This window comes from Diabrotica undecimpunctata, chromosome 4, assembly GCF_040954645.1.
Source record: "Diabrotica undecimpunctata isolate CICGRU chromosome 4, icDiaUnde3, whole genome shotgun sequence".
Taxonomy (NCBI): domain Eukaryota; kingdom Metazoa; phylum Arthropoda; class Insecta; order Coleoptera; family Chrysomelidae; genus Diabrotica; species Diabrotica undecimpunctata.
In genome coordinates, this window is record NC_092806.1 from 16560227 (window position 1) to 16629265 (window position 69039).

Here is a 69039-nt window from a genome sequence, read left to right on the forward strand (position 1 = left end):
CAACAATCTTCTCTTCAGGTCTGCATTAATTGTACATACTTCAAAGCCATAACAAAGAACTGATTCAACCATGGTTTGCCCTATTCTTTTTTTGTTCCTTTTGAAAATGTTGTGATCCCACCATAAGGAGTTCAGACATCCTACAATTTTACGTCCCTGATTAATTCGTGTTTAATTTCGGTTAAAACAAGCGTGTTTAATTTCGGTTTCTTCCAAACCGTTCTTAGCAATGAGTGGACCTAAATATTTAAATTTTTCCACTTGTTTGTTTTCCACGTCTTCGTCTATCAACACTTCAAACCTTGCATCTGAGTTGATAACTAAGTAAATATTCTGTTTTCTTCATATTGACTTGTAACCCCCATTTTAAATATTCTCTCTATAGACGCTTTATCATAAATTCTAGATCATAAAAATCTTGAGCTAGGATGACTTGGTCATCCGCAAAGTTCAGGGAGAACAGTACATCATTTCCTATGGGGATTCCCATTCCCTGGCAGTGGTTTTTCCAATTTTGGAAGGCTGCCTCAATATATAAATTAAACAGTAAGGGTGATATACTGCATCCTTGTTTTAGTCATTTAGTTACTATTATTGGCTCTGATAGTCTATATCCGATTTTTAGGTAAGTAGTGTTATCCCTGTATACTTCTGTGATTATTCCTAAAAGGTATGGACTAATGTCGAGTTGTTGTTAAGCTTGCCACAATTTAAGTCTTGGAACTGTATTATACGCCTTTTCTAGGCCGATGAAGGTTAGATGTACTTTGGTACCAACCGCTATTCTTTTTTCTATTAATTGTTGGAGTATAAACAAGTTATCAGTGCAAGATCAAAGATCAAAAATTCAAACGTCAATAAATTTATTTTAACCTTCAATTGCGATTTTATTCCCATTAAAATAGTAATTAGATCTTATCTCTCTCGTTAGCCCGGTTGGTGTTTCTATTCCTCTTCTTTCTTTTTAATGACTGCTCGGATGTAATTGTAAACACTATTATATCCCTCCGTATTTCCCGTCATCTTCACGATCATCTCTCTTACAGTCACAGGGTTCATACCTATTTCTTTATACATTCTGTTTCTCTTCACTGTACATCTATTACACTCCAGCATTTTGTGAGTAACAATGTCGGAATATTCGCAGTATAGGCATTTATCTGTATCTGTCTTTCTGAACTTATGAAGATACGCCCTAAAACAGACAATCTACCCAGTCTCTTAGGCTCGGGATCAGCATCTTTGTCCAGTGAGCAACATATTCCTTGTTGTTCCACTCTTCTTGCCGTCTTTCCATTGATCTTTCCCTTTCTTCTTTTTTTTTTATAACCGTTGTCAAATGCTTTCTTCTCCCATAGATATGTCTCTTTTCTACTGCTAACACATGCAGAGGAACACGACCTGTGATAGTCCACAAGGCCGCCGCAGATACAGTCCTGTAGGCGCATGCTACTCGCAACAGACTGGTTCTGTCTACTTTTTCATAAGCCTAATATTAGGTATCTATATCTAAATATAATGAAAAATATTATTAATTATTGTGTATGTATACAATAATTATTGTGTTCTACATATTTAAAGTGGCAATTTAATTATTCAATCAGCGTTTTGGATTTTTTGTATTGTGTGTGAAAGACAAGTTACATTTTCCTACTATTCTTTATATATTGTTTACTTTATATGCCCTGGGGGGGTTTTAACCCCCAAAACCCCCACCTGGGTGCGCCACAGCTGCCAATAACTGAAAAGAAGAAAAAAGATCTTACTAGCCTTTGTGAATACAAGAGTGTTGCACCAATTCACGCTGATTTCTAACATTTAAAGTATTGTTAATCATAACTTTTCCTATTTTATTTATTTTATAGTTGCTATTTTATAGTTGTTAATAAAAATATTTTCTCATTCAAGTAACTTGTAGTAGGTGAACGTTTATTTTAGTTGAGAGGAATAACAAAAAAAAATGGCAGAAGTTTTCTTTGCCTTAATTAGTCTTGAAAGACAAAATGTTGATGTGCAATAGTGGCACAACTCAAAATAAGGGTTGATTTTAAAAGTCTGTGTTATAATTTAAAAAATTTTTTTTTTCAAAAATCCCAATCTATTTAGTAAAACAAATAAGACAAAATTGTGTTGTGTCACTCTTGCATACAGTCGACGATATGTCCTGTCCATATTAGCCTTTCTATTTTTATGAGAGATATTACGGATTTTCCACCAGATTTATGGTGGTATATCTCATAGTTGTTCTCCTCCTCCTCCAAATATCCTCTTCACAGATGCCACCGAATATTCCTCTCAGGATTCTTTATTCAAATATGAGCAAGAGGTTTTTATTTGGCTTGAAGATAATCAATGTTACCGATCCATATGTCAGCACTGGCAGTATAAGGGTTTTGTATACCTATTATTATTTTTGTGTTTTCTTTATTTATTTCCATATTTTTGAGGCATTTAGAGTATTTCATTACTAGGAATAATATTGGGCTCACTCAGTTTGGCACCAAATGACTCACTTCCTAATAAGTAATACAAGTATCTGTCTTGGAATTTTTGAAATTAAGTTCTTTAAATTTTTTCAGTTTAAAAGCAGATACCATTTTTTTTAAATCTTACAATACTCTTCGGAACTCCGGCAACAATGTGTAATCACCTGTGGGGTAATTTATGGAACATATCCTGCTCTAAAATGTCTGACAGTTGACAGTCACCTGAAATTTTAAGAAGGTGCGTTAAAGTACTTTGTACCCAATTTTTATAAAATATATGGAAATTGTAGTAGTTATTAGTCATATAAATTATCATTTTAAGCGTTTGCATTTTCTTTTTCAGTAAACTGTGTCAGTGCTTTAGTTTTTATTTCCTGGTACCCATACAATGGAAGGCTGAAAAAATTATCGAATCGGGTTAAAGTGTTATAGATTAATCATTTACTTCGTGTTTCGTTTTAAGGTAAGTGTTTGAGCATTAGATATAATTAAATTGCTATTTCGAATATCTGACGATAATAAGTGGGTAACAAACAAAATATTTACCTCCCACTGTGCTCGATTCCTAAATAAGTATGTGCTTACTGATTTCACCTTAGAAATTTATCAGCTTTCTGAAAATTACGTAGATTCCTCTGTTTGTTTTTTGCATCGAGTGAACTTTTCTATTTATTTTCCACATGCTTAGAACAGTTGGACTTATTTACGAAAATCAATGACCCGACCTTGAAAAAATGAGGTAGAAATCTACCAAAATTCATGTAAAATTCTGGCTACATTGATGTGTCTGCCCACTCAATATTAAAATATAGTTTGAGACGTGGGATACCACACTTTGCAGTGCTAAGTGGGAGTTATCATTTAATAATGTACACCTAGATAATTATATCTATTTTTCTCAAAATATGGATCCATCAAACTGCATAGGTAAAATGCAATTCCTGTTATTATTTACATATTGGAAATTACTAACAAATGCATCCATTTTAGTCATTGATTATTTAATCTTTCATCTGAGTCAGTGTTTGATCAAACAAAACAATTCATTGGTCTTGTACACACATCAACAAAGTCTAGTGATATGAATAAAGTTTTTAATAAGGTTCATATTTTCTTTACAAAATGAGTAATTTTTAAATTTATCTTTACTCATGTTAATGATCACCATAAATATAACTAAATAAAACCTGTATTAATTAATCAGAAAAATACTGAATATATAAAAAAACATTTTCGAGCTAAGAATAACTTTTGTATAGTTAAGTAGTAAAAATCATGACTAAAAGATAATGAATTATTGTAGAAATAACATTAACAACTATTAGAATTATTTAATAATGGCCAGAGTGTTGCAAATGCATTCGAGATTCTTTTATTTGTTATCAAACTAGAAAAAACAGATGTTTTGTTGATAATATATTGGTCAACAGCAATTAGTTCATTATGTAACTGTGGGTAGGCATTTGTTTAAAGCTAATCTTCTTTAACGAACAAGCTTCTCTATTATTAGTTAAAAATTATTTAGAATAAAGCCGTCCTCTACTAACTTTTAAAGCCTACTATATATCTTCATTTGCAAATTTTACAAGAGATGCAAAAACTAATGTAGTAAGTTTATCACGTAATTAACACAGGGGAAATCCGTCTAGTGACAAAAATCCTTGTAAGATAAATTCTAATTCATATAAATATTTGAAATATCAATAACACTTTAAAAATACACATTATACTAACATATTAAAAAAACAGCATAGTTGAAATACACACACAGTTCGATATAAAATGATAGAATATATGTTTATGTATTTACAGATATAAAAAGGTCTAAGAGGTCATATAGTTTTAGTCTTCCTCTCCTAGGTCACTTAAATAGGTCTTGGGCAAGCATATTTGGATGGTTCAGTAGTCTATTTTTGTAAGTGCCACTGAGTGAGATAACAGTGTCTTTAATGTTTCGAATCTGAAAGTCTCAATGTATAACATACCATGGTGCATTGGTAATGTCTCCAAACTTCAGATTTGGAAACACTGAAGTTTTAGTAAATGAGAATTAGATGCTGTTCCCTACATCTGTATACTGTAAGTCCAGACTGGCTTTAGAATACATTTATACAGTAATAATTTATTATGTAGACTTAATTTGGATTTTTGGTTCACGAACCAATACATTTTCCTGTATATTACTTAATCCCAGTTGCAGTCGCTTTGTCTAGATGTGCTTTCTCCAATTTAGTCGGCTATCAAAATTTACTCCCACTTAACATCACTTCTTTTGAGTATTATGGTATTCTAGATCACAATCATTCTTTTAATAACCAATTTCAAATTCTTCGCATTTAAAATAAAGGTCTTAGGCTATCATTAGAATCTATGTAAATTAACAAATTAAAAAATACAGATATAATTCTGCATGTTCTGAATATAATTCTAATTGTGCTGTTTAATCTTGTGGGAATGTCTGCTGTATAGAGTAAGTATAAAGTTGATCCCAATATATTGCACTGAGGTACTACCGAGAGAATTGAAGATGTTTGATACTGCCTCATTGTATGTGACCTGGAAGTATCTATTGGTAAGATAGCATCTTAGAAGTGATTACAGAGAATGAGGAAAATGAGTTTTTTTTTGATAGCAGCCCCTCTTCCACTTGCTACACTTTATGACATGCTTGTGAGACATCCAAAAAGGCTACAGTGCGGTATTCTTTCTTTTCAATTGCATACTCGCAATTGCTATTTGGCAACTCTATGTACCTGCCCAATTGTTGCATGTTGTTGCCTGATTCCAAAGTGATAATCCGGTATCAACTTTTGTCTGTTGATTATAGAATTCATACTTTGAAGGAGTATGCTTTCAAATATCTTAGAGATAATGGGAAGCAAACTGATTGGATGATAGAATGATGGTTCGTGTGGATCTTTATTTGGTTTAGATATTAGAATAATTTGTGCCATTTTTCATTGAAATGGAAAATAGCTTAACTTTAGTATAGCATTTAACCTACTTACATACCTTGGAGCTTTTTTAATATTGAGATTTTTAACTAAATTTTTAATTTCATTCATTTTGATCTTGATCCTGATTTTGAGTTGGGTGCATCTAAGTTCTCGTGAATGAATTCTTCTTCCATTGAGATAGTTTTGGAGTAGGGTTAAAAATCTTGGCTGAGATGATAAGTGAATGCTTGTGTATTATTGACATCAACCTTTCTCCTAATAACCATCTTTCTTTTTAATGGGACCCTCATGCTTAATCTGATGTTTAAGTTCCTTAGAGAGTTTTCATATAGAGTAATTTATGTCATCCTTCGCAGTGAGACTTTCAAGAAATTCATTTTTGCCTTGATCTTTGTATTTGTGTAGTTCTCTTTTAAGCAAGCAAGTAGCTCTATTCAGTTGAGTTTTATCCTCAGGAGATCTGGTAGTTTGCCACTGTTTTTATAGTTTTCTCTTTTCATTGATTAAGATTATTATACGATGTGGATATGGTGCATAGTTATTACTCGGATTTAGATCTGGAGTTGCTTTCCAAGCTGCCTGTTGAATGATTGATGTAAGGTGATCGACTGCTTCCTCAATATTTCCATTTGTCTTAAGAGGAAGATTTAAATTAATTGCATTTTGAATATTAACTCTAAACACTCCAATTACATTCTGAGCAGTTATTAAGACATAATAAGTTTCATAATTCTTTATTAAAATATAAAAATTGAGCAAACCAAATTAACTTTTACAACTTTAAGTAATTATAACACAAAATGAAATGAAAATTATAGTTGAATATCAATAAATCAAATTTGATAGGCGCACTTGCTATTTTTCAAACCATAAATTAGCATAAAAGGGATGGTAATCTTAAGCAAAACTTTATTCATCTTGCAGATGGTTTGTATTTGCTTTTAGTAATTATAGTTTTCAATCTTGTTTTTTAATTCCAATTGCCAACACTTAACTTCTTTATAACCAGGTATGTCCACTTCATTTTGTTCCATCTATCCTTCCTTTTCTCTTCTTACCACAAAAAAGAGGAAGTCATGGCTGTGAAATATTCGAGACTGGACAAACATGACTGTAGACAAATTATTCCACGTTGCAAAAGACAGAGAAACTTTTAGAAATGTGGTCGCCAACCTCTGTTAATGGAGATGGCATAGGAAGAAAAAGAAGACCACAAATTTGCTTATTAACATCTATGTCTGCATTATGTTAACTGGCATGCTCATCACATGCCTCTGCCAATGTTTTCTGTAGGTTTTTACTACTTGTGCTCTTTTTATAAAATGCTTTTTTCACTTAATACTCTCCTGTTCATCTTATTTTACCATACTTCTGGAGCTTTGATACCTGTATATTTTAGAATCTGTATAGTGTATACTGTACTTATATTATAATAAGGTCAATGTCGGTCTAATTACGGATTTGTTTATTCATGCTGATGATGTTTATTCATCCACTGATATCAGCTTATTTTTTAGTATTATTTACTATCTTTAATGGAATTATCCACAATTTCAGTTAAAAATACATTTATTTTGATGTTTTAATTTTCATTTCGGAAATCATTGTTTAGTACTTTTTTAAGACAATTCAACACATATTTCCCACCCCTAATCTAGCTTGTATTTCTTTATTGCATCCTGTATTTATCTTAATACTGGCTACCAAATATTTAAAAGTTTCTACCCCTCCAAATGCATAATAACGTTCTATTAAAATTAATTCTTCAAAATGAGTTCATCATATTTTTTGTCAGACCCATTCATGTATTTTGTTTTTTGTATGCTTACTTTTAGATTTGTACTAATTTGTTAGTCTTCTGACCACTTCTTTCAGTTCTTTCTTAATGATAGGTACTGTAACAATATCATTCGCCCAAGCTAGGCAGTGGTGTTTGTGAAATAACAAGCCTGAATTATACTTTCTTGTGAGCTATATTGAGGCTGTGAAGTTTTCTCAGTTCAAGGGATCTTATTTTTTAAATGTGGGACATAGTTGTGCTCCTGGCTGGCATTTTTCGCGTAAACAAGAACCAGAGATACAGTTAATAGCTCCTTTCTCCTCCAACGCTCCCGCGAGTTTCAAAGCCGGTCGATTTTGAGGACTACCTCTTGAAGCTTTGTAGACGATTTCGTTGAAAGGCAAACTTTTACGAATTTGGCACATTAAAGCTTTTAAGTATACTCTTTCAAATAACGCTAATTAGATATAAATCTTGTGTCAACTTCGTCCCAAATTATCGTAGGACAACTTTTTCTTTTTAAATTTATAAAAAAAAATGCAAGCTATTAAATATGAAAAAATAATTTATCTGTAGGCAATCGTTGAGTTATTATAATTGTTTATAAGCAAAAAATCGACGTGTTTTTTGCAAAACAAAATGATTTTGCAATATTTAAAATTGTTTTTCTCCATTTTTTTTTAATAATATTTATAGAACGAACCTGCTTCTTTCATAGCTTTCATGTCCATAGAATTACTGTAACTTCATTATTTTCTCACTTATATTTACATACAATTCTATAACTTATATACAAAAAAAATTAATTTTGAATAAACAAATAAAGAATTTTTGGGGAAATTAAAATCGACTTCAGGAAAGGTTATTGTTATAGAAGACCATACTACTCAAAACAACTGCCGTTTTGCCTAGCCGGCTGTGTCATGAGAAAGGTCTTATTTCCCTGGACTATAATACACATATACTAATAGATATTTTATTAAAAAAACTTATGAAACAAATACGATATTAAAATGATATCTTTTCTATTTTTTGTCTTAAATTAGCGTGAATTATTTAAACTGTAGAACAATTTTCGAATAACTTTGTTGTTGATTTTATGAGAATATCCAGCATATAGTCATGTTTATTAATAATATAATAAGTTAACATTAACATAATGTTTCACACTTTGTCTATTACAACTTATACAAATTATGTTCCAGTAATGGAGCATTCTCCATAAATTTCATGTTACTGTTTTCCTATTATAAAACAATGAAAAAACTATGATGTCTCTGTTTTATATTTCTGTGAAAAGTTGCATGGGAATAAATATTAGATTACAATACAGTATTAAATAATTCAAGGCATTTGGTATACACTTCAATGAGTTCATTACATCAGATCGCCATATTAAGCACAAATTTTTTGTTGTTGTTGCCTTGTACAGATAATAAAAGTGATTATTATTATATATTAAACTATTGGTAATGACAATATAGAAAGAACGCAAAAAGATACGCACTACACAGTAAATAAGTGAAAAATTCAGTTTATATATATATATAATATATATATATATATATATAATATATATATATATATATATATATATATATATATATATATATAATATATATATATATATAATATATATATATATATATATATATATAATATATATATATATATAATATATATATATATAATATATATATATATATATATAATATATATATATATATATATAATATATATATATATATATATATATATATATATATATATATATATATATATATATATATATATAATATGTGTAATTTATGTACCGTAGTTTTAGTTTTTATTTACTGTTATGTATAACTGCTTCAATTATAAATAAAAAAAACTTAATTCATCGTATGTAAGAGATACCTAATAACCATCATTGTAGCTTTCCCTGATGATGCCTATGATAATAGGCAAAATATATGAAGGGCACTTGGGGAAAACCCCTTCAGTCAAAAAAAGTAATTTTAGAGAAAACAACCATTTTATTGTTTTTTCAACTCTGGAGGCTAAAAAATAAACAATAAACGTATAGAAAACGTTTTAATTAATTTATTGACAATTTTGTTAATATTTTTGCAGTAAAAAACCAGAGTAAAATCTAACAAACTATAAAAAAACTGTTTGAAGTCAATTCTCTCCATCATCAATTAGGGGGTCGTCAGCGTATTCGTCATCATTTTCTTCCTGTTGAACAGCGTCACCAGTTAAATTTTGATAAAAAAGCTTTGCCTCGGGGTTTTCCAAATACTGGGATAAATGAAGAAGGTCGCGATATTTTGCAGCTGGTATTGGAAGTTTTCCATTGTACAAATTTTGTAACGGGGTAATTACTGATTGATTGCGAATTGATTTTTCTTTCATTTTTTGCAAGGTTTTTTTTCTTTGATTTTTTTGCAAGGAGAAACCTCCCTACAGTCTTCTGGAACCTCTGTATAGGATTTTTGTTTAACAATGCTCATATTCCGATCGCATTCCATGTAAGAGTGCCCTCTTATCGGAAATATCATCTTAACTGTTTTAAAACGTTTATCTTTTGTTACCAGATGATGTAAAAACCGGATAAATGTATAATTTTTATTTTGTACATGAGTCGCAAAATATACAGAGTTCTTGCACTTCAAGGGGCAAAATTTTAAAAACAAAATGCCGAAACATGGAGCATACATCATCTGAGCCTTTTTTGCCACAGACTCATCATACGTATAAAACATTGCTTGCTGCGTTGAAAGTACATGATATTGTTCTGAAGCTATTTTCTTGTGGCATTTTAAATTAATTTATATTTAAATGGGAATAAGCCACAATTAAAGGTTAAAATACGTTTATTGACGTTTCAATTTCCACTTCGGAAATCGTTCTCAAAATACAAACATTAGTAAATTAAACAAATTTTGTTTTTTGTTACTTAGTGAAAAATTCTTCTAATAATTTAATTTTATCTGACTCATCTATATTGACAATTCAGACATACCTTATACATTTTAAAGTAGACGACTTTAAAATGATATTGCCAAAATTGTTGAGTTGCGTTCCTGGGACGACTTTACTTATAAGATAGTTCATTCGATTACATGAAATCAACTTTAACTTAAGAATATCCATCAGAAAAGATCATAACATGTAATTCGTCTTTAAAAAGACAAATACATGCCATGATGACAGTAAAATTCTCCTGTTAGTGATTCCATAGTAAATTATGAGGGAAAAACCAGGAAAAAAACCTCATAATACTATCCCGACATGGTAAGTATTTGATCGTGCATTTAGTTTACCTTCAATAAACACCAAATTCCGATTTTATATGTTTGTTATTTAAAAAACATAAATGATGTATTCTCTATATGTTATTGACTTACCAATACTGGTATTTTTCTTTTAATAACTTCCTCTTTCAATATGGGTAACCAGATCCTACTGCATTCTGCCGAGGAATTCGCGACACAATTGGTCTCATTTAGCATAATTAGAGCCGCTTCTTTGATTTTTCTCTTTTTACCATCCGTTTCTTTTAGGACTATATTTGAATCATTCCATTGAACCCTATGTTCATTATCCCATGCGTGTTTACAGATTTGAGATCTATCAAATTCTCTATTTTTAATATAGGATTGATGTTCACTTATTTGGGATTTCTATATATTTTGTTTTCCAAAGGCTTTGTTGGAATTTTAAAATTTTTAAATGCAACGGAGAATTTAATACTGTCAAAGGGTCTAAACTTTGCTGTTACTCAGCCATCAATTCCAAAATTAGACATGATAAGCTCAGTGGAAAAAATATCTCAATGTTTACCAACCCATGAAAAGGAAGAATACAGAGTATTATGTAAACTTGAATTGGAAAAAGTCTATTAAAATTGAACAAAACATAAGCAAAGAGGCACTAAAGTCTATAAGACTCTATAATCATCCTACCAGCAGACAAGGGGAATGCAACTGTGGTAATGGATAGAATTCAATATGAAAACAAAATTAAAGATCTAATAATAAACGGACCTTATACAAAATTAACAAAGGATCCAACAAAGCCTTTGGAAAACAAAATATATAGAACTTTATTCAAGTTTAAAGATTGTTTACCCAGTTATCAGAGAAGATTAATTACACCTCATTACAGTAAGACCCCTCATTTTTATGGAGTACCGAAAATTCATAAAACGAATATACCACTTAGACCCATTTATAGTACCATGAATTCTCCTTGTAGTGAACTATCAAAATTTTTATTAAATATTTTAAAACCAATTGCAAATAAAAATGACACATTTATAAAAAATACACAACATTTTTTAAATAAATTATCAAATATTGAATTTAATCCAAATAATACTTTAGTAAGTTTTGACATAAATAGTTTATTTACGAATGTGCCATTAGATAAGACTTTAAATATAGTCAAGACAAAATTAGAAAGTGATGATACATTGGCAACTAGAACAAGACTAAATATATCAGCTATAATGGAGTTAATAACATTATGTACTGATAATACATACTTTCAACTAAATAATGAATTCTATAAACAAAGTTTTGGACTAGCAATGGGCTCTAGTTTATCTCCATTATTAGCCTATATATTTATGGAAGATTTTGAAACAAATATTATTTCTAAACAAAATTTAAAGCCCTCAGTATGGTGGAGGTATGTAGATGATGTATTCTCAATATGGCCTCATGGATCAGAGTTGTTGGACACATTCCTAAATGATATAAACGATAAAGAAGAGACAATAACATTTACCATGGAAAAGGAATATAATAACACATTACCTTTTCTGGATGTTTTAATCTCTAAGAACGATACTGTATACGAAACTCAGGTGTATAGAAAACCAACACACACCAACAGATATTTAAATTTCAAATCAAATCCCAATATTAATATTAAAAAGGGAATTATTAAATCCTTATACGATAGAGCCAAAATTACTTGTTCTAACGAAAATTCGTTCTTGGAGGAAAAACATTTGTTAACAACTGTTTTATTAAAAAATGATTATCCTTTATCGTTTATAAATAAGGAATTTTCAACAATCGATCGAATAGAACAAAACAACTTAGAACGAGACCCTACAGCATATGCAAGGAATAATACGAGGAAAATAACAATACCATACATAAAAGGATTATCGGAAAAGCTTAAAAGGATAGGAAATAAATTCAACATTTCAACAACATTCAAAACAACAAACACGTTGAGATCTATTTTGTCCAAAACCAAACCTAACAATGAACAAGAAAGGACAAAAAATTGCATTTATAAAATACCTTGTGAATGCGATCAGTTTTATTTAGGTGAAACATCAAGACCATTAAATGTTAGAATAAGTGAACATCAATCCTATATTAAAAATAGAGAATTTGATAGATCTCAAATCTGTAAACACGCATGGGATAATGAACATAGGGTTCAATGGAATGATTCAAATATAGTCCTAAAAGAAACGGATGGTAAAAAGAGAAAAATCAAAGAAGCGGCTCTAATTATGCTAAATGAGACCAATTGTGTCGCGAATTCCTCGACAGAATGCAGTAGGATCTGGTTACCCATATTGAAAGAGGAAGTTATTAAAAGAAAAATACCAGTATTGGTAAGTCAGTAACATATAGAGAATACATCATTTATGTTTTTTAAATAACAAACATATAAAATCGGAATTTGGTGTTTATTGAAGGTAAACTAAATGCACGATCAAATACTTACCATGTCTGGATAGTATTATGAGGTTTTTTTCCTGGTTTTTCCCTCATAATTTACTATGGAATCACTAACAGGAGAATTTTACTGTCATCATGGCATGTATTTGTCTTTTTAAAGACGAATTACATGTTATGATCTTTTCTGATAGATATTCTCAAGTTAAAGTTGATTTCATGTAATCGAATGAACTATCTTATAAGTAAAGTCGTCCCAGGAACTCAACTCAACAATATTGGCAATATCATTTTAAAGTCGTCTACTTTAAAATGTATAAGGTATGTCTGAATTGTCAATATAGATGAGTCAGTAAAATTAAATTATTAGAAGAATTTTTCACTAAGTAACAAAAAACAAAATTTGTTTAATTTACTAATGTTTGTATTTTGAGAACGATTTCCGAAGTGGAAATTGAAACGTCAATAAACGTATTTTAACCTTTAATTGTGGCTTATTCCCATTTAAATATAAATTGAAAGTACATGAATATTGAAACTACTTGGCAGCCCTTGAAATACGGTGTGTAGCCACTCAAACGTGGCTTTATCACCACGAGATAGTAGCATCCAGAAGGGTCTGAACTCTAAGTTCCCCCTAGGCTGCGTGTTTTCCTCAGAACGACACTCTTCTATCCATTGCCTATCAGTTTAACCCCTTCTTTGTTTTTGGATGGGCTTAAGGACATGCTGCCGAGCCACATTTCGGTCAAAAAGCCTTGTTTCATTAGACACTTGAACATTTTAATGAAACCTGCTTTCTTCGTAGACTTTTTCGACCTTCTATCTTGACTTTAAGAATCAGTTACAGTCTTACCCTAAACAGTAGTATAGGGTCTTTAATTAAGCGCTTTCTGTCATTAAATAAAATAAAGTGCGTGTGAGATATCGATTTTTTTTATTTGTTTGAAAGGCCTCTCATGGCCATAATGTATGGAATATAACAGGGGTGGCCAACTTAATCGGACTCGACATCTACTGTCTGCCTTTCTAATTCTTTGCGATCTACCAACTAGGAATTTTGTAACTATACTGGCGAGCAATAAAACTTTTAATCCAGAATTTTAACGTTAAAAGTGAGCTGAATATCTCAGAGTCGCTCACTATATCTCAGAAAATCAATCACTGATTCTGAAAGACTATTTTATCAGCTTTCAAGATCAGAAAAGATTTTTTAATGTGAGTAAAGCCGATTCGGCTTCGAACGCTAAAATTCTGGATAGCTTCGCTAGGAGGCGGGCATGTGAAATTTCCAATTTTCCCTGATAGCGCATAAATCATTATTATTATATTATATTATAAGTATTTATCCTTCAAAATACACTGCTAAATTTTCTACAAAATACGTTTTAAGAATCGTATCAGTTTTTTTAGGAACCAGCTGTCCAATGTGGCATGAGCTGAATGGCATGTAGTGCCGTCTTGTTGACAGCACGTCTGATTGGTGTCCATATCATCCAATTCAGGCCGAAAGAATTTGGTAATCATCTACCTATAGCGCTTGTCTTTGACGGTGATGGACCGATAACGTCGCCAGCCCAAAATCGTCACCAAACAGTGTCTTTTTCGGAATAAATTGGACGCTCTTGGATCTCATCTGGATTGGTATCATCTCAAATTCGACAATTCTGTTTGTTGGTCTACCCATCGATCCAAAATGGGCCTTATTACTGAAGATGATTTTTCAATGAAAATTAGGATCAGTTTTAATTGTTCCATAGCCCATTCACTCGTCGTTGCCTATGGTCGTTTACCTTCAGCTCCTGGGTTAGTTGAATTTTGTACGGATGCTGACCCAAGTCACGACGCAAAATTCGACAAGTGGTGGTCTTTAAAAGACCGAGTTCTTGTGAGCAACGTGAAATTGACTCTCGGATTCTCCTGAACACTACGGGCAGCGGCGATGTTTTCGGCAGATCTTGCGTTTCGTTGTCGTCTGAGTGTTGGTTGATTGTTTACTTAGTCTGTGGACTTAAATTTATCGTACGGAGCGTGTGGAACGTTGCCCCATTTATCGTACCCAGCGCGTGGAATAGAACATCCATTTTCATAAAACAATTTTATCATTTACACGTGTTTTTTTTTAAGCTGTGTCTATCCACGTTGATTGGGCAAAATCGATTAAATAAATGACAAACTATCAAAGTTTGGAAGACTCTATACTATCTTTAGCAAAATAAAACGCCGCGACGAGCTTTAAATTTAATCTCGTATCGAATGGCAAAACGCATGAAAAAACTTGTATATAGTATAAAGTGCAATGAATCGAAATCTTTCGCCACATTGCAAATGAAAATTTTTATCATATTCAAAATAACCATGTTTTATTATTTATCTTATTGATATGGATGATTAGGTAGTTTTTATCTTTGTTGATAGCCCTGCATTCTGAACTTGCGTCAGGCAGATACAACCATGGTAATAAACATGAAACGGTTGTGTGTAGATGTATACCAAGTTTACTTTGTCAAAATTTGTTCCGAAATCGATAAATATTAAACTAAGGCAATGATTTTAGTAATAAACGTCTTTTTATGTCAGTTGTGAGTTGTGATTTTGCCGGCGGAACCCGTTTTGTATATTTTATAAAATTTTAGTGTATCAAAAAGTTTATTGTTCAGATTTGTTGAGTTGAAATGACTGCGTATCTTTTGTGAGTGCTTTGTTTATACTGTGATTTATTTTAAAAAATTGCAAACATACAGAGTTTCTTTTTATAGCTTTCAACATCAATGGTTTTTATTTAATTCTTTTGATTAATTTATAAGTACGTAATTAGTTATTGGAAACATCAGTAAATTTATTAAACATTTAAAAAACAACATGAAGCATGTACTACGTTGAAATTTTCGTTTTTGCTTTGTTTGTGACATTGACATTTTTGGTTTCAGGCGTGTTTTAAAAACTGGGGCATAAAGACACTTGTGGCACCAACATGGTGGACTACTACAGAGTCCTTGAGGTGCCAAAAACCGCTACTACATCGGAAATTAAAAAAGCGTAAGTATTAATGTATAATTCAATCATCATCATCATTCCCCTTATAAATTTAACCAGTGCTGGACGTAAGTCTCTGTTGCATGCTTATAGTTGTGTTTCCTGTGTAGCTATGTATCTTGGGAATAAAAATAAAACTAACTAAAACTGCTAATTTTAATTAAGAAGCCATAACTAAAGGATACTTTTTTGTGCCTATATTGTTTGCTAGAAAACCTGAAGTTAGTTATATTTAAGTTAAGAGAAATTTATTTTTCCACATTTTTATTTTCGTCAAGTATAAGATTTAAGTTCTTTTTATTTTCTTTAATAGGACTAGGACTTTTATTTATTCTGTTAAGTTTTGCTATCTTCACAGTCTTAATATATATTGCTCATATCTCCCTGACAGCTATCGACGTGGTCTACCCAATATTGTTTGGATGCTCTAACTCATCTTTCTACATCTTGTACCTCCCTTATTTCTTCTCTAGTTGTGACGTACTGATTTCTTATTTTATAGTGCTGTACGTGAGTAAACGCGTTCATCCAGCTCTTGGCATTATTTGAAAAGCACGGATAATCCGAACATTTATTTCTTTTTATGTACATAGTCCAGCAGAACATTGGCAGCTTCCAGAGCCTCCTTGTTAGTTACTCCGTTGGTTGATACCGTCCCAGGACCTGATAAACTGGCTCATCTTTGCCACATTGGGTCTACGTCTCAACCTTAGTTTCATCAATTTCTTTAAACTCATCGGCATTCCGCACTAACGTAGTTAGTTCAGCTATGATAGTTTCTCTATCATCGTACTCCATGATGCTTTCATCTTCCTTTAGCGTTACTATTTTGTAAAAAGCTTTTCTGAAAGTCTTCTCTTTCATTCCACTCCATGTATTTGCCACTATAAAACTTGCATCTTTGATGGTGAATGATTTCCAAAACTTAATAAAGAAGTTCATCATACATTCTCTTCGGTAGATGCGTTTCATTGTCTCAATAACAACCTGATCCATGGGTTGAGCAGTTGATGTAACATTAACTGAAAAAAAATTCCATTGTCTGATCTTAACACTACCTCATTGGGATGAGCACCAGCATTATCCAGAAGAAGAAGCATCTTTTGTGATAACTTTTTCTTCTTCAAATAAGACTATATCAATCTTGTAAGATATAACAAGGTATTCACGTAAGTAGCTGGTTATAATAGTGAACTGGGGATTTTGCGGTTTCAGTCTATGGCTGCCAGACGCATTGACACAACACAACAATGTTATCCGGTCTTTACTTTTATTATTCCCCGGTGCGATCATCTCATTACTTGCAGCTAAGGTTTTTATTAGATATTGCTTGCCAGTATAGCCCTGTTTCGTTAGCGTTATAAATTTGAGAAAGTTGTAGTTTATTTTCTATAATTATGGTCTCCAGTTCATAGCAAAATTTCAACATTGCATTAAAAAATTCTTTGATTTTCAAGTGTTCGTGAAAAATCTCCACTTGGTTAGTACATATTGACTTGGATCTTTTCTGCAGAAACCACTTGGAAAGTGCTTCATCGAGTTGTCGAAAAGTCGCAGATATGTTTTTATTGATATCGTGTATTGTTTGCTGTCTAACTTCAAAGATTGGTGATAAGGATGCGACACTTTCATCCTTTTCTTTTGTACTTAAAATCAATTTCGGAATTCAAGATCGTTTTCTAGTTTAAGTCAAACGACGATCTACTTCAATGCATTCCATATTTCCTGGTGTTGTTTTGTAAGGTCGACCAGAACGCGAGTCACTGTCAACAGACTTGAGGCCATTTTTAAACCGATTGAACTATTCTTTTATCTGTATTTTGGACGTACATACATCTCCTAAGAGCTTTTTGTTCACTTGAATAGTTTCCGTATAACTTTTTTCGAGTTTGAAACCAAAACTTAATGTAAATTCTTTGCTCTTATCTCTCCCAACGTGTTCATCAATAATAAGTTTGCGACGAATGAAACAAGAGAATGAATCCGAAAGAGGGTATTCCGAACTGGACACTTTCCGTTGGTAACTACGCTATACAGCAAATTCGTGGATTTTCACTGATTGGCTGACCTGGATTCGTCGCTGAGATTGGAGCGACCACGTTCACAATACCAGCGGGAAATAGTTGACTGGTGTGATGCTTTATTCCCACATAAAGTACAAGGTTTATGTGTTATATAAATTAACACATAAACCGTTTCAGCGAGACATTGCAGTTGGTATAATCGTTTCCGAAAATTGTAAAAAGTTATTAGTCGAAAATGTTCTCGGTTAAGATCCATTTTTCGGCCTACTTGCTAATTTCAAAAATTCACTGTATCTACACGATTTGTTGTATCGCAATGAAACTCTCGATTTATGTCAACAAAAGATTGAAATTTGCATTTGCGTCGGAAGGTTTTATTGGTGGCGCCTTCTAAGCGGCTATGCCAAAACTAAAAAGACAAACCTCGTAGTAGAAACGCTGACATTTAATTTTCCCGCCACATATTAATAATGTTGTTACTTTTCTAAAAGAAATACAGCTTTAACAAAGTCTTCATTATTCAAAATCATTTTGAGAATGAATAAAAATGTTATCAAAACTGACGTTATGGCAATAAGTCATCTGTCAAACAATAAATAAAGTGAAGTAATTTTTATTACGGCATTCTTGCTTGATAATTTATTGTTGCATATGACAAAATTAAAGAAAATGTAAAAATCGAGACATCAAAATGAGTGTAAAAACAGCCTATAGAAAGAACCAATTTTGCATACAGTATAGTTTTTACTGAAATTTAAACTCTCTATTTCACTAAAGTAGAAACACTCAATTTAGAAGAGTGATATCATAGTTTAAACGCCGAATATCCTCAAATTTAAATGTACACAGCGGCCCTCGAAAACTGCCTGTTTTCTCGATTGCAATTTGCGTTTCCTCATAAGAAATTACAGAATATATAAAGTAGTATATTTATTTGTGCTTCTCTATAGTAGACTTGACCAGAAGTTGTCGTACAGTGTAGCCAATTCTTGTTCACAAGTAGTAATTATGGTCATACAAAACCTGTATTCTTCCACGCAGCGATTATTACCGTCATAAAAATACAAAAAAACCTGATTTTTTCAATAGTAAAAATTAAGCACAAAATTGTAATGAAATAAATTTTATTTATATGTTCCGTTTCGTTACATATTTAAATTTATAAAATAAAAATCGATATTTTAAAACAATATTTTTCAATCGTTTGGCAACTTTGGAATTAGCGAGGGAACTCCGTTTCAATTCAGATCCACAGAAAGCCGTCAAACTAGTTTTTGTCGAGCGAGTGCCCATCAACAATAGGTTATTTACATTGGCGTTTCTGAGGGTAGGGTATTTTATGCGATAAGTTTGTGTTATTGATAAAACGTGTTATTGATAATACGAGTGTTATAGTTTGTCGTTTTATAGTAAATTTTTAGTTATATTCTGTGATTATTTGGTTTGAGTTTTATTAGAGTTGGATGAAAAACCGAGTTGTTCCAAGAGAAGACTGCAAAATTCTGATGTTGATTTCAAAAATGAAATGCCGCAAAAGAGACGGAAAATGTTAACGTCCGAAGAGAAGGTAATAATACGAAACGTTTATGAAGGAATTGTCGGCAGAAAAATGGAATTAAATGTTAGCCAAGCGGTCGACATTTGTAGCAGTTTAACAAAAGTATCCGTTAGCTGTATTTATCGTGTACTTAAAAATACATCGGAAAATAAAAAGCAAGAAAAAGGTAAAACTAGAGGTAGGAAAAGCATTGTTTTGGATGACGAGACAAGGAATATTATACGTCGAAAAATTCATTCATTTTATTTTCGGAGTGAAATTCCAACACTGAAAAATATTTCTCAAGAGCTCGAAAACGATGACTCCTTACCCAAGATATCTCGTAGAGTCTTAACCAGGACCATGCGTGAAATGAACTTTCGATATGTAAAACTCAACAGAAAAAGTATGCTATTAGAAAAAAATAAAATTATTGTGCGGAGAAGAAAATATTTAGAAGAAGTACGCAAAATTCGCAGCACTGGACGCAAAATATGTTATTTGGATGAAACCTGGATTAACCAAGGTTGGAAAAGGTCATACAGTTGGAAAAGTTTGGCAAGATTTAAATGTCAAAAGTAAACGCGAAGCATTTATAGAAGGCTGATATACAGGAATATATAGGAAGTGATACAGGGTTTCTTGATGATGGTTTTCTTCAATTTGAGTCGAAAAAAACAGGTGATTATTAAAGAAATTGAAAGGGAGGATTCAAGAATGGCTTACGGAAAAGGGGATTGCATACGAAGAATCAATGCTCAAAATTTAGCGACTTTGCACGGTTAAGGAAAATTGAATATCTTAAATATGCTGTAGATGAAACTGCAAAAGATTATGGTGTCAAAGTTCTGCGTCTACCACCTTATCATTGCGAACTTAATCCCATTGAACTTATCTAGGAGCAAGTGAAAGGAGAAGTAGCACGCAATAACAAAACGTTCATATTAAATGAAATTAAGAAACTTTTGATTCAATCAATCCTCCATGTAACTCCAGAGAAATGGGCTAAATGTATAGGCCACATAATTAAAGAAGAACATCGTATGTGGGAACTTGACACTCATATCAAAGTTTTACTAGAGCCAATTATAATTACACCAGGTGGTGAAGATAATGACAGCGATAGCAGCACTGCATCTTCAGGTTTAGACAGCGAATAATATTTTCTAATAGTTTAATAAGAACATCAGCATAAAAAAAAACAAAAAAAAAAAACGAGAAGAACATAGTAAGTGTGTATAGTGTTTGTGTTTAAACACATCAAACATTATTTTTATTTTGTTTTTATAGAATTTTATTTTGTTTTATAGGATTTTATTTTGTTTTGTTTTATACTGTTTAAATGTTTTGTTCATTTTATTTAATAAGACAATATGGCTCTTGGCGAACACCCATTTAAAAAAAGTATCGCGTCACAAGACATACCTCTGGGGTGGTGTGGAAACTGTCTTAAAATTTGTTTTAAAAAAATTTCATTGTGTAACTTTTTAAGGACGGGTCACGTCAAAAGACGTTTTAGCGTAACTTCCGCGACAGCCGGTTGGTATCAGTAAACTTTCTGCAAAATTACTTCTTTTTTATAGCTTTTTGTTTGTGGCATTCTGTATTTTTAGGGGAATGTAGGGAATGAGCCACAAAATATTTATTCATATGTTTATTTATTGACGTTTCGATCTCTATATCCAGAGACCGTTTTCAATTATACAAATGATAGTACTATTTATTTTCTATGGCTTTTCGCTTGTCGTTCTGTATTTTTAGAAATAATGTTGGGAATAAGCCACAATATATTTATTCAAATGTTTAATTTACGGACGTTTCTATCTTTATAAAGAGACCGTTTTCAAACATACAAATGACAGATACATTTATTTTTCTATAGCTGCTTGTTTGTGGTATTCTGTATTTTTAGGGAGAAGGTTGGACATAAGCCACAATATATCTATTTACATGTTTAATACATTGACGTTTCGATCTCTATTCCGTTTTTAAAGGTAGAAAAAAAAAAGAAAATAAACAATATAAGATTATAAAAATATATAATAATAAACAAATAAAATAAATATAACTATCATTTATATCTTTGAAAGCGGTCTTTGGATATAGAGATCGAAACGTCAGTAAAAACTTGTAAATAAATATATTGTGGCCTATTTCGAACATTAATATTTGAAAAATAAAATATAATTAACATTAAAATAAAATTAAGTGTACGTCACTGGATTTCCAAACAGCTTTCCGCATTTCTGGGCCTTTAAACGATGACTCACTCTCTCAAATATTGAAATTATACCATAGAGAGAACGTAGATGATAAACAAGATAATTTTGTTTTTCCTCGTATAATATTTATAAATTCAGCCTTAGTCGGAACTGATGTAAATTAATCTGAGATGATTTGCCTTCTGTTTGATCAAAAAGTTATCAATACCATCTTCACATTAATAAATACAAAAGTTTTTTAGGATCAAATTTTTTGATATTTTAAAAAGGCTGTTTTGTGTGTTTATGCATGTAAATTTTTTTCGAATTCGTATGAAAATCATTATAATACAAATACTCTACTATTATATTTTTGTATTACAGATACAGAAAATTGGCGTTAAAATGGCATCCCGACAAAAACCCGGACAACATGGACGAAGCAACAAAAAAATTCAAAGAAATATCAGAAGCATACGAAGTTTTATCAGACGGTAAGTAGAATCGATAAAACAAACTTTTTTAAAGAAAATAACCATAACAACAGCTGGTAATAAAACGATAGGCTTTACTAGTTTGACCATTATTAAATGTAAATAGGATTTTTGATCTTTATTATGTAGTAGATAACTGGTAAATTTTATTTTTACAAGGTTAATAGTGTTAGGTTCGGCTGCAAAATGGTTTTATTGTTAAAAATATCGTAAAAGGAAATGTGATCGATATCGATATGAGTCGACAAGTCAGTGGCAAATACTTTTTATTAAATCAAATAACGTTCTTTATCAACTAAATAACAAACGGAAGCAAAAAATATAAATTAAAATCCTAATTCTGATTAACAACTTATATGAACCTCAGTCTAGAAAACCAAATTTTTTTTTGAAAAAAAATTTTTTCGTGAAAAATCAGAAAATTCACAATTTCTATTTTCCAAAGCCTCGTCCATTGGAAGAATAACGGATAAACAAGAAAAGTGAATAAGGAAAGAAGCCCACAATAAAGATTTACACCAAACAAAAATCCTTGTGGATATATCCAGTACAGCGTTCCATGGGAAACAACGTCGCTATACGCAAAACTAATGATAGTGGACTTCGGGATTCAAGATCTGATAACAGAGGCAAGATTGCTACGTGGAACGTAACTAATATGTTTGAAGCTGCTAAATTATTAAGTATACTGCGAGGAATGGCTATATAGACTATAGTAACATCAGTGTGGATTTGACAATAGACGTCACCATTCTAGGCGTGTACGAAACGAAAGGATCAGGATCAAATATACATCCATCCATCCAATGGCGCTACAGCCCAAATCGGGCCTTGGCCTCCTTCAACAGGCTTCTCCAATCATCTCGATTTACCGCTGTTCTTTTCCATGAACGCGTTCCCAGGCAGTTCTTGGCATCCTCATCGACTTCGTCTTCCCATCTCTTTTTAGGTCTTCCAACAGGTCTTTTTCCCTGCATTCTTGCATTTAATAATTTTCTGGGGATTCTATTCTCATGCATGCGGACCACGTGCCCTGCCTGCCGTAATCTCTGCAGTTTAGTATGTTGGGCTAGAGTTGGTTCGCTATATTGCTCGTATATTTCTCTATTATACCTAATTCGCCAGTTGTTGTTTTCACTTATTGGGCCCAGGATCCTACGTAATATTATTCTTTCAAACACATCTAATGCATTGGCAGATTTCTGTGTCACCACCCATGTTTCACAAACATAACTTACTATGGGCCTGATTACTGTTTTATAGACCCGGAGTTTTGTTTTCCGGTGTAGGATCAAAATATACGTACAACAAATATACGTCGGCATATAAAGTTTAATGACACCAAACTTAGAATCCAGGAATATATGCTGGAAAATGATATATATTATGAAGATAATTATCCTAAAAAACAATTACTTGAAACTTTAAAATCATTTTCCATCAGAAAACAATATTATTGCAACAGTTTGGCGAAAGAAATGGCTCATACAGTATTAAGACTTCCTTCCTCCTTACTATTACATGTTCAATCCTATTGACCACATATGGCATGAGCTGAAAGCATCGGTAAGGAGAAGTAATGTTTCGCTTACCCTAAATTCACCTGTGGTTCGTCTAATTGAATTGTAAATGGAGAAAATAACCAATGACAGTTGGAAAAATACATATATGTTGCTCAAAGAAACAATTATTGTAGATCTAGATAACGACGGTGATAGTGAAACAGACTTGTCCATCTAATTTTTTTAATGTTATTACTTTTTGAATTGAATTTATAAATGGTAAACTTTCTATGTTTCTAAGAAGAATACATATATCTGGGTCAGAATATCAAGGCAAACAAAGAAAACCAAACTACCGAAATAAGCAGACGAGTAAGAATGGGATGGGCCGCATTTGGAAAACTCTCATACATACTGAAAGACAAAAAGATACCCCAAAACCTTCGAACCAAAGTGTTCGATTCTTGTATCCTTCCCGTTCTCACTTACGGAGCTCAAACCTGGACATTCACAAAAAAGAACATGGACAAGATTCGAAAAACTCAGCGAGCCATGGAACGACAGATGCTTGGTATCTCACTAATAGATCGGCAAACGAACGAAGCAATCCGAAACAAAACAAAAATAAAGGACGCCGCGAAACAAGCAGCTAAATTAAAATGGAAATGGGCTGGACACAACGAACGTCTCGAAGATGGTAGATGGAACAAAGAAGTCGGAAACTGGCGACCGTACGATGCGAAGAGACCAAGAGGAAGACCTCAAATGCGCTGGAGCGACGATATCAAAAGAGTCGCAGGACCAATGTGGAAACGCCTAGCGCACACAACAGGGATGAATGGCGAGAAATGGGAGAGGCCTTTATTCGACAATTCGGATAGAAAAAAGGGCTAAAAAAAAAAAAAAGAAAAAAGGGCTAAAAAAAAAACTATGTATACGTAATTTATGTAAATATTTTTAAATTCAGTTGATAACGGTATAAAACCAGCTTTTAGACTTGTGAATGTAGTGTATGTAAATATTTTTGCAACTACTATAACTTTAGTAGACAATGATAAAGACCGGCTTTTAACACACCTAACAATCGAATAAGTAATGCAAATCGAAAATAAAAGTACGATCATGTCGTAGTGTAGACACTTATCGATAATAAATATTAATGACTCTTAGATCTCTGGTAGGACTATACATTAGATACCACTTGGAAAAGATAAACGCACAGAAAAAACGGAATCACAATAATTGTTAAATTTAGGATTGGGACTTTTTCCAAATAAAAGTCTAGGTTAGAAGAAATGATTTTTTCATGAAATTATCGGTTTAATATTACGGGATCTTTGATTAAAACGTCAAAAATATAGTTTGCATTTATTTATTTTATATTATCAAATCCGGTTTTGCCATACGGAAGATTGGACTCTGCTGGGGGCATCTATGAAGAAGATTGAAGCTTTTGAGATATTATACTATACACGAATACTGCGAATCTCATATGTTGATCGACTGACGACTTCTGAAGTTCTTTGTAGACAAGAAAAACGTCTTTAAGTGCTTATTACAATTACAAAAACGGAAATTAGAGTACCTTGTATATATTACGAGAAATAATAATATATATGGTTTACTTCAATTGGTTATTGACGGAAAAGTGTTTGGTAGATGCCCGGGACGATATATTTCCTAGCCTCATAACCTAAGAACTTGGTTCAGTATAACGACCGTAGGTCTCTTTCGAGCAGCTGTAAAAAAATCAAAATTGCCTTGATGATCGCCAACATCTGGAACGGATAGGCACCACAGAAAAAAGGTATCAAAATTACTTCAAACTATTCAATTAAATCTCAAGATAAAGATAACAATTTCTAAAATATGTGCCCCTTTTCTGTTATGCCGAAATATGAACCGTTGGCAGGCATTTTTAATATGCACATCTTTTTCTTTTTATGTTGACATGACTCTGTCTGTTTTCAATGTGCCTCCAGTAAGTTGTCGTTCCATCTTTTCCGTGGTCTTCCTACTGATCGTCTTCCTATTGGGGAACCGGCTCTTGCCGTCTTTACTACTCTATTTGTTGTCATTCGGCTTATATAATCGTTCCTTCCTACTCTTCTATTTTTTAGCTATAGTTTTTGATGTTCTCCACCTTGCATCTTTGTCGTATATCTGTACTTCTAGCTCTGTCCCATAGTGTCTTGCCATCAATATTCATAAAGTGTTTTCATCTCTGCTGTTTCTAACATTATTTTTGTTCTATCTGTGTCAGGTCGTGTTTCTGCTGCGTGTGTCATTATTGATCTGATGAGTGTTTTGTAAATTCTGCCTTTCATTTCTTTCCCGATGATATTCTTATTTCTCCATATTGTTTCATTTAGGCAGCCTGCGGCCCTGTTTGCTCTATTCACTTGATCTTCCACTTCAGTTTCGAGCTTTTCGTAGCTAGATAATGTGATGCCTAGATATTTAAACTACATCACTTGTTCTATTATCTAACCTTCCAGCTCCAATTTACATCTTAGTAAATTTGCTGTTGTAACCATGCATTTTGACTTTTTTGGGGAAATTAACATGTTGATTTTTCTGGCGGTTATATTAAATTGGTGCAGCATACGTTGTAAATCGTCTTCACTTTGAGAGAGTAGTATTGCATCGTCTACACAGCAGATTATTTTAAGTTGTTTTTCTTCCATTTGGTATTCTTTTTTAGTTCTTACTTTTTTTATTATTTCATCCATAATCAGTCGTCATTCATCAATCATAATCAGGTTGAACAATAAAGTACTCAGGGAATCTCCCTATCCTATCACATTACCAGCTTCAATAGGGTCGGTTAGTTCTTCTACTTTTACTTTTATTGTGTTGTTTTTGTCGATATTATCGATCGTTTTGATTATTCCTAGAGGTATCTCGCTTGCGTACAATGAGTGGATAACGTCCTTTAATTTGACCTGGTCAAATGCCTTCTTAAGGTCAATATAATATGCACATGTTTGAAACATCTGCCCATACTTTCTTAATTGCATCGTGGGTATCATACCAACTTTAGTCTAAATAGTTCATTCGGCTACTTTCTTGCCTATATTTAGTAACTTGTTTTAGGTATATATTACGTCGATTGACTATTCTTTGGCTTTCCGTAACTGCTTGACGTTTATTTATTTTTTTATATTAAAGCCCATTTTTTTTTATCCAATTTTGAAGAGTTTTCTCACAGCAGCTCGTGTTCCGACCAGTTGTTTCCAATTCCTTATTATTTCTATTGTAGGTATTTCATTGCTTCTGTAGCAATCGTAAATTGTGGTTTTCAATAGTTACGTGAAGAATCTATAGGTTTTGATATTTTGTAGTCACACCACTTCTTGTTCATTTTTAACTATTTTGTTTACAGTTGAAAATGGAATTTCTGTTAAATCAGCTGTAATAAAATTGCTTGTACTAACAGTTTTTCATCGGAGCCGAATTTCTTATTTAGATTTTTGTACACATGGAAACATACTTGCTGTGTTCGAGCATTTAATTAAATGTATTCGAATCTTCTTGCACTGGCAATGACACTTCTACAAAATTAGTGTTGTTATCGTACTCAATTTACTCAACCACATTGTTTCACGAACGCCATATCACGATTCAAAATAATTAAATTACAACAAGCAACACTCTACACTCTACTAACGAACTGCTTCCCAACTAAAACGCTTCTGGTATGCTTCGGCACAGGCATCCGGTCGGATGTCAAAAAGAAGGGATCAAACGCATTTATAGTGTTCTATAATATATGTTACCGCGATTATACGTGAATCTTTCTATTATTTCTAATTGGTATGCTTTTCCTCCTACTTTACTTTTAACTTTTCTCCATTTCTGAACTTGTCATCTGTCCATCTTGACATATTTGATGTTAAAAATAATATATTTAAAGAAAAATAACGTTTAAAATGATTCAGACATGAAAATAGGAATACCTAGGTCACAATCACGAGAAGTAAATATCACCTGATATAAAGCACTGTAATGTATCTTTGAAGCTGTGATTCCCGGAAGTATAATAATAACCCAAGATTCCTTTCATTCCAATTAACATCCATTCAAGCTATTAACGAGTCAAAACGATACGATAGTAACGTTTCGGTGGAACTTAAGTCATATAATTTGTCTTTTTATGAAATTTATATAAACGTATTGTTAGAGTTACAGCAAACAGTCAGTATTTGTTCTCCAATGTCATCAAGGCTCGAAGTTTCTAAAAAATTTTAGGAATATTTTTAACATAACAAATGATTAAGTGACAATTTTGCAGCCGGTTCTCGCACTATATGATTTATATTTTATTTTAAAACTGAATCATACGTTTACTAGAGAAACCATCTTTCTACTAAAGTTATCTTCGATTTTACAAATGATGATTAGCGGAATTAGTGTTTTTACCTAATTATTAACTCTAATGGCATTATTAGTCATTTTTTTTTGTTTATATGTTATTATGTAGTTTACATCTGTTGACAATCGTAATGGTAGCATCTGACGTCTTTATTTGTTAGATGAATATAAATTTCCCGACTAATTAGTCAATAAAATAGATTACTTTGTAAATAACTTAAAAACCAATCTGTGTTTCTGTTGAACGTCATCATCAGATGACAACGATGTATAAATATTGAAGAGACCATAGCCTGATCAAATAAAATAAAATCAAAATGTAATTCGGTACAGGTTGAAACAAAGTTTAGGCGAAAAAAAAAGATATTTTCAAGAAAGTTATATAAGCGTATCATTGTTTGTTTAAATAATAAAAAATGGGTAATTTTTGCACAAAATTTACTTTTTTAACTGCTACGGTAATTCATGTTTTTATGAAGTTTTGTTTTCACCCTAACTTTGGTATAGGTAAAATGTGTTCCAGCCTTTAACTAATTACATTTTCATTTTATTTTATTTGATCAAGCAAATATGTGATGCATTAATAACTCATCACTAAATAGATAAACTTTGTAAAATTTATACAGTTTTGTTATAATAGACAGTCACATCAACTGTGTCTTACCCTTGTAGATATGTGTATAAATCTAGTACTTTTACTTATTATTTTATTTCATTACTTTGTTATTAATTATAATCATCAGGAAATTAGGAATTTCCTTTGAAAATCCAACATTTGAACTAAACCACACATAATATCCTTTACACTATTTCTTATACCTCTTATTATAAAAATGGTTTCTCCATACATGATGGGAAAATACGAGTAAACTTTGTATTGCATAATGACCTTGGACGAACTGAATAATTTAATTTTTAACTTATTAATTTACAGAAATATGGAACGTAGAATTAGGTAAATTAACATGACAATAAGAGAAAGCAAAAGTAGTAACAATTTACATAATTATTGTATTATAACACATCTAACCTTATTTTTGCTACACACCAGATTTCAGCCTAATCATCATTATTATTTTTTTTTAATTAAATATAGGCCTTAGATATCGTTGTTATTCATTTTTATAGATTCTAAAAGAAAGATTTATGACAGTCGAAGCAGCCGAACTACCTCGTCAAAAACAAGATCCTACAGAAGAGATTTCGATTTCAATCCTTTCTCACAGAGATATTTTGGTATATTTTAAGTTTTTTGTGTGGCTAATGACTTTTTGTTTGAATTCCTTTTTGTTATGAGCTCTAACAACTGCATAATGGGGCAAGGATATGCGTTCATTATTATTGAATTATAAAATATAGAAACTTATTAAAATAACAATAAATTATTGGGATATTTGTACGCATTCGTATGATAAATTCTATTCAGTGTTACAGAAAAGGCTGTAGTTGGCTGTATACCATGTACCACAAAAATTATTATTTTAAAAGTTTCCTTTATAAAAGGTATAAAAAAACCTATCAGGCTACATCACAGAAAGTTTTGGGAATAATTATTCCATCATCAGTGCTATCCTAAAATAAATATAACCACTTTAATTAAAGCAAACGTGAAAGTGATAATTTTGAACAAGGTTATAACAAAAGTGTGGGTAATGCTTACTGAATGTACAGTTGGTTCCTAAAAAAACTGATACGACTCTTAAAAGCGTATTTTGTGGAAAATTGAGCAGTGTATTTTGAAGGATAAGTAACAGAAGCAACCATCAATATAAGGTTTTTTATTTCCGTATTGTCAAATTTAAACATTTCAGCTTTTTCATTTTGTCACTAGTATTTTTTAAGCATAATTTAATATCTGTTACGAGAGTTTGATGATCTGAATGAATTTCAGTTTCCGGAAATGACTCTTCTAACAATTTACGAAATTTACTTGATTTCTTGAGGACGATTATATTTTGAATTTGATATGTGTCCGAGTTTTTCTACCACCTTCAGTAATAATTTAGTTTTACATCAATAACTATATCAGATATATTATACTTATTTTAGATCATTTGAAAAAAACCTACGAAAAATTTTTGAGTTTTTTATTTTTTTAAATATTCCATGCTCTTGTTCCATTATGTAATTGGGGAGAATTTGTCTATGTTTTTATTATGTTATTCATTATTGTTTGGAAGTATACTAACTTGAACAAATTGCATAAAACCTATCGAAAATTGGACACAATGAAATTTAGATTATATTAAATAAATGGAAGAACATGAATCTACCAAAAATTACACACACGTGAACAGATCCTGGTCTTGTCTTAAACGCCGTCCACACTCTCGATCGTAGTTCTTCGGACGAAGTGTCGAAGTGAAGTTACTCGAGGTGAGGTGACTCTTCATACTCGTTAAATTGTCGAAAAAACTCAGTCGGTGCGGTAGACAGGCTTTAATAATAGTTGACGTTCAAGTTGCAGCTGCCACTGCTTTGTGTGCTCTTAGTTATTTTAACTTCTATGTACATATACATTTATCTTTGTGGACCGCATGTTTAGCGTCCCAAACTACGGACTCTCCTTGAAATAATTCTAAAAACAGAACAATTTTCTCCTGTAACCACATACTCATCCTGAAAATTTCAAAAACGACGTGCACTAGCAATGATATTGAGTACAGTGAAGTCGAGTAATGTAGTGTGACACTTTGTATTCGAACTTCGGACCCTTTGGCTCGGACGGGAAAAACCGACACAGAACAGAAGTAGAACGAGGCGAAGCGGAGTCGCATGAAGTACCTGTTTACACTCTCGTACTCGCTGAACTTTGATCAACTTCGCGAGTAGTATAGTGGCCGCTTTACTGAGTCTAGATGTGACTCACCTATTCGCTTTATGGCTATTTTACGATTCTTTTGCTTATGAATACGCTGTCGGAAAGATGATCACACAGAATTCATGTATTTTGTGCGCTTTTACTCGGCTGTGGATGTATTATAGCTGATTTAGATTCTAGAGAAATTTTGATGATAAATTCTTACGTGAGTAAAAGATGAAAAGTATATGTACATAAAAAAACTTTTTAAATTTTCACTGTTTTTATTTCTACTAGATTGTTCAAGTTTTATCGTTTGATAAAAAACACGATTTTATGATTCGTAAAACATTTTATTATTCGATATAATCTTGAACTTCAATATACGTGTTAAAACAATCTTCCGATTTAGGGATTCCATTTCTGAAAGTGAAATTCTGGAAGACTGTCAAAATAAGCCAAACGCGATGACTATTAACTCTTTATTCAATTAAAATCATTTCCTACGCATACATTTTTCGAGATCTCGGAACGCTGGAAATCAAATGACTAATAGGGTGGGTGTTGCAATAAAGATCATTATCCTTGGCTCTATAACTCATTGTGACATCATATATAATATTTGCCATAATGTAAAGTCAATAAAATTTTGACTTTTTTAATTTATGAAGATTAGGCAAGACCTCGCCAAGCAACACGAATATTGCCAATTCCGGATACATTATTACCTCATATACAGGATGTTTTAATAATAATTGAACATATTTTAACTGTAGATTCCTGAGCTCATGGGTTTAGCCTAAGGTTTAGCCCAAATCACTTAAATAAAATGTGGCTCCTAAGTTACAGGGTGTTTTATTTAAAAATTTAAAAACTATTTGTACCCAGTACTTTAAAACTATTTGACCCATCCTTGTCATACTTGGAGAAAAATGAAGGTACTGTACACCCTACTAAATTATGTTAAATAAACTTTTTTGGCTACTACCAGAGGCGGGAAAGTGAATGACCCCTTCCAAATTCTACGCCACTGGCGGCATTATTATTTTAGCACAATTTTTCGATTCTCCAATATTTTCTATGTAAATATTATGCTCTTCGATCTTCAACTGAGACTAAGGTTTACTAAGTGCTACGTGTGGTCAGTGCTGCTATATGGCGTAGAGGGCTGGACACTCAAAACGAGGGATATAAACAGATTAGAAGCTTTCGAAATGTGGCTCTATCGCCGTATCCTAAAAATACCATAGACCGCGAAAATCACAAATGTAGATGTCCTTAGAAGAATAAACCAAGAACGCCAACTTTTCGAAACCATCAAGAAAAGGAAAACGGCGTATCTAGGTCACATCATGCGAAATGAAAAATACCAGTTCCTCCAACTTATAATCGAGGGTAAAATTGAAGGCAAGAGAGGAATGGGACGCAAGAAAATGTCCTGGCTCCGAAACATAAGGCAATGGACAGGGATTAACGACATACAATCTCTGATACATATTGCAAGAAATAGAGAATTAATGGAAAATGTGATCGCTAACATCCATTAGTGGATTTGCATCTGAAGAAGAAGAATATGCTCTTCATTTGTAACAATAAGGTCATTATTTTTCGAGATATTTGAAGTTAAAAATGAAGCGGCACAATTATTTTGATTAATGTATTAATTATGTCGGTATTTTTGGGTCATAGGATTGCATTTATTACACAAATAAAATTATAATTTGTATTAAAAAAACATTGTGGATAATAACTAAAAAAATCAAAATCGTAATTTTATTTAAAAATATTTTATTACTGACTAGGCTACATTTACACGTAGAGTATTTAACTGCTAGCTTTTGGGTCCTTGTGAATTACCACCAAATTTGAATGGTAACTCGTATTTACAATTTCTACAAACAACACTTTTCGACTATCTAGAAGTTTTGCCACTTAATCAAATAAGAAATATGTGGTTCATGCAGGATAGAGCTCCGCCTCATTGTCCTTTAATGGTAATAGTACGGAACTATCTAGATCAGCAATTTCCTCATCGTTGGATTGGCAGAGGTCGTGAATTTCCGTGGCCGCCTAGAACACCCGATGTAATCCGTTAGATTATTATTTCTGTGGGCATATGAAATCATTGGTATACTCACAAGAATTAAATAACCGTCAATCACTATGGCAGCAAATTTTATTACCAATCAGCCAAACATTTTTTAAAGTTAGAAGATCGTTTAACGAAAGAATTATTAAGTTTTTTGAGGTAAATAGGCTTCATATTGCACATTTGTTATAAAAGGTTTAGTTAAAATGTGTTTTTTGATATTTTTGTCAAAAACACCGACATAATTAATACATTAAACAAAATAAATAAAATTATACAAAAAGTTCTCGAAAAATAATGACGTTATCGTTCCAAATAAAGAGTATATTATTTACATAGACAGTATTGGAGAATCGAAAAATTTCGCCAGTGGAGTAGAATGTGGGAAGAGTAAACTTTTCACTTTGTATTACAAGGATTATGTCAAATAGTTTTTAGGTACTGGGTACAAGTAGCTTTTTTAAATTTTTAAATAAAACACCCTATAATTCAGTAAGGAGCCACATTTTAGTAAAGTTATTTGGGTTAAATCTTAATATTTTGAGCTCAGGAATCTACAGTTAAAATATTTCCAATGAATAAAACACCCTGTATATTTTGTTTGATTTTGCTCTAATTTTTAAACTATTAATTCCATTGAATCAGTTAATAACAAACGTCTATAAAAAGACATATATTGTTTGGAGTGTTTGTTTAAATTCGTTGTTAACCATTACCTAATATGTGTTGTATGATTTTCAATGTTAAAGTAACTTTAAACATTTTTGCGTGAACTACAGTGCACACACTACATTGGACATCAAGAAGAAAACACAAAACCAACATCCCATCTAATGGTATGACAAAAATGTCACCTACCTGCAATTGATTTAAAATCAAATGTAGAACGCAAACCTAAATTTAATCACTAATCAAAAGTTCCCTCTGACATATCATTTTTTCAACGGTGTGTCACTCAGTCCGCAAACCATATATGTTTAAGGTTTTTAGATATGAACTATCGGAAACATATTTACAGATAATTTTATTAAAAATTATAAAAACTGCATTTAGATTACTTTGTCACTAAAAACAGAAGAACCATTGAAACAGATTCGTTTATTTAAATAGATCTGTTTGATAAATGACTTTCACGGCCTTAAAAAATGAAGAAAACATAAAAAAACTCGTTTATTTATATTTAGATCGAAATAATGACCTGTTTGACAGATACCAAACTCTTTGGTGCTATTTGACGGCTGTCCAACTGTGAAGGCTGTCCAAGTTTGACATTTAACTGTCCTAGAATGTGGCTAACTTCACAGAATACGAAATAATAAAAGTTGAAGCTTCAGCTGCTCTTTAATTAAGAATGGATGAAATTCGTACCAAATAATCGGTCTTACTATAAATTGTATTTTAAGAATGTACAGATTACAGTAGATATTACAAAATATAATCAAATTTAGCAGTTATAGAAAGTATGTGGAATTCCCTGTGGGGTTAATTTGAAATTTTAGTTTTTTTAAAGGAGTAAATATATACGTAATTAATATATGATAATTACACCGGAAGCGGGTAAAAGTTTGTAGTTAAACTATTATGTGAATAGCCTTCGTGTACGGCGAGAAAATTTGACACGACTAGCTTTGGAAAGTTGGCAAGACAAGCGGGAACTTATCTTACTTTTGGCAACGATAGAAAAGAGGTTATGTTTACTGGTTATGGAGAAGGAAAACCTAGAAAGATGCCAGATGTAACCGAAGAAAAAATGTGTTTGATTTTGCATATTTTGTATTTTATATACGATAAAACAAAACCTAATATCGACCAAAGGCGCAAGAGACCCCCCAATGATTTGTTAAATTTATAGCTGTGTACCGTGTAACGAGCGATAACATGTTACTTATACTCCCATTCCCGTCGTCTTTGCTAATGTGGGAATTGCAGAAGAAACGTCCGAAAGAAACAGTTCCGGACCTGTAGTAACGACCTCAGTTTAGAACTAAGACAAAGAATGATCCAGTATTGCGTCTGTCTGGCTAATACTGTTGTATGGAGTAGAAACATGGACGCTAAAAATACCAACCATGAACCGAATTGAATATTAGAAATTTAGATACATAGACGAATGTCCTTGAACTGCAGACGTAATACCAAAGTTTTCAAAAAAAAAGAGTCAACTAGAACAGGGTGTTACTAAGGATTGTTAAATGTAGTAAAATATCTATTTGGGACATATATTAAGATGAGATAGATATAAAATACTGTATCTGATTCTCAGGAAAAAAAAAAGAAAATTTGACAAAAAAATTGGACCAAAATACGAAATGCAAGATAACTTTTTTATAAGGCAGAAGACCGTGAAGCCTTTGCCAATGTGATCGCTATCGTCGGATAATTCTGATAGGACCCAAAAAAACGAAAGTGACATATCTCCATGGGTTATAAATCAAAATATTACAAAATTGTACTTTGGCGATTATATCGTATTCATCGTACTATAGTGTGTATTGTAATTTGTGTCCAGAAGATTGTTTAATACAGCATGACCATGCCGGATGCCGTTTTTTTTTCAGATATATTTTACTGTATGCTAGCAGGATGCAACCTGCGAAAATCTTTCTATGCAAAAACAATTTTGCGAACTAAACTCTAATTTCACTATTTGGGAGAGTGAGTCATCGTTTGAAGTCGTAGAAGTGGGGAAAGTCGTATGAGAATCCAGTGGCGTACACTCACTTTTATTTTAACGTTAATTATATTATATTGTTTAAATATTATTGTTCAAAATAGGCCACAATATATTTATCTGCAGGTTTTTACTGAAGTTTCCATCTCTATATCCAAAGACCGTTTTCAAAGATATAAATTATAGTTATATTTATTTTATTTGTTTATTATTTTATATTTATATATTCTTATATTATTTTCTTTTTTTTCTTAACTTTAAAAACGGTCTCTGTACTAGAGATCGAAACGTCAGTAAAATAAACATGTAAATAGATGTATTGTGGCTTATTTCCAACATTCTCACTAAAAATACGGAATGCCACAAGCAAAAATCCACAGAAAAATAAATATTGCTATCATTTGTATATTTGAAAACGATCTCTTTATATAGAGATCGAAACGTCAGTAAATTAAACATTTCAATTAAATATATTGTTACTTATTCCCAACATTATTTCTAAATATACAGAACGGCAAGCAAAAAGCCATAGAAAAATAAATATTACTATCACTTGTATATTTGAAAACGATGTCTTTATATAGAGATCGAAAAATCAGTAAATTAAACCTATAAATAAATATTTTGTGGCTTATTCCATACAGTCTCCTAAAAATACAGAATGACACAAACAAAAAGCTATAAAAAACAAGTAATTTTGCAGAAAGCTTACTGATGCCACCAGGCTGTCGCGGAAGTTACGCTAAAACGTCTTTTGACGTGACCCGTCCTTAAAGAGTTACACAATGAAATTTTTTTAAAACAAATTTTAAGACAGTTTCCACACCACCCGAGAGGTATGTCTTGTGGCGCGTCACTTTTTTTTAAATGGGTGTTCGCCAAGAGCCATATTATCCCATTAAATAAAATAAACAAAACACTTAAACAGTATAAAACAAAACAAAATAAAATCCTATAAAATAAAATAAAATTCTATAAAAACAAAATAAAAATAATTTTGGATGTAACAAAACATTGTACTATTCTATTTAAACACAAACACTATACACACTTACTATGTTCTTCTCGTTTTTTTTTGTTTTTGGTTTTTTTATGCTGATGCTTACTAAACTATTAGAAAATATTATTCGCTGTCTAAATCTGAAGATGCAGTGCTGCTATCGCTGTCATTATTCACCTGGTGTAATTATAATTGGCTCTAGTAAAACTTTGACATGAGTGTCAAGTTCCCACATACGATATTCTTCTTTAATTATGTGGCCTATACATTTAGCCCATTTCTCTGGAGTTACATGGAGGACTGCTTGAATCAAAAGTTCCTTAACTTCGTTTAATTTGAGCGTTTTGTTATTGCGTGCTACTTTTCCTTTCACTTGCGCCCAGATAAGTTCAATGGGATTAAGTTCGCAATGATAAGGTGGTAGACGTAGAACTTTGACACCATAATCTTTTGCAGTTTCATCCACAACATATTTAAGATATTCACTTTTCCTTAACCGTACAATGTCAAGTAGTTGAATTTTGAGCATTGATTCTTCGTATGCAATCCCCTTTTCTGTAAGCCATTCTTGAATTCTCCCTTTCCGCCATGCCGTCGTTGGTAATTGTTCTAGTCTGCGGCTATGATATGGCGCATTGTCTATAACAACCACAGACCCAGATTCCAATTTTGGTAAGATTCTCTTAAACCAGCGCTCAAATACTTCGGAAGTCATTTGTTTATGATAATCACCTGTTTTTTTTTTACTTAAATTGAAGCAAACCATCATCAAAGAACCCTGTATCACTTCCTATATGGGTGATAATTAAACGCCGTCCCTTTCCTGATGGAGCTTTTAATCCTGTAGACCAGCCTTCTATAAATGCTTCGCGTTTACTTTTGACATTTAAATGTTACCAAACTTTTCCAACTGTATGACCTTCGTTAATCCAGGTTTCATTAAAATAATATATTATGCATTCAGTGCTGCGAATTTTTCGTATTTCTTCTAAATATTTTCTTCTCCACAGAATAATTTCATTTTTTTGTAATAGCATACTTTTTCTGTTGCGTTTTACATATCGAAAGTTCATTTCCGCATGGTTCTGATTAAGACCCTATGGGATATCTTGGGTAAAGAGTCATCGTTTTTGAGCTCTTGAGAAATTTTTTTCAGTGTTGGAATTTCACTTCGAAAATAAAATGAATGAATTTTTCGACGTATAATATTCCTTGTCTCGTCATCGAAAACAATGCTTTTCCTACCTCTAGTTTTACCTTTTTCTTGCTTTTTATTTTCCGATGTATTTTTAAGTACACGATAAATACAGCTAACGGATACTTTTGTTAAACTGCTACAAATGTCGATCGCTTGGCTAACATTTAATGCCATTTTTCTGCCGACAATTCCTTCATAAACGTTTCGTATCATTACCTTCCCTCGGACGTTAACATTTTCCGTCTCTTTTGCGGCTTTTCATTTTTGGAATCAACATTTTGCTGTCTTCTCTTGGAACAATTCGGTTTTTCGTCCATTGTATTTCAATAATCTGTGTATATACTATATATACAATAATTTCAACAATTCTGTATAAGAATATAACTAAAAATTTACTATAAAACGACAAACTATAACACTCTTATTATTATCAATAACACGTTTTATCAATACTACAATACATTATTGTTAAAACAGTATTGACAACAATAAGTTTACCAACTTATCACATAAAATATACTCACAAAATACATTACTCATAGAAACGCCCATGTAAAAGAACCATTCCTCCGGCGAAAAAATAATAAAAACTAGTTTTTTATGGCATGTCTGCGTCCGAATTGTAAAACGGAATTTCCTCGCTAATTCCAACATTGCCAAACGATTGAAAAATAATGTTTTAAAATATCGATTTTTATTTTATTATTTTAAATATGTAACGAAACGAAACATATAAATAAAATTTATTTAATTACAATTTTGTACTTAATTTTTACTATTGAAAAAATCATGTTTTTTTGTATTTTTATGACGGTAATAATCGCTGCGTGGAAGAATACAGGTTTTGTATGACCATAATTACTACTTGTGAACAAGATTTGGCTACACTGTACGACAACTCCTGGTCAGTTTTTCTATAGACAAGCACAAATAAATATACTACTTTATATATTCTGTAATTTCTTATGAGGAAACGCAAATTGCAATCGAGAAAACAGGCAGATTTCGAATGCCGCTGTGTACATTTAAATTTGAGGATATTCCGCGTTTAAACTATGATATCACTCTTCTGAATTGAGGGTTTCTACTATAGTAGAATAAAAGTTTACACAAACAAATTAATTTCCACATACTTTCTAGGAACCTATACAATCTACAATAATACGTTTTACCGTCGAACATCTTATACACGAAAAAAGTGCTTTCGGAAGTTCTTTCAAATGATAATGAATAACAATGAAACTATTTACATCTAATCAATTATTCTACGCTTGAATACTGCTTGGAGATTACTTGTACTGATTAAATTTCCGGTTAGGGTATTACTAATATATCTTCCACTAATACTACGCTATGAAGATGTCCGGACTACTGCTAAGGAGTCGTCTAAGGAATGTCGCTGAATTTTCTGCTTCGGAGAATTGGATCTGCGTAGCTTGTAGATAGTTTCCTTAAAATTAACATTGCCATAATTAATGTTATTTAAATAGCAATAATTTTAGAGTACAAAAATGTTTTCTATTTTTTACATAAACATAACACGACATATTTGGGAGTTCTAATAAAATAATAAATGTATAGTCCAATAAACAAAAAATAAAATGTACAGTAATTCATTTCAGAACGAATCCAGGGAAAAATTCAAGTTTTGGTATGAAAATATGGATTTATGTCAAAATTATCTGGTTAAAATAACGGCGTCATTATTTAAACATTAGTTTTTATAACAAAAATCACTATTATGTTTTTTTTTCAATATTTCTTTCCTAATTAGAAGTTTTCATTTTTGTTTTTTGAAAGGTTATGAAAAACGATTCATTTGAGACCTTCTAAATTAAATTTGGTTGATAATTTATTTAAAAAATTGTGAAAAACTGCAAAAACTTGTAGGAGCAATAAACATAAAAAATAGGCATAAATAATAACAAAAGTTACATGAAAATGTTAAATTTTAACACCCTTAAGGTACACATAAATTTGTGTTGAAAAATATTTATTTATTTAAAAGTTATTCCAATTGTTTATTAGAAAGTTGTTTATTCATCATCATTCTGGCTTTACAACTCTGCGTGGGTCATAGTCTCCTCAAGAATTTCTCTCCAGTCGTCCCTGTCCATCGACTTTCTCCGCCAAGCACGTATTCCCATATTTATCATGTCTTCATCGATGTTATCAAGGAACCTTGTTCTGGGTCTTCCTCGTCTTCTTTGACCAATGGGTCCATCAAGGAGCGTTTTTCTAGCTGTGTCATTTTGTTTCATCTGCATTACACGCCCTATCCACCTCAGACGTCCTATCTTCATATGTTTTACGATATCAGGTTCCTGATATATTCTATAAAGTTCGAAGTTGTATCGTCTTCTCCACAGTCCATTGTCATTTACTGCTCCATAGATTCGGTTAGTACTTTTCTTTCGAAACATCTTATCATGTTTTCATTATTTTTTGTTAGAGTCCAAGTCTCTGAACCATATGTTAGGACTAGGCGTATGATTGTTTTGTAGATATAATTTCTCGATATAATTGTGGATTTAAGGAGGAGATTGAGATCAAAATAGCATCTGTTGGCCGTGCAAATTCTGCGGTTTATCTCTGAGGTAGTATTATTTTCAGTATTAAGGAGCGCTCCCAGGTATTCAAATTCGTTCACTGCTTCGATGACGTCGTTTTCTATAACAAGTGAGCCTAAGATTTGTGGTTGCGTGCTTATTTTCATATACTTCGTTTTTTTGGTGTTTGTTATTAACCAATTTTTGTAGCTGATTCTTTTTATGCTACTTATGCCTCTCGTACAGCGTTTTCCGTAACAATATTGATATCATCAGCATAGGCCAGGATTTGCACTGTTTTATTATATATTGAACCAGTTGTTGTGATTTGTGACATACGTATTACTTTTTCCAGAGCCAGATTTAACAGTATACAGGAGAGAGGATATCCCTGGCGCAGCCCGTTATTTGTTTTAAAAGGTTCAGACAGTTTCCCCTGAATTCGTACTCTACATTCAACTTTTTAAAAGTTAGTTTTGTTAAATTTACCAACTGATTTGATATTCCTAGCTCTTCCATTGCTTTGAACATTTCTCTTCTATTCACAGAGTCCTAGGCTGCTTTGTAGTCTATAAATAATATGGGATGAGTATCAATGCCACATTCCAGTGTTTTTTTCCAAAATTTGTTTCAGAGTTGCAATCTGATGCATTGTCGATTTACCACCTCTGAAACCAGCCCGGTATTTTCCTACTATCCGTTCTGCATATGGTGCCATACGGTGACATAGTACTGCGGAAAATATTTTATACGCTGCATTTAAAAGTGTAATTCCTCTGTGGTTAGAGCATTCAAAAATATCCACTTTTTTGTGTATGGTGCAAAGTATTCCAATATTCCAATTATTGGGGAGGGATTTCTGTGTCCATATTTCTTTTATACGCTGCTGTAATGCCATTATGGTATCATGCCAGGTTATTTTTCGGTGTATTAGCTTTATGCAAAATTCTCGCTGATTCTGTCCTTATTTCTTCAGCTTTTTCGATTGGTAAGTTGCTAATCGCAGAATCGATATTAGCGATGATATCTTCTTTGGGTATAATTTTAGGTGCAATCGCAAAATTTCCCCCTTTGGCTAGCAATGATATTTCGGCTGGAGTTAAAATCTTATCTGAAAGGATAGGAAAAGAACACTGTCCTTACTGTGTTTTGTTTTGATTCTACCTCCTTATGTTTGGTTATCCGTTCGTATTTGTTTTTCTGGCGTTCAGTGTTCCCTTCTAGTTCATTTTCCATTTTTCTGTAACAAATGGATTCAATCTTATTCCAATCTGCATATTTCAACCTGCTGCTCAAAACGTAAAACAAATCTAGAAGCTCCTTGTCAACCTTCGCCAAATTTCGTCTAGTGTCGTGTATTCGTTCTCGTAATAGTGCTTTTTCCATGCGTGCATATATTCTATTGGCTTGACTTGTTCTGATGGATCGATTTGTTCGTAAGAAATTTGGTAGTACCCCGTTGTCTCGACATCGTGATAGAAAAGCTAACGACGCAAGAAGCTTTCTTCTTCCGTAGAAAATCTAGTCTTCTGTAGTATCTAGTTACCTCCTCCCCGTAGAGGCGACTGATAAAATGCGTTAGGCTTTCACGGCCATCGTCTAACTTGTTGAACTGTTTGTTCGGGCTGTTAGGCCGTTGTCTTCTGAGATTAGTTCTCGACGTTTCGCCAACACTAGGGGTTGGCATCTTCTGGAGATGTTACTGCTTCGCTTGTAAGCTGAAACTGACGCCACGTTGTCTTAAAAAACCAATTTTTTTCGTTTTTACCTGTTTCCAAGAAAGTCAGTTCTCATAGTCGTACCTCGTTCTAAAATTCCTCAATTAAGCCTTGATTTAAGTAATCCGATATTTCTCTGCAGACTATATCGACTTTTTTCTTTTCTTTGTTAAATCGTCCCTTGCGGTCGATTACTTTTCCGCTAATCCCACAGATCTCAATTTGTATAATTTCACGCATCCTTTGGAGCCATTTATATCTTTTTTCCAGACTGTCCTATATATGTCGGCTGTTACTTAGATATATTTTGTTTTAATTATTTTTTTTTTGTTGCAGTTCAGTTATTTTTAATTTTTGATTTAATTATTTCTGAAACTCAGTAAAAAATATTCTTACATATTTTAATTATTGTAGTCAAGCCTAGAAAATTATCATTAACTAAAAATAGTTTACATAAAAAACACTTTTTTTGGTAACATTTTGTTTTTAAAATTATTGCGATTTTTAATTTCATTTTACAGTAATAACTTTTTTTTTTTATTTTATTTTAATTAACTTGTTTTTTTTTAAGTTCCGCAACAAGTTCGTACAAATAATTCAGTTTTTAATTTCATAAGACAGTGAACGTGTTTAGTTTTGGGTCGTCTGGTGTGTGGTATTACTATAACACGTTTACAGATATTCACATCACACACTTTAATGATAATGATAATAATAAAGACCCCATATTGTTTTGTGTGCGTCAAAATAAAAAAAATGGTGCATAAAAAACAACTGATTTTAAATATTTACTGAATCCAAAAATACCATTTTTAAGCTTTTAAAATTTGAGATTGAAAAAGTTGAATATATATTTGATAAATGTTTCTTCACATTGATGCAATGATATTAAATTTCAAAATGGAGCTTAACACATTTATTCTTCTATAACTGTTGGGGTCCATACCCAATACCATATTTTCGGAGTTCGTTGGCTATTTTATTTGCCCCGGGATCCTTTTTTTTTAGTTTCTTTAGAGCCTCTCATACTTCGATTTTTATTATTTGTGTAAATTCGTTTGATGTTATTTCCGGTGTGTGAAGAAAACTATTGATTCCATTGTTTGGTTTAGTTGTTTAAGGTATGCTATTCACTCATCTTTGGTAATATGGTTCACGTTTATCAGATCTTTCATTTCCGTTCTTTGCCCATCTATAAATCTCGAAATCTTGTTCTGCAATCTGTAATATACATGCTCCATTTCTTTGGAGAACTTGTCCCACTGTTCTGTTTTCCTCTTCCTTACTAGTGCCTGTGTCTCATTACGAACTCTCTTGTACTTTTCATAGGCTTCTTGTGTTCTTTGCAATGCATATTACAAGTAAGTCTCCTTTTTTTCTTAACGTTTTAATTTTATTTCTGCGCAAGACCTTCTTTTGCTGCAGATTCTATACTGTTTTCAACTTATTTGCCTCCTGCGTGACTCTTTATTGCTTTACTCTGGACTGATATAAATTTTTTATTGGGGGTTTGTTTTGATATGATTACACTTTTTTTCTATACTGTCGATATTGTTTGCCCATTTTTCTTATATTCCTGTAGCAACGCCTTTTTTGTTGTTCTTAGGGACTGCTATTCACCAGGAGATATTCCCTTAACCATTGCTTTCCTTTGCCATTCTTTTCTTATATTGGGAATTTTTTCTATATTTGTTTTCTTTCAACATGTTGCTGGCTTTACCAATAGTCTCTCCTCTTTTATCCTGGCTTGGGACAGGCAATGGTGTCAAAAATTGCTTCTGAGTCTCGATCCATCCATTCTTCACTCCCCTTTCACCATAATACAATTTTTAATCTCCGAAGTTACTTTAGTACATAAAAAATGTGCTTAACGCGGTATTTAATATTTACGTTTTTTAAGCCTGTTCGAGTAGTGTGGTGTCGTACAAACAAAGTGTGGCTGCAGTATTAAGAGACGTGTAGGCACCATGCAAATGTGAGAAAGTCGTGTGAAGATCGTTTTTGAGTCGGTAAGCGACGCGTCCTGTGAGTACTGTGTAAGATGCAAAAATGTTAAGCGTCTTAAGAGTATCGTTGGACAATCATATTAGGATCGTTTTTGAGTCGTGGGAGTGGTGTTAGTGTCGCTGAAATGTCGTGTGTGTCGCTGAAATGCCTTGTGAGTAGTTTAAGAGCCGCTGGATGGTCATGTTTGCGTCGTTTAGAGTTCTAAGTCTGTCGTGTGAATATAGGGTAAAAAATTATGTGTATTGTGAGACCCATAATAATATTACTGTTGTGTGAGAGTATTGTAAGGGTAGTGTTTGACTCATTTTTGTGTCGTGTGAATACCGTGTAATTGTGGTCTAATGTGGGAGTAGGGTAATAATGAGTCGTGTGAAGGTCGTCCGAGAGTTTTATGAGATTGATATTTGTTCCCAGTAAAACTAAGGTGGGTCTGCCGTTTTGTATTGGAATCGAGTGAATGTCGTGTGGGAGCTGTGTAATGATCTTGTTAATGTCGTGTGATAACTGAGGTGTTTGCATGGTGTAAGAGTCGTGTAAATTTAGTGTGAGAATCGGTTTTGTGTCATGTGTGCGTAGCTATACATGTTCGACACTTTTCTGAGAGCCATTCATGAGGTTTTTTTTGGTGTCGAGTGTGTGTCGGGCGATACTCGTGTTGGAATCGAAGGAATGTCGTATGAGAGATGTGTTAGTGTTTTTGTTATTTATTATGAATAATTCCATTGTTTAGACTTAAAATATTCTAGAATCTTTATAAATGACTATTTATTTAAATAAAAATCGCTAATGGACCCTTTTTACCCCAGTATAAGTTGCCAGCCAATAATTGATCTTCTTGTGAATTTATTTGTGTAAATAGTAAATATGTCGTCGAGTTTGTGTATTTTCTACTCTTGTAATCATCAGAAACTCTCTTAGTTCTCCTTATTGGTAACCCTTTTTAGTTTGTCCACGATATTTTTAGAATTTCATCCACTTTCCAAAATATCGAATAATACCCGTTATCTTTGCTATATGCTCCCATAATCACTGTTTATACTCCATATGCAATATTTCGTTGCCGGTTGTGCAATATTTCAGCTGTGACATATCTACCTAAACGGTTTTACGTTAAAAACTGTATTTTTTGATACAGCTTTCTAACTTAAGTTTGGTCCATATCTCCATTTCCAATGATCTTTTGAAGCATATGTTCTGAATGTTTAAATTTTGTCTTTTTTATTTTATTTTTGGCTATCTATTTGCTTAGTTTTTAAAATGTGATAAGTTTTTAACCTATGTGACAATATCATTTAAATTTTACTGATATTTCAGATTTATTTCCCCAAATAGTTGTTTTTGTAACAAAAAATTAATATTATTATTAGTATTAAAATGATTTAATAAATAAACTGCTAATATATTTGGTTATATAATAATTATTGATAATTCCTTATAACTTAATATAAATTTTCAGAGAAAAAGAGACGTGTTTATGATGAATATGGCAAAGACGGTTTACTGAATGGCAACAGTCGCAGCAGAAGTAGACATGAAGACGATTTTGACTTTGGCGGATTTGGATTCTTTACCTTCAGAGACCCAGAGGATGTTTTCAGAGAATTTTTCGGTGCCACAGTTTTCGATCTTCTAGGTAAGTATTTATAACAATAGGTTAATCCAAGTTTTTTTGAAAAAGAAATTAGACACAACTATTGCGCTGTGTTATAATCGTAGAGAAACAGAGCAATATTTAGTAAACTTTACTATTTATTTGGTAAGAACTTTTGTACTTCTATTACAGTTTAAAAAATCTAACGATCCTATAGCAAGCTCCGCTTCTTCTGTGTGACAGATACTTCATGCTCATCGAAATAAATAACCCCAAATGTTTTGAGCTGTACATACGACTACATAAACACATTTGGTCAAACACCTTACTGGAAATAAATTCATTAATCTTGGTGCCTAAAGTAAAAGAAATGTTTGATCAGCAATTCTATCTTTTTAGCTTCGTACGGGTACATCCAGCTTTCAACATTTAATAATTTTGTACTTCAACTCTATCCATTCCATACTCACTCCATTGTTCTTTGTGTGACTTCCTATGTAAGTATTTAGTATTGTTTCCATGCCATTTAGAGGAAAGGAGGTTCGGCTAATAGGTTTATATGTCTTTGGTTTCTCTAGAGGGCGGTCGCCACTCTTAGGAATAAAGCTGACCCTAACATGTCGCCATTCTGTAATATGTAACCTAAGATAAAAATTATCTTGAATATTTTTGCTAGGTGTGTCACCGTAGCACCACTAGCAATAGCTATAAGAAGTATTCACTTCTGTCGGCACTTTCCAAATTCCTCGCTCTTTTTTTAATTTTCTAATCGTTGTCTCTATGTTGATATTTCTGGGCACATTACTTCGTTATTATTTACATTCATTTTCAGCTCAGTATTTTTTTATTCCTTTTCCAATTCTGGGATCATTTGTTAATTATAATATATTAAAGTTAGATATGTATAGATTGAGGATCATAAAACACATTAAATAATTCATATTGATATTTTTAGATCCACACGCCAGAGATAGAAGACGTCACAACAGGCACTCCCACCCGCAAAATGCTTTGAGCAGCACATCCCTTTTCAGTCCCTTCGGTCTACAAATCGGCGGTAATTTCATGGACGATTTCTTTGCACCAGGGCCGCATACGGGAGGCTTTACTTCTTTTAGTTCAATAAATACCTCGTTCGGTGGTGCTCCTAGTAATGCAAACGTCAAGAGGACCTCCACTTCTACAAGGTTCGTCAATGGAAAGAAGATTACTACGAAAAAGTGAGTATAGATTTAATTACAACGTGTAAGGTCCCTTAAGTGAGAAGAACAGCAACAAATTGTTAACACTCTCAGAACAAGAAGTTAAATTGACAGACACTGAACCCTGTTGTACTTATTATATCTTTTTGAATTATTCCCATTATGGTAATAAAAATACCTAGAAAAAATAAATGTGTATTAAAATACTACTCAGGAACACACACTGTTTTGAAGCTTCGATATTCCTGGACAAGAGGGTAAAGGGGAGTAAAACGGGTATCGATAGACTGTGATACTTCCTCAATGAGCATAAGCGTGCTTGAATTTTTCTCGCGGGGATAATTATTCAGACGTTAATAATTGGAAGTAGTAATAATGTATAAAAACACGTTTTTATAGAAAAAATAAAATACAATTTTATTTGCTTTAAAATTAATACAATAAAATATAGTTAAGCTCAAGTTAATTTTTTAATAGGTATCAAATAATCCTACGATAAAAAAACAATTAAAAAATATACATTTGTCAAATTTAACTACATACATATATTTATTGATAATGTGTTAAAACATATTTTTTCAAATTGTGACAAATTTGTTTTAATACAATATCAATAGATTCCACGTAGTAAGGGTTTCTGCTACAAAATTATTTATTGATCATTCCAAAGCTCTTTACCGAACAGAAATATTAAAGTAAAAATGGTAAATAGACATAATAGAAGACGTTGGTATAGAAATAAATTTTTATTGATTGCGAAAAACAGTCTTAGTAAGAACGCTTCTTAAGCGCACGGTGTTAGCATCTAAAGTAGTCCTCGTTTCATGATGAATTCCAATTTTAAAATATTTCTCAAGAAACAATTTTAAAAGTTGCATAGAGTGACCATCGATTGCATCTTCATCATACATATGGTCACCAAAATGCTCATAGATTGATTTTGGGACATTTTGTACGGTTTTATTAATCAAAATATTCATAAGGTTTTTAACTAGTCTGTTGTAGATATTTATAGTTTTATTAAAAAATCTTCAATATTTTTCAGCTTCCTTACAAGTTTAAATAACCAAAAAGGATGCTTTTGAAAGGTTTTTTTATAGTGTTTTCTCTGTTGAAGTTTAGAGTAAGTTTAATCATTAATCAATATTATTTGGAAACCTACATAGAAAAATAAATGAGTTTTATTCATTTCACCAATTTATTGTTAATTCATGAGAAATATTAAATTAAAAAGCTACTAAACAGATCTTTTTAATCAGATGATGTCTACTTACAATTTAAAAATGTCTATACTAATTTCATGAACTAATATCTTGTTCAATACATTAATTAATATGAATAAACCCAATGGTACGCCTATGAAAGACATTTTAAAATGTAAACACACAGGCTTCCTCAGTTCCTCATCTTAAATAATGTAAACAAACAGTACTTACAAATTAAATGAGACATTGGGATGTAAATATTTCGTTTTTTTTGCAAATGCAAAACTGTAGCACCATTATTATAATTTGTTTATTTCACTATTTACAAATATCACTTAAAATACAGCCAAAATATCGAAAAACAAGTTTTCCTCATCTTGGGTAAAAAGTAAACAAACATGGACATGACATGGAACAGCATTTGAAGTTTGACGAAGAGCCATAAGACAGAGAAATGTAAACACCGTTGCCATTAATAAATAGGTTTCAGTGCTTCTACATATAAAATAATTGGTTGATATCAGTTATACGCTATTATTAAATGATATGCACACTATGTGCACATTTGATGTTTTAATTACAATTAAATATATTAATATAAGTAATAAATTATTATTTTGGTTTGATATCACCTGTAGAGTATAAAATAAATATAGTAATATTTTCAGCGATACGTGAATAAGATATTTTAATAAAAAAAACATTTGAAGGTGCTGAGAATGTGACCTAGTCAAATAATTTTGGCTTCACATTTTTATGTAAATAACTGAGTCCATCTGTGTTTATACGTCCATGATTAAAATACTACTCAGGAATCACAACATCGTATTTTAGTATACAGGGTTGGAAGTCCAAGAACTGAACATATCAAATACATTTGGCAACGCTGCAAATATTGAATACTCTCTAATACTTACCATAATTATATACATTGTTATTAATATATCGTTCAATTCACTGTATAACTAGTTTGCGTGATTATATATAACCGTGATATTTTATCGATACCAGAAAAACATAGATTAAGGTATAAAGTGATTCTCTTCCAGAAAATGTGAGCGATCCTTGAAAATTGATTGTACATTTAAACTGATCCCGTCTCCACATTTATAAGACAAAAACATTGTTTTTTGCTGGGATCCCTTCTTTCTTCGATCTTAACCTCGATTGATAATCTTAAAAATTCTTAATTCATGCCTTTATATACGAGGGCGGTCCCGATAATTACTTAGACTATAAAATAAAAACGAAAATTTTGGAAAATTGGCGATTTATTCAACATAGTTTGCTCGATACACTTGACCCATCGACGCTCCAACTTTTTTTAAATCGTCTGAAAAATGCGTTTCTGTTCTGTTCACATTTCTGCCCGTCGATTGACTTTTTAACGTTTGGAAACAAAAAGAAGTCGCACGGGGTCAAATCTGGAGAATACAGTGGATGAGGCAACAATTCATAGACCAATCGAGGCAAACAAACCGATTGAAAATGAGGATCTGCTTTTGATTTTCCTAGTAGTTGATTAGTAGTATTTATACCTCAGTTATTTGCTAATTTTTTTTCTGTTTTTTTTTATTTAATCCATTCGCTGCGCATTTGCAACAGCGACATGGAGTGTATCATGCGCACCAGGTTAAAAACGTCAAAATACCGCATACCGGACGTGTGTATCGAATGGGTTAAATCAGTTGCTGTTGTTCTGAAACATTCTGAAATTTTGATGTAATAATATGGTTTGTTTTAGGATTTATGAAAACGGAAAAGAAACTGTGCTGTCTTACGAAAACGATGTGCTAAAATCAAAGACTGTGAATGGGGTGTCACAAAGTATAACTTACAGTTAAATTATCAATATGAATAATGATTTTTCCACTTTAGCTAATTGTAGTACTTACACATTTTTCAATAGAATACAATGTGGTCCACTTGGTATAATTGCCCATTGAAGCTCAACGCTAGTATCTTCGTTTAAGCGACAAACGTATTTTCTGATGTCCCAGGGATGATGATTAAAATATTTTTGTGATAAAAAAATCATTGCTCAATTCTTACAAATAGGCATGAGGTACCGCAGGAACAATATTTATTTATATGAGGAGCGGTTAGTGGTCGAGTCAAACGCTCTTTTTAGCTGATAAATGTTTGAAAGTCTGTTTAATTTAAAAGTTTGATTATTAATTGATTTATCTCAATTTGATGAGAAGTTTTAGGACAAACAGTATTTAAAAGACTTACTGCTTCGTTTTAGTTTTTTAGTTAGTAGAACTTCCAAATCAAGGAAGAAAGATTGATTATATATGTTTATACAATTGATTATTATGTTTCATTGATAATATTGTTGTGTGAGTTCAGGGATTAAGTGAAGCACGACGTGATTTAACTAACTTTATTTAACTCAAAACTCACTTAATTACAAATATCACAATTACTAATTTACTTTAATTGCCTTCGCACTGATGCATGAAATTGCAAATAATAATTATTTCAGAGCCTGCATCTACTGGCTTATATCTTGAGAACAAACTGTCTCGAAACAGCTGGCTGCGCAACGATCACATTACCGAAAATTCTGGATCTGCGTCGATGGAATGAGTTCGTGGAATATTTCGGCGATGGAGGGTGTTCTCAATTTCTCTAACGCATAGGGCCGCAATCGGAGGTGTCTGGCTCACAACAATATAATGGTGCCTTAAATTATTAAGTGAAATTTTCTAACCCAAACGTATTACATTATTTTTTATTAATTCATTTCTTAACACATTGGATGCCACTCTAATTTAAATACGCTTAGCGTGATCCTGTTCAAACTGGCTCACACGAATTATCAATGTGACTAAAACGCTTATAAACTACGGTGGCGCCTATGCAAGTCATCATCCGGCGCTCATAAACTACAAGGGTGCCGAAACGGTTCAATCCTTATTTTTTCAGTTATTTCGGTATATCTTTTAACATATCTTTGTTTAGTGTGTTAATTTTTGCATAATGTCTCTCTCTTTCTCTCTTTTTCTCTGTGTGTGTGTGTGTAAACATTAAACAAATATATGTTAACTGGAAAATTTAACATCAGATTATATTATCAATGAAATACTGAAGCGTCATTTCAAATGATTCGTTCCAGTAAATATTTATTTAGGATCATATATAATGGATTATCTTTGAACCGAGGATATCAAGCTTGTTCCTTAATTATGTCTGTAATTTATTTCTTTAACAGAGGTAACGCACCTTTCCAAGGAAATGTGCCAAACCAATTTTGTTTTCAAAATACTATTGATCCTCGTCGTATTTCAGAATTTGAGCAATTTTTTTTATTTCAAATAGCATGCAGACCAATACTTAACCAATTATTATATAGAAAATGTAATCGTTGTCAAATGGAATTACGTGTTTCTGTAGTTAGTATATGTCAAAATTACGTTATTTTAAAACCAATATCCACTATGTATTTGTGAGAAAGCACTGATACGTCTTAAACTTTGGCTTTGCTGATATTCACTAACAGATTAATCATTAATATTGATATTTTACGTTCACTATGTTTATAATCGGTAAGAGACTCAATTTCGTAGCAGTTTGTAGTGTTCATTCTATTTCGATATCAGCTATCATTAGTCTGCGAGATGTGGTGATTAAATAACATGATTGAATGAAGCTCTAAAATATTTTATTTTGATTTCATACGCATTTACCTACTATGGCTCCCCATTTATATCCTGCGAGTAATACCAAATACTGTCGGTAGAAAAAAAATTTCATTGTTCCTGTATTTTACAGGTGGCGCCAAAAATTTCTGCTCCATGGTAGACAGTTAATCTCTGGAACGGCAAATCTTAAATATAAAATTCGAGAAGGGTTTTAAAAAAGAAGTGCCCTTACGTGATAGTTTATCAGAAAAATTAAAAAATTTTCTTTAAAAGAAAAAAACAAAATGGCAGACATTTGAAAAATTGTTCAAAAATTGACCTTTTTTTTTCTACTTTTTTCAGTCACACAAATTTTATTATTTTTTGTCAACTCGAGATAAACTGTCGTAGGCAAAACCAAAACAAACAAAATGCATCAAGGTTTATTAAAATCGACCGGGCCGACTAGATCCGGATATTAACTGTACGCCAGTTTAAAAACGTAGTTTTGAAAAAAAAAACGCGTTTAAATTGTTTTATAAATATTTTTGTCAACATCGATTCTATAAAAATAGAACTGAGAATCTATGAGAAAGCTTACAACACAAGATGTAAAAGTATAACCGGTATTTTGGAAAGATTTAAATAAATATGTCTCGCGACTGACAGCTGCGTGAACATCTGCGCCGAGCCGAGAGCGCGCTTCCGTAAATGTGTTATATCTCGCGATTCAACGACCTGTTTACACTTCTTTCGTTAAATTATACCTTTGAATATATGTTTTTTAAGTCTTCTGTGAAATTTCACAACTCGTTTTGGTCTTACAATATCGTTTCCTTTTGGCGGCATTCGAGTTCATTCTTAAAACTTAATACAAATTCACTAGTTTTGTAATAAATAAACAATTTTATAGTATGGAACATGACGGTGCTTTGCAAAAACATGTACGAGGGCGGTCCGATAAGTGGCGGAAATGGAGATACGATTTATTTCACAAACGTCTCATTTTAGCTCGATCCACTTGACCAACGATGCTCCAACATCTTTAAAGCGTCTGAAATATACGTTTTGTCTCCTTCGCCTCAAATGTGGAAACAAAAAGAAGTCGCACGGGGTCAAATCTGGAAAATATGATGGATGGATATTCCATTTCGGCATCGAATCGAACCGATAATTCGATATTGTATAGTCCTGTGACTGTTTTGACCTTTTCCAGGTAGTCGACGTAGATCACACCTTGTAATCCCAAAAAACGGGGACCATTACCTTTCCGGTAGATTGTACAGTCTTCGGAGTACGAAAGCAGAATTAAGTACACTGTTTCGATTGTTTCTTGATATCCGGTGTGTACCAGTGGATCGATTTTTCGTCGACGGTCAACAAACTCCTTCGGATTGCGCTTAAACAGCGTCAAACACTGCTCCGAGGTGATCCCACGGTTGCGCTTCTTCTCTAGAATTAGCAAACGCGGCAACTATCGCACCAAAAGCTTTCTCATGCCCAAAATGTCATGCAGGATATGACCAACGCCTACTGTCTCAGCAATCTCGTACACCTTCAATCGGCGACCTGCCTGTACGAAATCGTGGTAGTCGTAGCCGTTTTCGGGGCACCTGAGCGTTGCTAATCAAAATCCGACTTGCGACCACGTTAAACCAATTTTTGACAGTCGTCATCGAAGAAAAAGAATCCCTGTACACAGCAAGCAAGCAAGCAATTTGATTGAACCCAGCCTGAGACTTGTTCACCCCTTCAAATTACGTTCGGGTGTAAAAATTCATTGGAGCGAGGTGTGTAAACAGAAATCACTCCACCGCGCTCCAATACTCCAGACGTCCCTTTCCCCCTATAGCACTCTGATGCTCTTCATGTGGGGGACCTGGGTAATAGACTTCCAAAACGGTTCCCTAACCGATTCAAATTCAGGCTAGCGTTAAGCGGTTTATTTCTGTTATCCTCTTGTTACTTGTCCGCGAAACTGAAATTGCTTGCTGGGCCTCAAACCTCTGCTCTGGGCCGCGCCCAGTTTTGGAGACTTAATGCTCAAGGGCACTGTACACAGCATTCAAGCGCTCTTTGATTTATCTGGGCGATTTTTCTTGCAAAACTAGAATCCATTCACCGACCAATATCGCTCTTTTTCCATTTTCCTAAAATCTGCGGATACGCAGGGTTCCACACGCGGTCCACTACACGATATTAAATTGGTCTTAGAGGCGCCGTCGAACGGTGAGGCTAATCACTTATCGGACCGTAGTCATATTATATAACAATAAATAATTCGTCAGCAATATTCTGCACAATATCGGGGTTAATTTGTGAGCAGAGGCTTAAAAATTATACGTCTTTAACATGCAGTCTTGTTATTTAATAACGATAGTCGCCAGACACTATAAATCCTCGTGATAATAGCGAATATTCAAAAGTTAATAATAGTAATAATAAGGAATTAGTAAATATTATAAACAGTTGAGAATATGAGTAAGTTACAAACTAAAAAACACTACAATAACAAACTTATTAGTCCATGAATGTGAATACGAACAGCTTCCTACTAGATATAAACGTGTACGCATTTACAATCTTCGTCTTTTTGCATTTTGGTTTGTATATAATATTTGAAGGAAACTCCAAATTGGAGAACTGCCGGAAATATGATTTTGGTGTTTTTGCGAATCGCGTTGGGCATTAAAGAATTTTCGTTGTGTTCATTTTATTTAATTAGTATAAGCTTTGGACAAGCCTTACTTATTTTTTCAATTTTCCTATGTCCCACAGTGTAATATTTTCGTTCCTTAGGATTAGACGTTTAGTTATAATATTTTTTCTGATTATAGGACTGATTATTCTTTCTTTTTGTTCTCATAGTTTGAGATATTATTTAAGTCTGCTGATGTACAAAGAAAAACGGAAAGCTGTGCTTTCTGTTGTATTTGTTAAAGCATGGAGTTTAAGTTTCGTATTCGAAAAATGCAAATGGACGGAGATTTATCGGTGAATTTCAGTAAAACTCTATTATAACATTACTACATTGGCTTTCGCAGTGAATTGACTGTAATTGTAATAACTTGAATAATTCGTTAAGAAAATTGTTCAGATCGTGATATTCTATGACAACTCTATCAGCAAAGAGTGAACTGTTAGATCTTCTAAGTATAACAAATATAAGATTGCAAGAAAGTAAAGTAATAGTAAAATAATTAACATTCATCTCAGATCCGGTGACGTTTTAATAAGGGGTACCAACATGATGTCCAAAAAATTCCATGATTTTAAAAACCGCACTGTGCTGCAGATCAGAAAACAAAAAAATATCTTTTGATACATTGTTTTCTGTCTTTATAGGCCTTGGCTCGGAATTATTTCTTCCTGGAAATGGAAATCTTCGTCGTCTGAATTTTTCTATAACGTCTTGTCTTCCAGTAAGAACAAATTTATTAACCCTTCTTGTCTCCACAGGGGATGGCGTATGATAAATGACAGAAATAAGTTATGGCGTCATCAGAAGTGTCACTCAATAAAATTCAAACTGTGATGTACCAGAAAATAATGGTTATCCCCTAGTGTGCCGTCAGATTCGAAATTTGGCAATAAAACGATATTTATTTTGTGTTATATAACCTATAAAGGAAAAAAGGAATGTAACGTTTACCGAATGAAACTTTCGGTTATACGTCCATTCTGTTTTAGTCATAGAACAAAAACTATTTAGCCCTTCTGATTCTACAAAAGGAGCTCGTGACTGCGAATATTTGTTTATAATTACAAATAAGGATTTGCAACTATTATATTTATTGACTGTAATTAATAATATTTGTCATAAGAATGTATAGATAAGATCTGAACAATTTTTCTTGTAAATTCATCATGTTTATTCTAAATTACTCCTAAATTATATTTTATTATATAGTAAAAATAAGTAAATAAAAAATTACACGCCTAATTGTTTATTAATTTACTTTAATTAGAACATTTTCAGAAAAAAAATATCGCCGAAAAATATTGTTTACGTGAATTTGCAAACACTTGGCGGAAAAGAGAAAACTCGCCCCACGTTGGGCACCAGTTGTTACGATTATCTTAATTTGATAATCGTCAAATTGATTTATAATTTGTTGAAAACAATGAAAGACGCCAAAATTGGTATCTCAGGTTTATAAATTTCTTAAAGGTTTGAAGAAATGCCCAATGTTAAATAATATTGTCTGTCCAAAAAAAAGCTAAAAGGGTATTATAAATAAAAACAAAGAAAATTTTAACTATGGTAAGTATGAAGAGGCGGATGAACCTATATCTGGTTAACGACATAAGACTAGAAGGCAACGGGAAACCACTACATTAAAGATCGTCAGATTTCCCTAGAATAATAACTATGCAAAAAAGGTCAATCACATAGCCCCTAGTCCGCGGCGGACATTTAATGCTCGAGGGGTGTTAAGAATCTCCGCTAGCAGGATCCACCCGAATGTGGTAAACAACTATACAGGGTGGTGAATCGTCAAACGGGCCATAGGAAACTCAATGGGAAATTCTAAATTGTTGAATTATACATTTTTCAGGCTACACGTTAAAGTCAAGCCACACACGGTGCAAGAATGTCTATGACATGTTGCGTTTGGTCATATTGATGGTTTTGATATTTGAATTGTCAAAAATTTTATTTTGTGATTTATTGTTTAAAAATCAATAAAGGTGATTAAAAAATGTACTCAGTTGAGGAGAAAGTAGCAATAATAAAAATGTTTTATTCAAACAATAGTGCGCAAATTGTCAGTTCTTTATTTAGCGTAAGATATCCCAATAGACCAATTCCAAGTCATTCAACAATTCAAAGGATTTTACAAAAATTTTAAAATACTGGGATCGTGATTTCTAATTGTACTTGTACTGCTGAGGTACCAAGAAATTTAGAAAATCAAAATGAAATAAATGTATTAACAGCATTTGTAGAAAATCCTAGAATAAGTTCTCGGGCCATTACAGAACAGTTTAATATTCATAATTCTACGGCCTTAAAAATTTTGAAAAGGAATAAATTCCATTCATATAAATTTCAATGTCATCAAGAACTAAGAGAAGGAGATGCTGAGAGACGAGCGGAATTTTGTTATGAAATTTTAGCGACAATAAAAAGGATTTTGTTAAGTGATAAATGTACATTTACATTAAATAATGAACCAAATGTTCAAAATGATAGGATTTGGTCGACAAGAAAGCCTGAGGATATTATTGACCCAATATCGTCGAAAAATAAATGTCTGGTTAGAAATATTTAGACACAATATTATTGGATGATTTGAGGAAAATTTAAATTCACAAAAGTTTTAGACTTGCTACAAGAAGAGATTTTACCCAGACTTGCAGAAATAGCTCCAGATGAAGAAATTTTGTTTCAAATGGATGGATGTCCTGCGCACAATAACTGGGTGGTGAAGGAATTCCTTAAAAACAGCTTTAATAATTGTTTTATTGGACTTAACTGTAATATTAAGCGGCCCCCGAGATCGGGAGATCTAGCTCCAAACGATTATTTTATCTAGGGGCATCAAAAATCTATTCTGACCAAAAATTTACATATATTGAAGCATTAAAAATGCGAATTAATGAAGAGTGTGCAAAAATATCGCCACGCGTTCTGGCTAATGTTAGACGAGAATTTTACAATCGAGTAGGATACTGCTTAGTACAAAAAGGCTTATTGTTTGAACATTTGTTATAGTTTTATGTTTAGAAATGATCATAAATTATTTTTAGGAAGGCTCACAGTAAAACTGTATTAAAATTCTTTGAATTGTATAACCTGGAATTGAAGTGTATTATAATATCTTACGTTAAATAAAGATTTGGCAGTGCTCGCACTATTGTCTGAATACATTATTGCGATTTTTCGTAAATTCATAAATCGTTTTCTTGTACTTTGGCATTGTAATCACTTATCACTATTATTATGTCAAAGTTATAGATTCTCTTATATTCTTGGATCGGTTACTTTACAAATTACTTTGAATTCCAAGTGTGGCGAATTGCATTAATTCAAAAATTGGCGCCAGAATATATAGAACCATTTGTTGAACATAGTTCGCAATTCCATATACATATTATATTAGAACGTTATTTTGGTTGTCTATATATTCAAATAGTTATTTACAATAGGGTTATAGGGTGCCATCTTTTTAGTAATCGGTAAACTTAATGTTAAACCGAGCGTCTATATTCTTTGGTTAAACTATTGTAATTATCAGTCCAACAAAAATTATTTTTCATTATAAGATTTTCAGATAATTAGGATAAATTACTTGAGTCACAGATTTTATGTACTCCGTGTTTCCGTTAATTTGATTAACAGGTTTTTGTGATTGGTGTTATAAATTATCGGAACTTCAAACATCCAATCAAAATGAATTGTTCTGAAAAACATGGCGGAAAAAAGTTCATTGGAGCAAGAGGTTAAAATTATCCCGCTTTGAAAGTAAATTTTTAGGTTATAATTTTGTAAACTGAAAAGTTGTATTTAAATATTGAGTATTAATCATAATTATACTAAAGGTAAGTAACCGACTGGTTTAATCAATTACTAAATTAACAGACGGTCATGTAAAACAAAACACTTTTAAAACAACTTTTTCAATATTGAAATTATGACAAATCTTAAAAAACTTTATTTTTTAGATGGCCGGTACAAGCAGTTCCAACGGGCATTTAGAGTGTGAAGACGAAGAAATGAGTATTTATAGGAAAGATTCCAATGCTGTTGTCACATTCAACATAGTTTTTAATGAGAGAAACCTGACTGAACCATGTTTAACATTTAAACCTATTATGTCTCATCAAGTATTTGAAAACGAATGTATATTTGGTTACAAATCTTTGTCCATTAAACTTATTTATATGCATAATTCAGCCAAGTGTTATGTAGATGTGGTCTCCTCAGGAATAATTGAAAAGGATGGTCATAAGCCAGATGATATAATGGAATGTTTAAATCCTTGGTTGCCAGAAAACTACACAACAGATAAAGATGAATTTATTCAATGGATAAATAAAGAGCAACATAATGTGATTTTTGGGAATATCATACACGAACATATTTATAAAGGTGAATTTTTTGAAGATCGTTCAGTTGAAGTACAATATACTTATAAAATCACTCAGTGTGATATTGCAGATGAGAATTTTAAGAAATTTCATCAAGCATTTGAAACTTATGTAATTTGGTTCATTGATGGTGCAACTTTTATTGATCTCGATGATGAAAAGTGGGAAATATTTTATGCTTATGAAGAAGTTAAGCATCCAAAAACAGGTCAGATTTTGATTACTCCAGTTGGTTTTTGTACTGTATATAAATTTTATTCATACCCAGCAAATATTAGAAGCAGAATTAGCCAGTTTTTCATTTTACCAACACACCAAAAAAGGGGTCTCGGAACAGCTCTCTATCAAGCAGTATTTAAAACATTACAAAGTCTTAGTTCAGTTACTGATATTACAGTTGAGGAACCAACAACTATTTTTCAAAAAATAAGGGATCAAAGTGATTGTCAGTTGGTAAAGGAATCTTTGGAAAAAAATAACCTTAGTATATCGGTTATACATTCAAAAAAGATATTTGCACATCTCAAGGATCTCAAATTTGGAAAAAAGCAGATTCAACGTATTTATGATATTTTATGTGGATGTGAAGCATCTTTGGATAAATTTACTTACAATCAATTTTTTAAAAATATTAATAAGAGAATTGAATCAGAAGTAAACAATAGGATGAAAGTAGGAATGAAGAAGATGCGTCTTGTTGTCGATGGTAATGCAACACATGCTTTAGTAGATGAAGAAGCTGTGGCAAAGGCAGAATTTCAAAAATATAAAGAAGATCTTGAGTTGGCAGTTAAATATGTGAAAAACAAGTTATGAAAAGAATCTTTAGAAGGTTGTGTTTAATTTTAATACATTTTTATGTTACTTTTATGAACTATTTATGTTAAAAATAAAGTATTTCAAAATGTGGTACTTGCAAAAGAGTTTTAAGAGTGACTGTGCCATTTATAAATTTTTTTATTCTCATCATTTTGTCTAATTAGTTTACTATTATTTTGTGAATATTTCAGTGTAAGTAATTTATAGATTTGAATAGTATTTCTTTGATATCATTTGTCATGCACTCCTAAAATTAATTTGTGATGTATTTAGGAGATTTACATGTTTTATGTAATATATAAGCTACCTAGATGTGTAAGATGAACAATATTTAAAGTAGAATTATTGTATAATTCAATGTTTTAAAAATAAATATACATTTATTCTTTGTGCTTTTATCTTTTAGTCAATACTAAATGTCATCTTAGTATTTTAGTGTTTAGTTTAATTGTGCCAGGTCAAAGAAAAGAGTAAATTGCATAAAAACTAGACCATTGAAAACCAGATTTTCCAATAACACCTGAGGGAGCTGTCAAAGACTTTTGGGTAAGATGGCAGTGCCTGGAAAATATTTTCAGTTAATAAGAAAAACCAAGGAGTATGTCCTATCAGTATTTTTTGACACATATTTAAATACGCTCTGTTCACTGAACCCAGTTCGAAGTGTTTAGAAATTTTTATATACTCAATTTGTTGATCCCAGTCCAAAATATGTAAGGTAAGTAATTATTTTTTAATAATTGGTTAAATTTTTCTGACTGACAGTGGTTGGAAATTACTATATAACAAAGCATATGTGCCCATAGCCAATATTTAAACAAAAAAATATTCACATGCAGTTTATTAACAAAATAAAAGTTTGTTTTCGAAATTTTATAAATGAGAATTACAAATAAAAAGTTTTAATGAATATACCCCCTAATTATGCATGATTACTCTTCTTTTTTCAATGCAAAGAATCTGTAACAATACGTTTATTTGAGCTATTAATACTGATGAGTAGGGATTTTTGTGCCATATGTTTCTGATAATGAATCTGTCAAAATATTCATATGCTGAACAAACAGACTATAATTTTTTGCTGAGTTTGATAGCTTCCAAGGAAGTTACGATACAATCAAGCACACATGCTGATAGTCAATATTAATTATAAATTGGGAGAAAAAAATTATTGGTACATATACAGTTTATCCACAAATTATCACAACTAAGTTTATTTTTGAAATTATTAGTTCATATATTAGTATTTATATAATAGAAAGTTATTAATCAAAATTAATAAATATACATTCCCAATATTCATGATTAATCTTCTTTTTTCAATTACAAAAGTCAGCAACAGTAAATTCATTTGTTCCTTATGCTGTGATTCAGATATTATTGAGTGGTAGGAATTTTTATGTTGTATGTTTCTGATTATGAATCTGCCAAAGTATATAGAGCTAAAAAAATAGATCAGGGCATCTGTTTTGAGATCGATGTGAAAGGTGGCATTGGGATTTGTACAAAAAAAAATCGGTTGCCTGTAAAGTCGGTTTTACGGGCGAAGATTTTACGTGACAACGTCTTTTTCTCGGTAGAATATTTATTGATATGAATATTATTAAATTGCACAATAGGAACAAGGAATTGAATGAAAATAAGAATTGCACAAATTTTAACTATAGAAATATATTTTGTTTACTAAAACATTGTACATGTAAACTTAAACTTAACTAATTTCTATTTGAGTGATTTTGTTGAGGATAGGACGATGATAGGAGAAATAGCATCGCACCAGCGGACCGATCATGTTTGAGTGGGAGAGAGACGCAAGGCATTCGCCGGTCCGGCGGGCCTCTCTCTCGTTCGGTGACTCATCGTAACAGACGTGAGCGGGCGTTACACTTTTTCATGAGTGACTCCGAGCCACAACCTAATTTAAGACGTTGTCACGTCAAAAAGTTGTGTGATAGCTTCTATAATAATAATTGACTTTGTTCCATCTCAAATAGGTCGCGAATATTAATAAAACAATTTAAATTTTTAAAAATTCGTAAAAATATTGATTTTTTTTTCTATTTTCCTTTCTTAAAATAGCAATACTTGAATGTTCTATAAGATACAACTGGTTAAAAATGTTTTTATTTATAACCCTTGCTGCAAAATAGCAGTAAATACAAAAAAGGGGGAAACAAGCATTTCCTTATTCAATGTTTTTCAACCTTACTTAGATATTACACATAATAATTTTGCTATGTAAATTAAAAAAAAATTAAATTCTTTTAAATATTACACAACAAAAACTAGACCATATAGGAGCCAATTTTTTACTTATAAAAAAGCACTCTACCTATCTAACCTACAGCTGGTTCTTAAAAAAACTGATACGTCTCTTAAAGCGTATTTTGTTGAGCAGTGTATTTTGAAGGATAAAACTACCAAATCTTTAAATTTTTCAGATAAATTGATAACTTATTCTGTTCAACCCCAAAAAATGACTCCACATACTAGTAAAGAACTAAAAGCAAGAATTGTAACGAAATTAGAAGATGGTTAATCAGTATCTGCCATAGCGAACCATTTTAACGTCAGCAGAATAACAGTTTTTAATATTAATAAAAGATGGAGAGAACAAGAAACTCTGAAGATGTGAAAACTGCAAGAATTATGTCACAGTTTCCGGGAAAAAAGACAACTTGGCGCAGAATTAAAGCATCGCGTCTTAATTACTATTTAAATGGGAATAAGCCACAATTAAAGGTTAAAATACGTTTATTGACGTTTCAATTTAAACTTCGGAAATCGTACTCAAAATACCTATTATTTTGAGAACGATTTTCGAAGTGGAAATTGAAACGTCAATAAACGTATTTTAACCTTTAATTGTGGCTTATTCCCATTTAAATAGTAATTAATTTAAAATGCCACAAGAAAATAGCTTCAGAACAATATCGCGTTTTAGGTACCGAACTGCAGCAAAAAAACAATCTCTTACACCACAACAGAAGCAATCAAGACTTATATTTGCTTTAAACCATCAGCTACAAAATCAAGATTTTTGGAACAGGGTATTATTTACAGACGGGAAAATTTTTCAATCTCCTAAAAAGGACAAAATTTGGGTGTATAGACCCGATGATAATAGATTTAATCGTCTATAATGTTGATAGATATCGAGTCATTTTAGCGCCAATGTATTGGAATGGGTTTTGTTTAGAGGAATGGTATGGCGTACTGTTGGGCAGAGTTATCTGAATATTCTAGAAAACATCATGTTTCCCAGTGTAGAACAGTTGTATCCAGAAAATAATTTTATCCTCCAACAAGATAATTGTCCTGTTCACACTGCAAATATAATAAACCAGTGGCTCCAGAATAACAACATCGAAACCTTACCATGGCCCAGTTACAGTCCAGATTTAAGCCCAATCGAGAATGTGTGGGGGGTTATTATAAAACGGTTGTATCGGCGTAAGTTTATACTTCAAAATGCTGAAGAGCTGTGGCACAGTATACAACAGGTTTTGGAAGAGCTCAACAATAACAACAACCCTATTTTATGTAAAAACTATCATTTATATTATACTCTTCATAAAATGCAGGAATTCAAAATTTAGACCTTAATAATTATTACAATTTATGAATTACATAATATGTAATCAATTGTTTGTTTATTTTATGATTTATCTGTCATAATAAATACATATTTATTATGACACTATATTTGTACTATAAAGTAAAAGGCTCTGTCAGTAAAAGGTTCTCATTTACCCGCCAGGAAATTATTCTTATTAAATAATTAGCTTTGGAAGTAGGAGTCGGTACCTAATTCTAATTTCGAAATTGCTGCTTTAAAAAATGGTTACTTAATACAATACAATATATTATAATAAATACACGATCTTTGCTCTGACCAAAGTTCAGGGTCTTGTAGTGTCTAGTGTTGGGTAGACCTTGACCTTATTTGAAGTCACTCAGGAAAAAACTGTAGTTATCTTAGATAACTTTAGTCATTTCGTCAATTAATACTACTTTATCTACGATTTAATTGATAACAAAGGTACATAAAATGTACTATGAATTACATTAAAAACTATTTCGTCATCTGACAACTGTTTTTTAAAAGTTAGGTTATAGAAATGTTTTCTTCCAGATCTGCAGCATGGCTGTTTAAGATATATAAATTTGGATACATACATCGATATTCTTCATCGACAAAAAGAGAGTTCAAAGAAATAAAAATAAAAGTGCCTTGGGGATATATAGCTGGAAAATGGTGGGAACCTTATGATTTACGACCTGTAGTAACTATTCATGGCTGGCAAGTAAGTTGAATGTCATGTAATTATACGTTAAACAATTCTCATGAAAAATATACACATAAAAATAATTTAATGAATATGTCAATATTTTAAAAATCTAAATACACAACAAACATACAATTGTATTCTTACATCGCTAAATTGTAATATAATATTCTTTACATTACTTTTCTGAATGCTTGTGCTTTTTATAGTCCCATTTTTGCTCATTATAGATTGAACATTCAATTTAGAGAAGTTTATGTTTTTAAGGATAATAAGAGTATGTATATAATGTATAATTACATACAAAACAATTAAAATCATATTTAAACTACACATTAATTTTTTTTTATCAACATTTTAATTCTCCACCAACAGTCTGTTTATAATATGCAACTAACAATACAAAATACAAAGTTGGTTTCATACTCATTCACATAAATTCACCTTAAAAGCATTGTGTAGGCTATTTTTATATCGATTTGAAGTCAATAACTATACAAAATGACAAAAAATATTTTTTGTACATTTAATCAAGAATTGATTATATATTTATGGTTCTTTAATAATCTTCATAATAGGCAACTAACAATGCAAAATATAAAACTTCTATAAACAGTAGTACTATTATACAACATAGTTACAGTTGAGTCCATGGTTCTTTACTCGTGCCTCATGATTTTAAAGCATAGGAAAAGTCGGAAATTTGCTCCACGCAACAGCAAGTGACTATTGAAGAAAGTAGCTATTGCTCCGATCATGGACTATATTGTAAAATTTGACAATATCAAACATAGATAAAGAATATATATTACTAATAAATAAAATGTAAAATGGTAGTATTGCTTTAAAATTTTTGAAAAAAAAAAAGAAATATAATTAAATACTTATAATAGTTACAGTGTGTTGATTTAAGAGGTAACTGTAAAATTATTTAAAGGATGAAACATTATTTAGCTCAAATATTATTGTTGCAAAATTTTAAACATATGTTTTCATTTCTAATATTTCATTGAAAAGATGAGAACGGTTCCAACGGTCCCCCATTATTTTTTCTAATTCAAAGTACTGGACTAAATTTAAAATGAGTTCTTATGCTTGCAAGGTAAGAGTTTTTTCAGACATATACCTATTTCTTTTTGATGTACTGAGTCTAGAGCGTTCATGAAAATAACCTGTGTCTTTACCTAACTTTCCGCAACTAACATAGGTTTTCTGAACATTAACATCAGTCTCAGAGGCGGACATAAAAAAATGTTTCCATTGACCCACTTTCAAGCGTAGGCTTTTGTTTACTTCTTGAGGGAGTGAAATTAAACAAGAATAATACCTATTTTTAATTTATTTAGCCTCTTAAACATTAACAAAACACTAAAAAAAACAACAATTCAAAACAAAAACAAACAACTCAAATTTAATTTTATCGAGCTGTTTATGGTTATATCATAGAGATAACAAAACTATTGTTAAAAACTATCTAGTAAATTCATCGACACATTGAGTACATTTTTTACAGAGGGAGTCACATGTTTTAAACATATGAAATGTTTACAACGATGACATGTGAATCTAGTCTTCCTCTTTTTTTTTACTGGAACAAAAGAAACATCAGCCATTTGTATTAGCTCTTGAAGGTTCCTCTTCGACCTCGGTAATGTTATATACTTCCTGAATTCTCAGTTTAATTGTTCTTGGTACACCGATGAGGTTAGTGAACTTTCTCACGTGTGATTCAACTAATTGGTATCCAAGATCCTCCAAAATATTTCTTTTCTTAATTTTTTTTCTGTTGAATTATTGTCAAATATATTAAATGAGATAATATTGCACTAGAGAAAGCGATAAGAGAATCTGGAATAACAACCAGAGGAACTATTATTAATCGCAGCGTACAATTACTAGCGGACGCCGATGACATCGACATTATTGCAAGAAGAAAGGCGGACGTGGTCGAATCATTCAAGGCGCTTGAAGCAGCAAAAAAAATAATGGGACTAGAGGTTAACACTAGTAAGACGAAGTATATGAAAGTATCAAATTATATACAAGCAGCACAACCCGAAGATCTAACGATCGGAACATATACCTTCGAAGGAGTAAGAGAGTGTATTTACCTAGGCTCACAAATTAATCAGAATAACGCAGTAAGTGCAGAAATTAACAGACGGATATATCTGGCAAATAGAGCCTATTATGGAATAAAAAAATTTTTAACAACAAACCTAGTTACAAAAAGAACGAAACTAGTGATATACAGAACTCTTATAAAGCACATCCTCACCTACGCGTCGGAAACATGGACGATGACAAAGAGCGATGAAGAACGTTTAAGATGCTTTGAGCGTAAAATCCTTCGGAATATTTATGGAGGAGTACAGGAGGGCGGATTATGGCACAGACGCTATAATTTCGAACTTTACCGCTTGTATGACAAACCTGATATTATTAGGTCCATCAAAATAAACTGGCTGCGGAGATGGAGCCGTCAAAACATATTTATAATCAAAGAATCGATGGAGTGAGAAGAGAGGCAGACCCAGAGCACGACTTAAGGATCAGGTGGAGAAAGACTTGAGAATGTTTGGAGTACGAAACTGGAAAGCTAAGGCGAAGAATAGGAGAGAATGGAGACTTATCCTTGAGCAGGCCAAGACCCACCATGGGTTGTGGAGCCAATGATGATAATGATATCAAATGAGTTAATACCAGCTATATTTAACGATCCATAAAAAATTACCATCGGCCAACGTCTTGTGATTCGTGCATAGTTATAAGCTGCACTCAATTTGTCGACCACACACCTCCTTTCGTCTTGTTATAATCAAAAATTATATCTGGTTTTCCGGTCTTCATGTCTATTTTATCATCACGCTGCATTCTTTAACGAACAAATACATTTTTATTTTTTCTTGGAATGTATGAAACTAAAGTTGTTTTGTCTTGAAATGCAAACATCATAAATTTTTTAGGCCTATTCATTTTCATTTCAGCTGGAATTTGAAGTTTGTTTTTCCTAAGAGTTCCAATTGTCGTGAGTCCATGATCGTTCCAAAGTTTATCCGCTAAAACAGTGCTTGTAAAAAAATTATCCATCGTTACATTACGTTTGGATCCCCATATCGGTTGACATAATCTTGGTGTTAAGGAAATATTAGAAGTATCTTGCTCATACGGCCCTATTGGCTGTTTTCCGACACATACTTTCATTTTTGTCGTATAAAACGTAAGCAGAACAACAGTTTTTAATATTAATAAAAGATGGAGAGAACAAGAAACGCTCGAAAGAAAGCAAGGTTCTGGAATACCAAAAATATCTATCGCTCATGAAGATCGTACACTTTTGGAGAGATTAGAAGATAATCGTTTTGAAGATGCGAAAACTACAAGAATTATGTCACAGTTTCCGGGAAGAAAGACAACAACTTGGCGCAAAATTAACGCATCTTGTCTTAGGTACCAAACTTCAGCAAAAAAACAAGCTCTTACACCACAACAGAAGCAATCATGACTTATATTTGCTTTAAACCATCAGAACAGATAATAATAGATTTAATATGTCCTCTATATGTTGATATATATATATATATATATATATATATATATATATATATATATATATATATATATATATATATATATATATATATATATATATATCGAGCAGCTGGTCATTTTAGCGCCAATGTATGGGGATGTATTTCATCTAGAGGAATAGGAATGGTATGGCGTATTGATGGGAGATTTATTGGGCAGACATCTGAATATTCTAGAAAACATCATGTTTCCCAATGTAGAACAATTGTATCCAGAAAGTAATTTTAACCTCCAACAAGATAATTGTCCTATTCACACTGCAAATATAATAAACTAGTGGCTCCAGAATAAAAACATCGAAACCTTACCATGGCCCAGCTACAGTCCAGATTTAAACCCAATCGAGAATGTGTGGGAGGTTATTATAAAACGGTTGTATCGGCGTAATTTTATATCTCAAAATGCTGAAGAGCTGTGGCACGGTATACAACAGGTTTGGAGAGAGCTCTCTGAAGAAGACAATTTCATAGTTCCTTTTACGCAGATGGACCGAAGACTACAAGCTGTTATCAATACTGTGATAGTCCTCAGTTATCTGTTAATTTGATTATAATTCTTGCTTTAATATATTGTTGAGTTAAGTTGTTTGTTTTATTTCTTAATAATAATAAAAATAATAACAACAAACCTATTTTATGTAAAAACTATCATTTATATACTCTTTATAAAATGCAGGAATTCAAAATAATATCAAAATTTAGACCTTAATAATTATTACAATTTATAAATTAACATATGTAATCCATTGTTTTTTGTTTGTTTGTTTATTTTATTATTTGTCTGTCATATATAATATCAGACCAATCAACTACACTGGTCAAAATGATCAAATCTTACTAAGTGTCGTACCAGTTTTTTTAAGAACCAGCTGTACTTAATTATATGTGCTCTAAGCAGTATTTCCTTTTAAGCCCCCTTTTCTTTTTAAACCCTAACTCACAAATAATATACGTCCTCATAGTACAAACACCTGCTTAAAAATACTCATAACGACAATTTTATAGAAGTATTTTGTTTAATAATCAATAATTCATTAAAAGTTAAACTATGGTTGCCCAATAATATTTGTCATTTTTATGCTCTTAAATACTATTGTTTATATAATTTAATTTTAGGATAATTGCCAGTCATTCGATAGACTAATACCTCTGCTTAACAGAAATGTAGGCTTTCTAGCCATAGATTTACCAGGACATGGTTACTCATCAAAACATCCTGAAGGAATGCTTTATCATATGGCAAATTACTTACTGGTTATTAAAAGCTTATCAAAAACCTTTGAATGGCCGAACACATCATTGATGGGACACTCACTCGGCGCTGTCACATCATATATTTATTCAATGCTCTACCCCTCGGAAGTAGACTATTTGATATGTTTAGATGCAGTTAAACCTATGGTCAGTAAAAAACAACACCAGCATTATGCGGCAGCACTCGAAAAGTTTTTCAAATATAATAATTTCTTAACTAGTGGGGAACCTCCCAGTTATACCATAGAAGAAATA

The 69039-nt window shown here is 32.1% G+C and overlaps 3 protein-coding genes across 7 annotated transcripts in view; all 3 read left to right on the plus strand.

The window, feature by feature from the left end:
• The first annotated feature begins 2606 nt into the window (after window positions 1-2606).
• mrj (DnaJ heat shock protein family (Hsp40) member B6 mrj) lies at window positions 2607-52668 on the plus strand. Of its 5 annotated transcripts, XM_072529025.1 has the most exons (8): window positions 2607-2724; window positions 2830-2949; window positions 15844-15952; window positions 22096-22205; window positions 29210-29317; window positions 45570-45746; window positions 46660-46924; window positions 49856-52668. In XM_072529025.1, exons 3-8 carry the CDS (start codon window positions 15888-15890, stop codon window positions 49953-49955), a joined length of 825 nt encoding a protein of 274 aa, XP_072385126.1. In that variant the 5' UTR covers window positions 2607-2724; window positions 2830-2949; window positions 15844-15887; the 3' UTR covers window positions 49956-52668. The 5 variants fall into 5 exon arrangements, with proteins under 5 accessions (XP_072385126.1, XP_072385125.1, XP_072385129.1 ...); XM_072529024.1 differs by lacking the exon at window positions 2607-2724 and having other exon boundaries at window positions 2734-2949; XM_072529026.1 differs by lacking the exons at window positions 2607-2724; window positions 2830-2949 and adding an exon at window positions 3276-3413.
• A 5268-nt stretch (window positions 52669-57936) lies between these two features.
• On the plus strand, window positions 57937-60039 carry Hat1 (histone acetyltransferase 1). The gene is made up of 2 exons (XM_072529029.1): window positions 57937-58283; window positions 58407-60039. The coding sequence occupies exon 2, from the start codon at window positions 58407-58409 to the stop codon at window positions 59646-59648; it is 1242 nt and encodes a 413-aa protein (XP_072385130.1). The 5' UTR covers window positions 57937-58283; the 3' UTR covers window positions 59649-60039.
• A 3660-nt stretch (window positions 60040-63699) lies between these two features.
• LOC140439240 (probable serine hydrolase) overlaps window positions 63700-69039 on the plus strand; it is an 8888-nt gene continuing 3548 nt past the window's right edge. Inside the window, exons 1-2 of the mRNA XM_072529031.1 lie at window positions 63700-63958; window positions 68647-69039. The exon at window positions 68647-69039 is cut by the window's right edge and continues 97 nt beyond it. Coding sequence (XP_072385132.1) covers window positions 63773-63958; window positions 68647-69039 — 579 coding nt within the window. The 5' untranslated portion in view covers window positions 63700-63772. The remainder of the gene's footprint in view (window positions 63959-68646) is intronic.

What these genes read in the sequence shown, in the direction of transcription:
- mrj (XM_072529025.1), top strand. Translation starts at nt 15,888, where the DNA reads ATGGTGGACTACTACAGAGTCCTTGAGGTGCCAAAAACCGCTACTACA. An exon ending in TTTCTCACAGAGATATTTTG is followed by an intron (nt 29,318 to 45,569) that starts GTATATTTTAAG and finishes ATAAATTTTCAG; the next exon opens with AGAAAAAGAGACGTGTTTAT. An exon ending in CACAGTTTTCGATCTTCTAG is followed by an intron (nt 45,747 to 46,659) that starts GTAAGTATTTAT and finishes TGATATTTTTAG; the next exon opens with ATCCACACGCCAGAGATAGA.
- Hat1 (XM_072529029.1), top strand. Translation starts at nt 58,407, where the DNA reads ATGGCCGGTACAAGCAGTTCCAACGGGCATTTAGAGTGTGAAGACGAA.